The sequence below is a fragment of the Amblyomma americanum genome, chromosome 10 (assembly GCF_052857255.1).
Source record: "Amblyomma americanum isolate KBUSLIRL-KWMA chromosome 10, ASM5285725v1, whole genome shotgun sequence".
In the NCBI taxonomy this organism is placed as follows: Eukaryota; Metazoa; Arthropoda; class Arachnida; order Ixodida; family Ixodidae; genus Amblyomma; species Amblyomma americanum.
Genome location: NC_135506.1, coordinates 57,832,620 through 57,904,708, shown reverse-complemented (window position 1 = coordinate 57,904,708; position 72,089 = coordinate 57,832,620). Strand labels below are relative to the sequence as shown.

The window sequence follows — 72,089 nt, the reverse complement described above, 5'->3', positions numbered from 1 at the left end:
CTATGCATGAGCCGATGCAGACTCCTTTTTTCTGCAGGTAAAGAACACCATCCCAGATTGCAAATGTTGAATTTAAATACACTTCAAGCAGTTCTAAGAACCCTGAGACTGAGATGCCTGCCTCATTTTGGAAGGCAACAACGTCGTGTTTTTCGATGCATTCTTCGATACATAAAAACAGCTCATCATGCGGCAGTGAATAATAAAGGTCTTTTACATCAAACGAGCAAGCCATGAGGCCTTTGTTCTTATGGGTTTCTAAAACCTGAATTACGTCCTGTGATTTTTTCACCAGAAAGGGATCGTCTAAGGTCAATGAATTTAAAATCTTCTTAAGAAACACTGCTACACATTTTTGCCACGCGCCGTTCTCAGAGACGATTACACGGAAAGGACATTCCGGTTTGTGCGTCTTGGCATTAAAGAAAAGCTGCAAACTGAGTCCTTTACATTTATCAATTGAATTTGCCAAGACATCAAGGTTATGTTTTTTACATGTTTTTTTGGCTTTTGCCTTGATCTTAGCCAGAGAAACCTTATTTGCTACATTGAAGGATGAAAGAATGGCTTCTCGACCCTTAGTTACATATAGATGCGACGGTAGCACAAGGAAACCTCCTTCCTTATCCGCGGGAAGTAAACGCAGCGAATGTTCCTTCAAATAAGACACAGTTCTCTTAACTGGACCGGAATTCCCTGGTCCCTTACAACGTAGCAACGCATCGACTCCTTCGGACACACACCTGTCTGAATCGGCGACGGGTGTTAAGTAGACACCCCAATACGCTGACTCGAGAAATCATTGAAGCTGCTGAAATCGCCCGGCTAAATGACGCATGTATCAGTAGTCCCTCCTTATCTTTGTCAAAGAAAGAATTAGAATTTCTATCTGCAAGGAAGTAATGCTGCTGTATCTGTTTGGTATTTTTTGTGTGCGTGGACAAGTGTGTATCACTCCTATGTGTTCTTTTTGTTGCTTAGAGCCTGATGTATTTATTACCACGTTCCGAGCAATAAATCTTTAGTTGAAAGTCAGCGCTTGTCTTTGTGTATCATCCTGTGGTCCTTGTCTTTTCGCGCTGTTCTTCTTGAACATGGCATACCAACTCGCCCAAGCATCAGTCCTAACGAGTACAAGGCGCCGCCGCAGGGAGTGAGGTCGCTCGTCGCACGCTGGCTCGTATCGTCTGCATGAGAAGCCGGGCTTGTATTCGCGTGCGATGCCGGGCTTTGTCAGTATTCCCAATGCAATAATGAGGCAAAAATGGTGCCAGGACATGCGAGGGGGAGTGCCGGATCTAATATTTTGTTTCCTGCTCGCTCAGATTCGGTCAAGGAGCCGAATATCCAGCGACGCAGCTGCTTCTCTGCTAACTCGGGTACAAAATGGGCTTACAGCACCTTAATGGCGTTTTCATTGGGTTCAGAACAAGAAAATCGTCTACCTTCATAGCCTGAGGCCTTTTTGAAAGTGCACGTCTTGTTTGAGAAATACCGGCAGGCATCTTGCCTGCCGGTGAGGCCGAATGCATAATTTGTTAGCGGTCTCAAGAAGCGCACAACTATGAGTTCTATCAGTTTTAAATGGTGCGTTTTGTCTTCGTCTTGGCACTTCTTATAATAATACAGGCTGAAATTTGATGCACCTTAAGCAAACGTTCTATAGGGTACAAAAGCATATGTGCACACGCAAAAGCTAACGCATGTGAAGAGCAACCTGGGTGCAAAAAGAAAAGACGATATGGGCGTACGATACAGATCCGCGATTTCAGGTCACGGATATTCTGCAGGGTGAAACCTCCCTCTCGCTTTGCCTCTCGCAAGAGCCTCGGAGTGAGCTTTAGCGTGTTATCAAAACAGGGGAAAAAAAAAAATAATTCTACGAGGCGAAATTAAAAAACGAGCATAAACCAACATACCTTGACGACGTTGGCAACGGAAACCCGGGGATGAAACAAAATGCTGCAACTATACACAGTATTGTGCGTTTTTATCGTGAAGACTTGCAAAAGTTTCTCCGCCTCAACCGCTCGCTCGTTTGCGGTGAAACTGCACACAGAGCTTGCGTATTATGGTAACTTTTGTATCGTAGCAAGTTTGACAACGGTACTTACTTAATTGAGCCGTGCATGATGCGAAAACGTAATCGTCTACGTATCGATCGGCGAACCAAAACCCGCAGACGACGTTTTATCGCTGAAAGGCGGCAGTGGCGCCATGTGCTTTTCGCAGTCGAAAGCGTCACGACAAGGCCGCCGAGGCTAGCGTTGCAAGAAGCGCGGGCCATTTCGTCTGCTTCAACTGAAGTGCTTACAACATTTTCGGCTAATTGAGCGGAAAAAATATCAGAACAACTGATTTAACGAGGCTTTACCTTTCAAAGAATATTGTTTGCAACACTCGTCTCAGCGGCCTTGTCGTGACGCTTTCCACTGTCGAAAAGAGATGGCGCCACTGCCGCCATTCAGCGAAAAAACGTCGTCTGCGGATGGAGGAAAAACGCTAAGGCGCCTGTGTGCTGTGCGATGTCAGTGCACCTATTCTTCCTTTCTTCTTTCACTCTCTCCTTTATCCCTTCTCTTACGGCGCGGTTCAGGTGTCCAAAGATATATGAGACAGATACTGCGCCATTTCCTTTCCCCAAAAAACCAATTATTATTATTAGTATTATTATTTTGGTTCGCCGATCTGTACGTAGACGATTACGTTTTCGCATCATGCATGGTTCAATTAAGTAAGTACCGTTGTCAAGCTTGCTACGGTACAAAAGTTACCATAATACGCAAGCTCTGTGCGCAGTTTCACCGCAAATGAGCCAGCGGTTGAGAGGGGGAAATTTTTGAGTCTTCACGATAAAAACGCACAATACTGTGTATGAATTCAACGCAGCTTGTTTCAGAGAGTTTTGAGCAATTCATGCGTTTATTGTCGCTCCCAGGTACCGCCACCGTCGCATTCAAAAATCGTCTCCATTGGCTCTACGGGGAATGTCACACGCTCTTCAAACCTCGACGTATGGTTCTCGATTGGTGTGCATGGGAGTCTGGTGCCTGGGGAATTTGTGCCATTTCTGCCATGCTGCGCTTAATGCCTTGGATCCCGGTCGTGTGTGTGTGGTGCGTGTGGTATGTGGTAGTGCTGCTCGCGCAGCTGGTGGCGGCCGGAGCATCGTAACGTGCGACGGGACAGGGGCGATGCGAGTGGACCACGGCGCTGCGAGCCCCTCGCACTGGCACGCGGTGCTTGGCCGAAAACGTATGCTGCCACAGCTGGCTGCTTCTTCGCTGCTTTCCGGCCTCGTTGCATCCCGACCTTTGAGGCCTCTACCTCACTGCTCAACGTCTGTCATCCTCTGCCTTTGTCGTTACCACCTAACCGGTACCACACTCCGGAGCTCTCCGACAGGAGCTCGCTCCGTGCGCGCCATATTCGAATATTTAGGTGCTCCCGCTCTGACGTTTACCATCCGTTCGTCATTGCCGTGCGGCGCCGCTCGTGATTGCCACTGAACGATGGCAAAACATAATCACGAGCAGCGATTCCCAGTCAAAAAAAACCATTGGGTCCAATTGAAGTTTCCAATGGGACCCATTGGACCCAAATGGTCAGCCAGTGGGACCCATTGGTCAGCCAATGGGACCCATTGGACCCAAATGTTCCGCCCATTGGACCCATTGGGAGCCAACTGGTCAGCCAACTGGACCCATTGGGAGCCAACTGGTCAGCCAGTTGGACTGATGAATCCAACTGGACAGCCCAATTGGTTTCTTTAGTTCCGAGTGGACCATCCACTTGGTTGTGTACTTCCAGTTGGGTCCAACTGAACTTTCCAATTGGACTTATATTCCAACTGGTCAGCTCAATTGTATTTCCTTGTTCCAACTGAACTACCAAATTGGTTCCCTGCTCCCAAATGGACTGGTCCAACAGATGTCACGTTGTGATGACGGCAGTCCAGCGGGTTGGAAAGATAGCGAAAATAGCTTCCGAACGAAACTCTTTCGGCTGACTTGTGCCCACAATGAACTGATCGAATTGCTTGGCGGCGACGAAAGCAACAAGTATGCTCGGCGGTCGCCGAAAAGAGTGCCCACTGTTCTCGGCCGTGCCCAATTTAAAGCTGATAGCGAACTTCTGAGATACGGCGTGCAAAGTTACCATAAGTCTGGAACAACGCAGAAAAGGCTCCGCCTCGGTGCGATCAACTGAGATAAATTTGTGTGCCAGCAGCTTTCATGAATGAAAGAACAAACATTCAGTACAAATATTTGCGGCAATATTGAGTTTAAATTGTGAATGAACTCGGCACTGGCGAGACATAAGCATTTTCACCTGTTCTTACTAATATACAAACAGTCAATATTTCAGAAACTGGCAGCTCCATCATAGCCTCACTCCATAGACCGCCATATTGCAGTTCAAGCTGATCCAGTCAGCTAGTGAGCGATGTTATCCACATTTTCACATAATGCAGAGTACTGTACAAAATAGTCAAATATTAACAATTTATAAACAAAATCGCAATACTTAATTTTAAAAATGTATTAAAAATTTTGTTGCTGTTAATCACTTTCAAAAGTTTTACTCTCGGAAAATAAAATGATTCCTCAGTTTCGTATCACCACAACTGTGTTTGTGTCATGGCGCGCGCAGTCAGCGTGGTCGACATGGTCGTGGACTCGTGGTGGCGTGGTTCTTGCTCTGCAGTACAGTGCTCTAGGTGTAGTACTAGGATACCTGTGTGCGCGATGTCTTCGGGTGCGCCTGATTTTGCGTACGTCAGGTATAAAGACAATATAAGCTGTGCGGTGGTGCCCGTCACGGATGTGAAGGACTTTGCACCTGAAAATGCCCAAGACTTTTGATTCGCGAATCTATCATCAGGTGAAGTGGACAGATGCCGAAGGAGAAGCAGACTTTTATCCGGCCCGCATTCTCATGCTTGGAGGTAATTACCTGCACTTTTCACTGTTAACTTTGTGTGATATGTGTGTGCCTGATGCAAATGTTAAGCATTAATTGTGAAGCTGCTATAGAGCCTACGTCCGCGATCTATGCTTGGAAGCAGAGCACGTGGTCACATCTTTGTGTGCAAAACAATTAATGAACGAACGTAGTTTGATAATGGGAATAGGTCAAATGATTGAATCTTTTTTCTGCTCGTGGAGGATGGCTGCAGCTTAGGCACTTTTTCAGCATTGATGATGTGGATAATACAAATCTTCAGGAGTATACATTTATAAAAGTGCTGTATTTGCAGCGCAGGACATTACTCCTGGAGTGCAGTATATTGCATTTTGCTATTAATTTGATCGCATTGCGTAATTACGAAATAAAACATAGCAAGTTCCTGTGGTGCTTTATGAATCGCCAACAACAGAATAAAAACAAGCATTCCCATGTTGCAGTTTTCATGACGCACAAATTATTGTTTCTGTTGTGACTGCTTGTATCAAAACTCGCGCAGTTACTGCATTGAATGCTAATCCATAACTTGATTCCACAAAGAGCATCTTAGTGTGCAGCTTGATGGATTTCGTTTGTTTGTTCACACATTAAATCTTATTCCTTGTTATTTGCTTTTCGGTCTTTAGATTCTCTGCAGTAATGCATTCTGTGTCATGCTTCTGTTTGATTGCAGGGAGCTCGCGAAAGAAATGGAGCCTTAATTTTAGGACCTGCACTAGGACCTGCAAGAAGATTTGTGTCACGACTATTTATTTATTCATTCTTATACTTTAATAAAATGCTACAGATAATGCACTGCTTGCCTCCTGACTGTTTAATAGCCATCTGGTGCCCGATAATCGGAGCAGCCCAGTCGGTATCGGCCATAGAGTGGACCAGTTGGAGTCTACCAATTGGAAATTACCAATTGGAAATTTCCAAATGTGTTTTCGACACCATTGGAAAATTCCAATTGGAATAGTCCAATTGGTTTCGGCCAATTGGAATAGTCCAATTGGAATTTTCCAATGGTGTCGAAAACACATTTGGAAATTTCCAATTGGTAATTTCCAATGGTTTTTTTTGACTGGGTTGCCAATGAACCATGAACGCCTTCGCGGTGGCTCGGTGGTTATGGTGCTCGGCTGCTGACCTGACAGATGCGGGTTCGATCCCGGCCGCGGTGGTCGCATTTTGGTGGAGGCGAAATGGTTGAAGCCCATGTAGTACCATCGTCAGTACGCATAACACCAACGCTCGAGCGCGTCTTCCACTGACATTAGCGCCGCTGGGTGTCGGACAATATTAGGGTGGAAGCAGGGCACGAGCTTGCTCCATCCGCCGCAGACACACCGTGCGGCATGGCCGTGTTCTCGGCGCCTAGCGCTCAGGGGCTGTAATATCGGAGCAGGACGCGCAATCGAGCGTTCGCGTTAAGCGTGTTGACGGTGGTACTGGAATGTTTAGTGCAAGTTAAACAACCCCAGGTGGTTGAAATTGCCTGGAGCCCTCCAATACAGCGTCCCTCATTGCCTCAGTCGCTTTGGGATGTTAAGCCTGAAACCCATTGAGCGATGCTCCATGCGCCACGGACAAAACGGAGTGCACTCACACTGGAGGTTGCTCTATTTATTACTATGTAGCGCCATCTAGGAAGAGCCTAGTCAAGCAGGTATAGTTTTTAAATGGTTAATTTCTCTCCAAAACATCTCACAATGCAACCTAAAGGGTAAAGCACATCCTGATTTGTGTGCATGTATTTACTGGTTATGAGCAGGGAAAAAAGGAGATTGAAAAAATGATTTCTAGACAATGGTTTGAACAATGATTTTGCTAGAGAGCATCTAAGAATGCAACCTAAAAGTGAGCACACCTACAATGGTAAATGAATTTCTGTACTCTTGATGCTTCGTTGAAAGAAGAGAAAGCGCATTAGTAAAAAACGGACACGAGCCACTAGTGTATTGGGCCGGCTGTCTGACGTGCCCAAAAAGAATGCGCTAGTCCACTGCAGCACAGCAGTAATTGAAACAGTGGATTTTAATTATGTTCTTGCCTGTTCATATTTTTGTTTAAATTTCACGCATGAGCAGAACTGAAGGTAGTGCACTGGACAATCGCACCACAAATTGTGTTGTGCATATAGAAAAATTTGTTGGTTGCAGGTCATAGTGCACAGAGCATTAGAATTTGCCAATTACTTACAGTCTAACGTGTCTTGAGGGACGACCACACAGTGGTCACTAACAAGACTTTGTTCCAGCACCTGCTGTGTCGGTGACAACAGAGGCAGTAACAAAAAGGGAAACCTGGCACTGACGTCAGTTTCTGAGGGAGCCTCGCAGCCGACAAAGGGTTGATGGGTGTTCCCCTACTGTCACTTTTCAGTCTTTGAGCAGTTTTAGTTGTGGTAACCTGTGTTACCACAATCACTGAATCGCTGTACTTAATTCCACTATACTGGGCAAATGGACTGAAAACGTTGTTACAGAGTAGAGCATGCTTTTCGCTTGGAAACATTGAAGAGCTAGCAGCAGTACATGTGAATTAAAGATAATAAAAATCGGTGCAACACTTTCCATTTTGCTTCAAACTCATGAAAACGAGTACTGCTGTTCAAACTGCCGCTGCCGAGGAGACGGCAGGCAACAAAAAGTAAACTATTGACAAACGACATATTCAAAAATAGTGAAATAAAGGTCAGGGTGTGTACGTTTGGTAGATTTACAATCATACCAAATAAAAGGGATTACCAATAGGCTTTGGATAGATCTCCTTGCTGTGGTCCCAGCCTTCCTCGCCAACGGTGTGCATGCAAAGCAATGACTCCATCAAAATGCCTGGTTTGAGGCTGTCCAGGCAAGGCAACAAGTACATGCAAGCTTCCGCTGCACATGTGCAAGGTGTTGCTCTGATGGGTAACTCCCAATGTTTCAATGTTTGCACTCGGTGAAGTAAATGCTATTTCGTTTCATCTTTGCGTTTTGAATTTACCAAGTGGAGCAACTGTTATTTGCATGTTCAGTCAGTCTTTTTGCATTAGTACCTGCAAGGCATAGGACAACTTCTGAACCAGGATAATTGGATATGGAAAAAATTGTCACACTGGCCCTTTAATGTCAATGAACCTCTTCCGCTGCATGACAGCTAACTGAAAGCCAGCTCCTGTGTTCATTCAGTGTTGATGCTCGAGCAGTATTTGATGAAAGAGCAGTAAGGAACAAAAGGTAGCTGACCCTCATGATGATAGGTTGTCCTTTTGTTCGCTGGTTTTGATGACAGTGCTGATGCATGAGAGGAAAAATTTCACTGCATCATTCTGTCCATTGCCCTTGGGCCATTTACCTAATTTAAATTTCTCGCTTCAGTAAAGACGCTGCAGTTTAGATGGTACAGCGACACTGTATAGTAGCTGCAGAGCACGTTTTTAGATTATTGGGAACACATCAAGGTCAGTGCGGCAGCTTTAACTGTCTAGACAAACAGTGCAAGGCGGGGCAGTGCCAGCCCTTTCTTGAGGTCATCTAAATAGCGCAACCGTTCCCACTGTAATGTCGCTGCAAGGCACTCACAAACGCACTACTTTGTTGTCAGGTTTCATACCTAACAATTCTGAACAAATGCATCTTTCAACAGTAAATAGTTTATAAATGTAAATTTTTCATATCCTGTAAGAAACAAATGCATCTTTCAACAGTAAATAGTTTATAAATGTAAATTTTTCATATCCTGTAAGAATTAATTATAGCAGTCAGTGTATCGTTTGATATCCCCTAGGCAGGGTTGCATTTTTTTGCTGTTCCTAGATACGTTCCCAATTGTTTTTTTTTATGGCACTCTTAACTACTCGCTGCGACAGATGGAGGAACTATAAAAGAAAGTGCCTCACAATTAAAGTTGATGTCTAAGAATCCTGGACTTGTACATTTTTTGTGTTGTGCCAGCAGATGATTCATTCATCTGCATATTTTATGATGCTTTTTGCTAGGAAATTTGCTGCATTTTATGCTGTTTATGATCTACCATCCGTCACTTCTGCTCATGATTTGTTACTTGTTTTTCATACTAAACTCTGCTGTTTGTGTGCAGGTCTATAATGGGGGACCAAATTCTTGGCCCCTCTTTGGTTTCACCACAATAACCTGTTACTTCTTGGTGGAGTAAGCAGCCAATGCTTTTACTAGTGCCGTCTTGTTTCCTTGTACCATCTGCTCTGTATGCACACGCTGATTCTCCAGCTTAGTATTAAGGAAGTATAAAAACCCAAAGCGTTGTTCTGGGTCTGTTGATGTACGCTGGTGATCCGCTATACTTTTTGGGGGGGCCATGGTTGCACAGTGATGGAGACCCTCGCTTTTGAGCAAGTATTTGATTGATTGCCAGCTATCGCAGTGTGCAAACTGCAACTCGATTAGTGGCTGAGCAATATATGCAACAAACTAATTTTCACTTAATGTTGGGAGTACACATGTACACATGGTATTGGTTGCAGTTCTTATTTTATGTTAGCAAAAGTTAGGGAAAGCTTTGAAGCATCGCGGCAAGCTGACTGCGTACGTTTTTCTTTTTGGTCGATATGCCTGTAAACTGTTCTTTCAGCTATATGTGAACCTTTGTTCTTCAGAATGTGAAAATGTGCCTGGTCATATTTGGTGTTTAGCAAAACAGAGTGCGCATTGCTGCACCCATGGGTAATTTGAGTTCCAAAAGGGGAAGAGTTGGGTGGCCAGTGTGAAGAGTTGAGGCCACTTATAACGAACCTGACAGTCATGTGGATGGCGTTCATTTTATCCAAAGTTCATAGTAAAGTGGACTTCCCGTATTGCATGTAATAATACTGAGTCCGACAAAAGTGGTGTTTATTCTTTTTTAAGTATGTTATGTGCGTCTCTTCTAGGAGGCCCTACCGCACCGATTTCAAAGTTCTCCAGTGCGGCCATGTTCCCCTCACCAAGAGGCTTACTGCCAACAACCTGCTGTAGGGATGCGATATAGCTAATCGGAGTTAGTGTGTTCACGTGAAACAGTGGTATAGATGCTGAGCTCGTTTGCTGATTTCATTTGTAGTGGTAGAAACCTCGTATTTTGCATAAATATCTTCATCACAGCACGTCTTTGTGATGTTGGCGGTCATCGCAAGCTACATCTGGCGAACTGTGCATTGATGACATGTTGCCACATATCCTCACGCGTCTCCATCACGTGGATTTTTGCCAGCGTCATCTGTCATTCCTGGGTCAATGCATTGATGACGGTAGCCGGGCACACTGCCCACACAACCTATCAACTGCACTGTATGCACGCTCTCTAGTTGTGGTAGCGGTACAAAAGGGGGAGAGAGAGATGCAGTTCTATTTCTCAAAACATATTTTGATAATAGCACCTGCTGCATTCGTACTAAGTGGGCATTCATTATAGCTGCTGCCATTATAAGTGGGCTCTACTCTACATGTAAATGCCTTTCACTGTAATGTATAACTGGATGTTGGGGACTATTATTTAGAGGTACTGTTGGTTTGCATGGTCTCCAGTAATGCAGATTGTGAGCAAACTGTGCACTGTGGCAGGTGGCTGTTAAATTAATGATTGGTCACTACAGGTTGCTTGGCAAGAGCAACCTGGGTCGCACAAGCCCCACAGGGGGCAGTGTCTGCCATCGCAGAGCAGTGGCGCATCGTTTAATCGGTGCACCACTGCGCCAAAAGTGGTTTGAGGACTGCCAGGGATCTCTAAGTGATAAGTAAGAGAATGACCAGTTCTTCCTATATCCGTATTACCAATAAACTATAGCGTCATACCTTTGAGGCATAGGTGGTGTGTCTTGTTCTTCTTGTTCCTTTCTTGTTCCTTTTTTCATTCTTCTCCTTTATGCAATCACATGCTGACTACTATTCTAGTGTGGCAGTTGTGCAAGGTAGAGGTGGGGTGTTATTTCTGACTGTCTTTGCAATTGCTTAATTTCTACTTATGTACAGTGCAATGCATTGTTTTACTTTTTGTTTGTCACCTGTTCGTTGTTCGCTGAGATGAACTTACAGTCAGTCTGTTTCCTGTCTATTTTTGAAAATGCCTTCCATATTTATGTGGAACAGTCTCTGGCTGAAGTCATGCTTTTATAAGGGGCGGTTGGAAAGTAACGCACAATCCACTGCGGCTCGATTACAGTGAACATGAAGGAAATGAAATTTGAGTCCTTTTGAAATGTCACCCAGTATGTGTACGAGATGACTATGCAATCACTTTCTTTCCTGTCTCGTTTTGAAAATGCTTTCCACGTTTATGTGCAACAGTCTTTGGTAGAAGCATCATGCTGTTACAAAGGGCAGTCTGAAAGTAACGCAGAGTCCATGCAGCTTCATAGCACTAAGGAAATAAAATTTTAGTCCTTTGGAACTGCTGCCAAATGCATGACCCCTCCGATTCACTACACTGTATGCATCTTTGTATTCATGACTTGAGTGCACGTTCGCAAAATTCTCGAGGTTGAACGTTACACCAATTCTTCATACGCAATGACCGAATCACGAAACTGCTTCCCATACAGATCAGCCTTCAGTCTGATGACGCTAGGTTGGGTGTATGGGAGTTGTCGCACCACTGTCCATCTCAGTTGGCCAAGCATGTGAAGTGCCATGTGGTCAGCATGCAGTCTGGTATTATCGTGATCCAGGTTCATGTCCCTTGCATGTAACTCTGGCCTCTTCTTGAGATATGCTGCAGCTTGTCACAGGCTGAGCAATGTCGTTCTTTGGTAACAGTTGTTGCATGAATGTTTCCATTCCAATGACTGCCTTTTCTGCTCCTGGGATCGAAATGAAACATCATCCTACATGAGGACAGCATGAAGTCATTGTAGACAAATCTAAGAGAAACTCTGGAGACACCCATCGGATATGTTATTCCTGATCTGCATTGTCTCCCTTGCCGGGAGCCTTGGAAGCCAGTGAGCACAAATATTTCTCTATGGCAGTCATTAAATTAGTGTTAATGCAGATTATTTTGTAATACCATTGTGCTCTATCATTTCTCATGTGGCAAAGGATCTGTCAGTTTGGATTACTATATCAGTGACTGATGTGTTGCCATATGTTGTGACAGGTGATGGTCTCCATAAATGTGGCTCACCCTAAATGCTGTAGTCATCACATCAAAACCTCCAAAGGCATGAAAAACATCTTTGATTCGCTGTTGTCACCATAGGCTGGACACAGCTTGCTGTGAATGATGTTGCTCAGCAATGTCCGCACTATACACATTGGCATAGTGTGGTGTTACATTGGTCATAGTGGCATAACCGAAAATAAGAGCAAAGAAAAATTATTTATTGGTTAGGTCTTAAAGGAGCAATGCTAGCTACTGTTATATTTTATTTTCCTAGTGCTTACCATTACTAAGCTTGAGTGGATTGTGCATTACTTTTTCACCATCCATTTTATTTGCATACTTAATGTGTTTTACAGTGATGACAGTATGAGGAACTTTCTCCCAGTAAAATGTCAGCATTGTTAAATGTCGTGTCTGGTCGGAGAGCTTCACTATTCACCTGCTGGAAATTAGAAATTATTGGGGGGTACATGTTGTGGAATGTAGGTCTTCTGTTCATTGATACCAAGATAACCTTTTATGCTGTAAAGTTGTAAAAGCAGGCATCAGGTAGAATTTACTACTGCTCAGCTACATTATTAGAGACCATTTTTTTTTGAAAACTTTCATTTACTTCAATAGCCTTGAATATCCCGAGCCTTCCAGTACAGTCCTCTAAATTGCCCTCCAAATTCATGTGGTGCTTCTATATTGTGACTAACACACAAAATACTATGTACTGTTGCTTGTGGCATTGAGATTTTTCTAGTACTTAACCACATTTTTTTTCCTTTTTTATTTTGCAGGCATTGGAGCAGATGTTGTCAAGTTACGAACTGAACTGTACTTGAGGGAAGACCTTTCAAATAAGCTGCTGCAAACCTTGACAGCCACTATGGATTGATGTCCATGGCCTGTAACATAGTTGGCAGTGTCACGAAAAAAAGACTGCCACAAGTGACTCTTGTGGGGTGGGGGGGGGGGGGGGGGTAAAAAGATCTGTGGCAGAGAGCTATCATACAACAAAGTACTTGGAGGAACAGCACCCTTCATACGGTGTCAAATCACACGTGAGATAGCGGTGCGCTGCTTTTGGAATGTGCATGCGCTCCTTGCGATATAAATACAATCATTTAGGCTGCCCCAGACAAGTCTTTCATCAAAGTAGTCAGTTCAGCATGTTATAGCAAGGCACTTCGTTTTCATGTTTTGTGTTTTCTGCATGTGAGCAAGGCTGGCTTGTCTTTATGCATACAATGCAAAACATTCAACATCAAAGGAACCATATAAAACCCACAAGGTTCTCTTACCAGGGCGTCATTAACCCACGTTGGTGCCACTTAATACAGTGACTCTGATAAGACGTCTTGTCGTTAGCCATGTTCTTGCCTCTCGCTTCTAAAGCTCCTTTTCCGAATTTGTTCTCAAATTCATCAGCGTCATGAAAATGACGATTAAAGAAAGTTTAGATCCCCAGTTGACTGAAGACTGCTAGATAGCCACAGATTTTTCTCTCGACATCTCCAGCTTTGGGAACCAGAAAACAAACATTGTCCTCAAGGCTCATTTTAAGGGAGAAATTGCATTTAACTTCATTTGTAAGAAATATGTTCGGGATGCAGTAATCGGGTACAATAACGTTTTGCCCGAAAACTAAGGGCTTTTTTAGTAAGATGTCGGCAATGGTCAGACATTTCAAGTACAAATGCTGCTCTCAACAAGCATGCAAGACGTTAACTGGTGTGCTAGATCACACATGCCTGCCAAACAGCCAGCACACAGCAGCGTTGATACAATGCACGATATTCGGCAGTTGCTGTCTACCAGCCTGCCAATCTCGTCACTGGTGCTGGTGCAACAGTAGTGCCTTGTGTAGCCTTTTCCCCATACCTTCAGAGCCTCACTTGTGGTAATCTTTTTTTGTGCGCACAGTGCCCCGTGGTGTGTCTTCTGTTTTCCCACAAAGGGAGGTGCATTGAGCTGTGTCAAAGTCAAGAGCACGTCAACATCACTCAAATGTGAAATATGGGCAGTGTTAAAGATTTCACTTCTAACCTTTTGTTCAATACATAAATACTTCCCAGACTGCAGTCTGAGTGTGCAGAAAAGAGTGACTGTGCATGGGGCTTATTGGTCATTTGGTAGACCACAGTGCGAGTTGTGTTTTTATTCATGCTGATGGTGGTCTTCTCCCGCACATTCTGTGTTCGGTTTCAGTGTTTTTGCCTCCTGTCGGTGCCTTGAATGGCCATAAATATGTGCGTTCTTTTTGAGATCAACCTAACAAATGTGACGTACATACGCTGGCAGAGTAGTTTTTAAGTGTGCCTCCCTTGAGTTCTGATATTATAGCTGTGATGCCAAATGAGCTTGAATGTGTAGAGTCATGCCTTATTCAGGTATTGCTAATGTGATCATTCAAGGTGAGAAAAAGTGTATGATGTACTGTTAAGGTGTGCAAAGACATAAGACAGCCAGATGGGCTGCTGCCTGAAGGAATTTTAGTGCAAATATGCAATCGTCACAAAATCTTGCAACGGAAGTTTTTTGTTTTTCATGTAATAGATGTGGCTATCTATCACTTCATAAGACAGGTGTGATCAGAATGAAAAGAGAATATTTAAATACAGGTCTAGAACGAAGCGGTGCTGCTGTAAAGGAGCCCTCCAGCCTATGGTGTTGGCTAGCTTGCAGCTTGACATCGCAGGAGGCTTGCTGGTGCTAGGGGATTAACCATGAATTAACTGTGACATCATGTCAATCAGGTCGACAGCATTGAATGAAGGGTCTTAGGTGAATATTATTAGGTATTGCTAATGCAGTTACTGAAGCTGAAAGTCAGTGTATTACGTACTGCTAAGCTGTGGAAGTCAGCCAGATGGGTTGCTGCCTCAAGGAATACCTGTGTAAACGTGCAGTCACGAAATTGGCAATAGCAGTTTTTTGTTGATCCAATGTAAGTGATGTGGCTGTCTATCAGTTCTTCATAAGACAAGTGCGTTCAGAGTGTAGAGAGACAATATTCAGATACAGCTCTAGAACGAAGCGCTGCTGCTCAAAGGAGCCTTCTAGCCTAAGGCATTGACTGGCTCTCATATGTCGTGGTTAACTTCCTCGCACTTGGTAGCGTGACATCACAGGTGCTAGGGGATTAACTAGAGATTAACTGTGACATCTTGTCAAAGAGTTTCAAAAACACGGTTACCGTCGGTGCAGTGGCCCAACAAATTTCGGCTACATTACGCGGGAATACATGCGCTTTCGAGAAGCTTGCAGGAAAAGCAACCTCTCCAGTGGACATAAGTTGTCGAAAACAAGAATATTTGTTGGGCCACAGCACTGACGGTAACTGCGTTTTCGAAATACTAAAAACTGATATGGATATCACTTATGGTGGGCTACGCGCCTTTCAATTATTTAGGAGCCTAACAGTAATAGTTAAAAGTGAACTATTCACTATTAGTTAGCTAGCCTGCTAGTTAGCGCCTCTTGGTTGTGTTCTGAAGTATTTCACCACTGAAAGTGCTATGCATAAAGAAGCACTCTTTTAGCCCAAAACGCCTATATCTAAAGATTGTGTAAGTTCTTAGGTGAAACACCCTGTATACCGATGTTTAGGAGCCTGATTGGGTTCTTGCACGGGAACAGCCTCCATGACTTATTTGTAGTGTATCTCAACTCCCAACTTATGCCATATGGCAAGTGCTTTAAAAAAATACTCTCGTTAGTTAAATGTTTACAACAAGTATAGCTGTATCAGCATAGTATCACTATGGCTTTCACGTAATGAGCTGTCTTATCATAGTAATTATTAGTGTAATAAATTTCCACATGGCTCACTTTGTGTCTCTCCTTCTCTATTTCATATCTACGAAAGCACCAGTCGTGAAACAGGAACCGACTCAACTGTCACCTGACCAGCTTGCGGCTGCCAGTATCGAGCGTGCACCAGTTATGCAACAGCAAGACGTGGGACAGTTGCCATACCAGCCTGCTTCTGAGGAGATTGGAAGTACGTTCACAGAAACATTCTTACTTTTTTTTAAAGTCTTAAGTTTCCACATGGCTCACTTTGTTTTTCTCCTTCTCCTCTTTTCCTTATCTACGAAAGTACCAGTTGTGAAACAGGAACCGACTGAACTGTCACCTGACCAGCTTGCTACTGCCAGTATCGAGCGTGCACCAGTTAAGCAACAGCAAGACGTGGGACAGTCACCATACCAGCCTGCTTCTGTGGAGGTTGGAAGTACGTTCACAGAAACATTCTTACTTTTGTTAAATAGTCTTGTTCCAAAATGTAAATTTTCTTTAGATTGGCCTTTTGAGCCAGACACTAATATGTTGGCATAGCTGTTGTATAAGATGGCCTTGTGTGTTCCTGTTCTAATAGCCATAGCTTCTAATGAGCTGTGACACATGGAATCCCTCATGTAATTGAAAATACCTGTAGCATTCAACACCTTTAGTCAACTCAACCTCTCTGGTTTTCACAATCCAGGTACAGCCACCACACATTACGAGCATAGTGCACCACCTGAACAAAATTCAGAGAGTGGAACCTGCACCACACGCTGCTGTGCAGCAACTGATTATGTTTGTGGGAGTGTGATGCGGCACATGTGCAGCTACTGTGGCAAGGGCTTCATAACAAGATCTGAATTGTTTGTTCACTTCCGCTCTCACCCTGCTGAACGTCCATACCTGTGTTGCTTCTGCAGTAACAGGTTTATACAAAAAGCCCACTTATTGGAACATCTCTGTACTGATATGCTTGGGTATTGGGACCGAGGTCTTCACCGCATGATGATGAACTCTGCAGATGACGGAGGGAAGCCTTCAGGAGGGTTGATAAACTTGAAGGTGTATTTACATATTTACAACAGAAGCAGGGAGACCAAAAGTCAGAGATGAAGTGCTGTGAAACCAGCCAAATTGCGGCTTAAATGCAGTGGATATTCCCTAGGCACCTAGCTAGGGAAACCGGTGGCTGATCAAGCGTCCAATGGGCAGACACACTCTTCATAGTCTCCGCCCTAACCCCGTGACCACTCCGCCCTCACAAACACGTGCATAGGCGATAAGGAATCCTGGCGCCTTGAGGTCCTGGAATGCGGTTTCCGACGGGTTGACCAGGTGCATAAGGTCGTTGGCTTTGTAGGCGGTGATCCCCTCCGTGGAAAGATGCGTCCTGACGGTCCCGTTGAATTCCAGAGGGTAAGATGAATCAGCCGTGTCCGCCCCCACTTTGTCTGGCCGCGCAGGTGCAAGCGAGCGGGGAAGGTCCGGCACCTTTGTTCGGGTCTTTCTGCCGGTCCACGTGAGGGCGCAGTTCGGGAGAAACGCCGCATTCCATACTCCGGACGAAGGGATTAGAGGCCTTTCGTCTCAGCTCGCCGTCGCCAGGAGCCGTTCCTAATCCTCTTCTCAGGACGACAGCACCTTTGGTCAAACATAGTTCGATGGCGCCTGCCGGGCTCGTCTGTTCCCGCTGTTGGGGCCTCCGATCACAACAGTACCCTCACTGGTGACCGTCCATAGCAGCATTGATACAATGCACGAAACTGGGCGGCTGCTGTCTTCCAGCCTCCCCTGTGCTACAGTAACGAGAACGGCCTGCTAAACTCGTCACTGGTGCTGGCACAACAGTAGTGCCTTTTGTAGCCTTTTCCCCATACCTCCAGAGCCTCACTTGTGGTAATCTTTTTTTGTGCGCACAGTGCCCCATGGTCTCTGTCTGCTGCTTGCCCACAAAGGGAGGTACATCAAACTGTGTCAAAGTCGAGAGCATGTCATCATCACTCAAATGTGAAATATGGGCAGTGTTAAAGATTTCACTTCTAACCTTTTGTTTAATACATAAATACTTCCCAGTCTGCAGTCTGAGTGTGCAAAAAAGTGTGACTGTGCATGGGGCTTTTTGATCATTTGGTAGACCACAGTGCGAGTTGTGTTTTTACTCATGCTGATGGTGGTCTTCTCCCGCACATTCTGTGGTTGGGTTTCAGTGTTTTTCCTCTCTGTCGGTGTGTTGAATGGCCTTAAATATGTGTGTTCTTTTTGAGGTCAACCTAACAGATGTGTCATATGCACGCTTGCGCAGCTGTTTAAGTGTACCTCCTTAATTCCTTATATTGTACCGTATTTACACGATTGTAAGCCGACCCCCTCAAATCGCACGTCCGAAAAAACACCGGTGGAGCGCTTCAAAAACGAAAATTTATTGCATAGATGGGGTATTCATCCTCTCTTGAGTCATCTTCAGTGGTACTGCTGTCGTCGTCGTCGCCGCTGCGATCCCACAGCACATCGTTCTCCATGGAAAGCCCGCACTTCCTAAATGACCGCACCATGACATCGCGTGGAGCGGCCGCCCAAGCAAAAATCACCAACCCGCACACAGCCGCCAGGGAGGCTCTCTTCATGCGCCCCGTAGGCGTAAGTTCCCGCCCTTCTGCCGCCAGCCACTCGTTGTACTCACGCCGGAGCCAGTCCTTGAATGGCTTGTTAATGCCAACGTCTAGCGGCTGCAGCTGCCCCGTCAAACCGCGGGGATCACCAGCATATCTGTACTGGTATCTTCTTTTCGGAGCTGTGCCTTCACTTTTGCGGTAAGGTGGCCGCGAAATGAGTCCCGCACAAGGAGGTTCGGATTGCGATTTTTGAGGGATGCCCCTGGCCTCAAAAGCCACACCCAATGGTACCAATCAATAACTAAGTCGTCCGTCATAAAGCCTTTTTCGTTCACTCGCACAATCACACCTTTCGGGAACATTTCCTTTGGCATAGTTTTTCTTTTGAAGACGATGTACGGTCGGAGCTTTGTGCCATCTGCCAAGCATGATAGCATAACAGTGATCCGAAGTTTCTCATTTCCTGTCGTGAGAAGCTTAACCTCGCGAGCTCCCCTCACGCTCACTGTTGTGTTGCTCGTCATGTCGAAGTAGACGGGAGTCTGGTCCGCATTGCCGATTTGGCCGAGCAGGTATCGCCGCGAGTCGCGGAGCTTGAGGTAGTGCCTATGGAAGGCAAGAACTTTCTCCTCGTAAGCAGCAGGCAGCTTCTGGCATACACTAGTACGCAGACGAAGAGAGAAGCCAGCCCTCTTCATAAATTTCGAAGCCCAAGCCCTGCTGGCTTTGAAGTCTGTTCAGAGTATTCCAGCTTCCGCAGCAAAGACCCGGGCTTGTTGCGTGATCATTTCACATGTCACTGGAAGGGACCGATCACGTATTTCGGTGACATACGCTGCAAACTTGACCTCCTGCTCCAGAAAGCGTCCAGACTTCGGCCCGCGGAAACCTCTTCGCTTGGAGTCGCAATCGAAAACTTTGTCTCGCTGCTTCTGCCACTCCCGCACCAACCGTTCAGAAACGTCGAACTTGCGGCCCGCCGCGCAGTTGTTGGTTTCTTCGGCGTAAATGATGGCGTCCCTCTTGAACGCTGCAGTGAATGAGCGCCGAATGCTTTTCGAACCTGGAGAGCTCATGGCGAAGCACGCGGCCGGCAGTCGAGTCAAAAGCACCAACTCCAAGCACCACCAAACAAAGCGTGATCGGTGTCGGGGCGTCGGCTCTTGCAGCGAACATCGGCGTTCCCCAGAAGCGCTGCTGTTACGTATTGCGCAACCAACTGAAATAGCGGCTCTTCCATCAGCTAGCGACACTCCCAGGCGCTGGCGCAGACTCCGCAATTGGAACAGCGGGACAGCGGCCCTTCCCGCGAGTGAAATGAAATGAAACTGGTTTTGGGGGAAAGGAAGTGGCGCAGTATTTGTCTCAAATATCGGCGGAAACCCAGTTGTAAGGGATGAGATAAAGGAGGGAGTGAAAGAAGAAAGGAAGAAGGAGGTGCCGTAGTGAAGGGCTCCGAAAATAATTTCGACCACCTGGGGATCTTTAACCTGCTGTACTGACATCGCACAGCACACGGGCGCCTTTGCATTTCGCTTCCATCAAAAGCTGCCGCCGCGGTCGGTTTCTAACCCGAGTATCCTGTTCAGTAGCACTGAACCATCGCGGTGGGTAACGGTGTGCGCAGTAAAAATAAAAAATGAAAAATCCTGGCCAAAAAGCCCGCGGAATACCTGAATGCTAAGCTTGGAGCCGTAGAGCAAACAAAAACTTCTAACATCGCATTAGCGTCCCTGATAGATTGTTTTTCTTGCTTTTATTGGCAGTTCAAGGTTTCGTTTCGATTGTAAGTCGACCCCCCCACTTCGGATTTTTAAATTTAAAAAAGGTCGACTTACAATCGTGTAAATACGGTAGCTGTGGCGTCACATGAGTTGGAATATGTGGAGTCCTCACTTGCTAATGTATTGCTAATGTGATCATTCAAGATGAGACGCAGTGTACGACGTACTGCTAAGGTATGGAAAGACGTAAGTCAGCCAGATGGGCTGCTGCCTGAAGGAATTTTTGTGCAAATATGCAATTGCCACAAAATCTGGCAATAGCAGTTTTTTGTTGATCATATAATAGATGTGGCTATCTATTACTTCTTCATAAGACAGGTGTGTTCAGAATGAAAAGAGAGAATATTTAAATACAGGTCTAGAACGAAGCGCTGGTGCTGAAAAGGAGCCCTCAGGCCTATGGTGTTGGCTGGCTCTCATGATGACATGGTTAACTTGCTTGCACTTGGTAGCATGACATCACAGGAGGCTGGCTCGTGCTAGGGGATTAACCATGAATTAACTGTGATATCATGTCATTCAGGTCGACACCATTGAATTATACTTTTTTAGTTAGAAGGCGCTTTTTCGACATAGCATTGCGAGCAGTGTAGTACATCAGAGTGCATCTGGGACGTGCTAACTATCAGTGTGGTCAACTAATACTGAGTAGTTAACTTATATCTTTTACTAAGCTCCTTAATTATTGAAAGGAGTATAGCCCACCGTAAGTGATATCCATATCAGTTTTTAGAATTTCGAAATCACGGTTACTCTCGGCCCTGTGGCCCAACAAACTTTGGCTACATTGCACCAAAATACACGCACTTTTGAGAAACTTGCAGGAAAAGCAACACCTCCAGTGGATGCAACCCATCGAAGCAGACAAAATTTGTTGGGCTACAGCGCCGAGGGTAACTACAATTTCGAAATTCTAAAACTGACTTGGATATCAATTATTGTGGGCTACACGCCTTTCAATAATTAAGGAGTCCAACAGTAATAGTTAAAAAGTGAACTATTCCATATCAGTTAACCAGTCTGCTAGATAGCACCTCTTCGTTGTATTCTGATGTTTATTCATTGCTGACAGCGCTATGCCTAACAAAGCGCTGTTTTAGCCCAGAAATCTTATTTTTAAAAATTGTATTAAGTTTTAGGTGAAACACCCTGTATACTGACAATTAAGAGAATCATCAGGGTCCTGCACAAGAATTGCCTCCATGACTATTTGTAGTGTATCTCAAGTCCCAGCTTATGTCATGGCAAGTAATGGAATTAAAAAAAATACTCTGGTTAGTTTAAATATTTACAAGAAGTATAGCTGTATCAGCACAGCATCACTATGGCTTTCACATAATGAGCTGTCTTAGCATAGTAATTAGCACTGTATTAAGTTTCCTCATGGCTCACTTTGTGTCTCTTCTTTCTTGCATTCTCCATTTTTTTATGTATTGTAGCACCCGTTGTGAAACAGGAACAGACTGAAGTGTTGCCTGACCAGCTAGCTTCTGCGGATATTGAGGACGCCCTGGTTATGCAACAGCAGGACATGGGACCATCGCCATACCAGCCTGCATCTACAAAGATTGGAAGTATGTTCGCAGAAAAATTGACTTTTTTTTAATAGTCTTTACCACAGCAGACTTAGATGGTTCCTTTAATAAAGTTGATCATGGTGAAAGCTTGTAAGTCACACCTGCTCTGGCCATTAACTTGGTTTAAACTTCAGGCCATTTTTGTAAATCGGTTATTTTCAGGTTAAAATGTAGGCCTTAACTGTATGCACACTACGATGTGGAAAGTCTCGTTTCAAAACTGAATTTTCTTTGGATTGGCCTTATGAGCCAGACACAAATATGCTGGCATGACTGTTGTATCAAATCGCCTTGTGTGTTCTCGTTCTAATAGCAGTCCTTGCTAATGAGCTGTAACACATGGGATCCCACATATAATTGAAAATACTCTCGTTTTCACAATGCAGGCACGGCCACTACACATCAAGAGCATAGTGCACTGCCTGGACAAAGTTCACAGAATGGATGCACCACATCCCACCATGCGACAAGTCATCACGCCTGTCGGGGTGAGATGCGGCATAAGTGCAACTACTGTGGCAAGGGCTTCATAACAAAATCTGAATTGTTGGTTCACTTCCGCTCTCACCCTGCTGAACGTCCACACCAGTGTTGCTACTGCAGTAACAGGTTTAGACAAAAAATCCACTTAGTGGAACATCTCCGCACCCACACTGGTGACCGCCCATACAAGTGCCAGTTCTGCGGCAGCAGATTCGCACTGAAGGACACCCTGGAAAAGCACCTCCGCACCCACACGGGCAGCCGTCCGTACCAGTGTGACATTTGCAACAGAAATTTTACAACCAGTAGCGACCTGGTTCGACACCGCCGCACCCACACAGGTGAGAAGCCATACTGCTGTCACCTGTGCCCCATGGCATTCAAACAAAGTGTAACCTTGAAAAGACATTTGCAAACACACAAAGGTGTAAAACCATATCAGTGTAATATCTGCGAACAGGCGTTCCGAAAGAGCAGCGAATTGATAGCCCACAAAAATGAAATGCATACATTTTAATGATGCTCTGGTGCCTTATGCTGGCATTAGTTAGGCCGTTTCTTGTCACTATTATGCCAGTGCTTCCATTTACTAGTTTGTTCCCACATCAACAAGCTTGTTTTTTCCCCAAAGAAACATACCTGGGTGTGTACCCACGAAGCACACAAACTCGTAGCTCCTCTTTGAGTGCTTTCCCTCCACAAAGAAAGCGACCTTACTAAGCTCTGCACGCATCACTCAGATGTAAATTATGGCACACACAGCATCGCTTACTGTGGGAGCAAGACTTTCAGCAGCAATACCTGTGCAACTATGGTGCATGTGCAAATGCTTCTGCCAGCAAGACCAAGGAACCAAAGGAGGCCAGACCATTCTTCAAACTGTCACATTCTAAATGCATGTGTTTCGACAGTGTCTTACAATTTCATGTATTTATGTCACTACAGCTGTCTGTGCACATGCCAAAACTAGGAAACTCCGCTTGTGTGCGGTGCTTTCCACGGTAGTGCCCGAGCTTGTTTTGTGATGAAAATGGCTTGTTTTTGTAGGCTGTAGTAGTCTCTAGTTTATATCTAAAAATATAAAAACTGCACCATGCCACTCTTTTTCTTTGTCAAATCTCTTATGTCTCTCTCTTGGATGTAAACGGCATATCTCTGAAGTACTGCCAATTGTGTCCTAAGTATGTCTACCTTTTCCAAAAACAGCATAGCTTAGGTGATATGGTTGCATAATATTCTCGAAGTACGTAGCATTCTTATTCTGCCATTTAACCTTATGTTTACCGTATTAATCTCATGTGGAACAATTTTTCAGCATTACTGAACAGGATTTGGCATATTTGCTTTCAGTGCTAGTCTATGATGACAGAACTTGCCCTGTCAAACCATTGGGATCTTGCCAGTGATATGAAGATTCCTGTAATTATTTGGTGATATGATTGCAGAAAAGATAATGTAATGCAGTGAGATTTTGCAGAGTGTGTTTTGAGTTTCCATTATGTCAAGTTTTTGCAAGACCAGTCAAATTCATGGGTGTACCTTATGAGCTTTGCTCCTGGGAATTGTTCTGTTCATTCTGGTTGTTCTTAGCACTCATTTCAATGTTTTATTGTCTCCAATAAAACTGGCGAGGTTTGCCTGTTTTTAGAAAGAATGTTTTGTGAGGAATAGGGGAACAGATCTGAAGCATTTTGATTCACAATGTTTTTTGAACACTGCAACGGTGTGGGCTGTGCATTTTATTTTTAGTTAATTTTTGCCAGCCCATTCTATGTCTTTTGAACAGTCACTGAGGCCTGGCTCAGTGATGCATCACAACAGCAGTCAACTAGCCTTGTGGGCTATGCGATGGTTAGGCCACCTTGCAAAATCATGGCCTCTGAGAAATCTGGGATGCATGCCCATAGATTTTCTTTCTAAATGATTAGCATTGCTGTCACTAAATGCCTGGATGGAGTTGTTGTACTAATACACCTTTTTCATACGACACAGAGGCATGCGCGAATTTCTGCCAGTCCGCGTGATCATCACGAGATTACTTGAAGAAGCAGGGGTGTAACATGGGTGCTTTCCGTCCTCAATGAATGGGTGCAATGCCGGGCGGAACTCGGCACTACGTGACTACTTGTACCAATGAATATTTGCCTGGTTGAGCACACCTGTGCAGCCACTCCAGGTGCGGCTTTACAAAGAGAGTCTACGTTGCAACCATGGTACACATGCAGATTGCTGAACATCTGTACCAGTGCCACTTGGGTGGTGGCAGTTTTGTGCGTAGTTACTCAACAGCCACAAAGGCGAGAAGGTTATTGAATGCCAGCTGTGCCTGGACTTTGCAAAGCTGCTGAAATGCTGCCCATGCTCCTTGGCTTGAGCGCTTATGTTAGTCTTTTTCACAAGATTTGGCGCCCTCTGGGGAGCGGCAAAAATTCATCTCCTACTGTTTGAAAGCAAACGCTCTTGGGAGACACAGGTGCGATCTGGTTCCGGGAGGAGCCCTCTGCGGCTGCGAAGCGGCAGGTGTGTGGGTGAAAGCTGCCATTTTCTGTCACATGTGCCTGTCACTAGCATCAATTGCACTTGCGCAGTAGGAGCTAGCAGTGTTTTATTTCTTTTTTCAACTAGTGGCGAGGAGCTGTGCATGGTGCACAATGGCCATGTGAAAAAGTGATTGCCACCCCCTCTGGGAGGGCACCCACAAATCCCTGCCGAGAACCAGGGTCGATCCTTTAGCTGTTTATAAGTAGCGATTAATTAAAGAAACAGTCCTTCTGCAGCTTCATAGGGTTTCCTCGCTGCTTAGCGCTTGCTCCAGAGTCCCTTTAGCCGCAGCGGAAGGGCCAGGCAGCGGCGAACTTGCAGCATCTGGCTGCAGGCTTGCTTGGAGCAGCAAGAAAAGGAAACCGTGGCTGCTGATGTGAAACACGCTCGTATTCTCCATGCCCGCAGTTTTCCAACTGCACCAAGACTGTTGTTGCGCTGTTTGAAAAAAAAAAACATCTTTTTGTGTACTCGCACGTGTACGCAAACAGCGTGTCACAACATTCTGATCATCAGCCTCACTACGCCCATTGCAGGGCATACGCCATTCCCATGTCTCTCAAGTTAAACCTGTCTTTTGCCAGCTGCGGCTCCCGTGTCCCCACAAACTTCTTAATCTCATCCGCCTAACTAACTTTCTGCCACTCTCTGTTACGCTTGCAGTCTCTTGGAATTCCACTGCGTTACCCTTAAGGACCAGCAGTTATTTGTCATGTAGATTTCAACGCTGTTTTTTCGAAAAATTGCTCCGATGCCGTTGACGACAGGGAAATATTTACAAGCATGTTACCGTCTGCGCGTTTTTCGCTGAAAGCTGTCTGCACGTGCACAACTTTTCTGCACACCCTTGACATCTGGTTCCTTCCACAACAGCGGCACCATGGCTACACCGGAATCAATCGCCGAGAGCGGAGCAGAATAGGGAGTGGACATATGAGGCCCTAGCGGAGGTTTTTCAAAGGGAGCTAGAGAAGACATACACCAAAAAGCTGGTGGGACAGGGAAGTGAAGGCAGCCACAGCACAATGACAAGAGGCATCCAGGGAACACAGATTAGCAAAGAAAATGGCGGCCACACTGGGCAAAGTGGATTCAAAATGGAATGAATACCTTGAGAGCAAAAGGGTGCAGCGGCATTAATTCGAGCCAAAATAGGAAAGGCAGGAGTCCAGTGGATGGTGAAGGTAAATAATAGGGATAGAAATGCTGCAAAGAGGTTTTGGGAGCACATAAGGCTGCAAGAGAAGAGGACAGAGGGCGTCGAACACACACTGACCACAGAGGAGGGGAAAAGAGTAGAAGGAGAGGAAGCAAAAGAATTCATCAGATAATCGAAGCAGCATTTGCGTAGCCTGAGGCGTTTTAAACGGACTAGGGCAGAACAAGGACGGCAATGGGGCAGGGGAGGAATAGCTTAGGGAGACGACAGTGGGGGAATGGGACCCGAATAGAAGGCAAGGTTTCCATCGGAACAGCGAGAGGACCAGACGGCATGCCTATGAGATTAAGTACCGTACTAATCCAAAAAAGCAAATTGAAATTACGACCGACCATTGAAAAAGTAGTAAATTGTAGACGTGATCCACAGGATGTGGACATGCCTTAGCCACAACGAACCTGACAGGAATATAGAGTCCTGAGAGGCTTTAATTGGTCAGCCAGAAAGAAGAAGAACAAAAAAGGTCATCTGTCTGGCCCTGGGCACCGCTGAATCCCAGCCTGCTGAAAGGGGAGCACGATGACGGCGCTCAAGACTGAAGTCTTCATCGCCCTCTCATTCCTTGACGGGTGCAATTAAAGTTATTTCATCATCATCAGGGAGAGGAGACGTTCCAAAAGACTGGAAAGTGAGCAGGACGAGACTAAAATACAAAGGCAAACGAAACAAGGACAACATTAAATCCTAACGAGTAATTATGGTCACATCAGTTATATACAGGCTAGCAATGCATGTGATGAAAATGAGAATAGAAGAATGGGCAGAGCGTGAGGAGATTTTCGGAGAGCTCCAGAATGGTTTCCGAAAGGACAGACGGTTGGAGGACAATCCATTCATCACAACGGAGTGCATAGAGATAGCTGAGACAAGTCGGAGGCCCCTGTGGATACCATTTTTAAACTTTGAGGGGGCATATGACAATGTGAATCAGGGAAAACTTCGGGGCCAATTGAAGGGACACGGTTCAGTTAGCAGTCTGTTTGACTTTCTACAACGCGTATATTCAGACAGGTGGTGGTAACATGGGAGGGAGAAACTACAAAACAAAACCACTTTAATTAAACCTGGGTTTAGACGGGGCCACCCACTATCACCCCTACTTTTCATGATATATGTGAGCCAAATGGAAAAGAGGTTGGAAGAGAGTAAGGTAGGGGCTAGATGACATATGCAGGAAGGCCAGAAGGCAAACCAATTGCTGGCCTGACTGATGTATGCGGATTACATTGTACTGCTAGTAGACAAGCGAGATAGGCTGCAGGAACTAGTTAAGATTAGAGTGACTCTAGTTAAGATCTGCGGTGAGGAGGGCAACAAGCAAGGACTCCATTTCAGTACAGAGAAGTCTGGGATAATGGTATATAATGATGAGAGGGGTGCCCCACTAGAAATACAAGACACCATGATAGACCATGTGAAGACTTTTTGGAGAAACTCCGCGTTGGAGAAACTTCGCGTTGGAGGAACTCCGCATCACAAGTATCTAGGCGTATGGCTAAATGAAGGGAAAAAATATCTGGAAGAGCACGACAAGATTCTTAGGAATAAAGGAATTCAGACATTATGACGCGCATAGAGCACTATGGAACTCTGATAGGTATGAGGTGGTTAGAGGGGTATAGAAGGGAATCATGGTGCCAGGCCTCATTTGAAAATGCAGTCCTGTGCGTGAAATCAGAAATACGATCAAGTCTGGAAGTCAAACAAAGAAGTGTAGGAAGGCTAGCCTTGGGAGCACATATGCGAACACGTACTCCGAATGAGGAAGTCCAGGGAGATACGGGCTGGGCGTCGTTGGAGAGGTAATCAGCAAACTGAAATATGATGAGATATTAACCCAAATTTAGGAAACAAGGTGGGCAAAAAAAGGTGTACAAGTATCTATGCATGAAAAGTATTAAAAAAAAATGGACCAGTAGAACCTGTAAGCTAAGAACTAAGACTTACTGGTGAGGGATAGGGTTCAGCAAAACACTAGTGTAAAAGCGGAGGTAAAGGAGACAGTAAGAATGCAGGAAAAAAAATCGGCGCTATAGATATATACAGGACACGAAAACAGGACATCAAGAAAGAGCGGTTATTTGATAACTCGTACGGCAGTTAATTACTTTTTGAGGCTAGGTCAGGGGCTTTTCGAGCAATAACGTATAGGTCCAAATTCGCAGAAGTGGATGCTCTGCCTGTAAAATGGAAAAGAAGATCATAGAGCACTTGGTTTTGAGGTGCACTGAGCACCACCACTCCGCCCAGCCCTCCTCGACTCGGGGATCCCGAGGGAAGAGCATCAATAGAGAGCGATGGGATTTGCTGGGGAAGACTGGCGAATGGATGAGAAAAGTGTGACATTGACGAAGGAGGGGTTGGAAGATTGGTGCAAGAAATTAAGAGAGGAGTGATTTTAGAGAGGAAAAAAATAGCCAAACTAGACATTTTAAAAGCGAAATAGAAGAAAATAGAAAAAAATAACAATAGGGGAAATATAGGCCAGGTGACGCAAGCTGCCGCTGGTTACAACGGGTCATGTCATTATCATCTATCCACCCATCGTTACAAGAGTCTTACCCCTCGATAAGGATGGCAGAAGCCGAGCACATTCTCCCCAACGTAGCCACAATAAGAAGAGCCCTTGACGCTTGCTGCCGACCATGCTTGCTGCCTTAATTCCCGTTCAACTGTGCGCGATGCGTGTGGAATATGGAAGTGCAACTCGCACAGCTGGTGGCGGCTGGTTGCGAACCGGAGCCCCGTAACATAAGACGGGACGGGAACGATGCGTGCGGACCACGGCGTTGCGAGCCTCTAGCACTGGCACACGGCGCTTTGTTGAAAACATATGCTGTCACTGCCAGCGCTAGCTGCTTTGTACTCAATTGCTTGCCTAAAAAATTTTACAAAATGTACCCTGTTGCTAAATGCAGTGAAATGACGAATCTTTAAAGGACCTTGAATGTGCTTGTTCTCCTTGATATAATTAGCTTACCTAATTTTTTATTAAAAAGCAGCTTTTCACCTGTGTTATTAAGTTATATTTCGTCGCACTTAACGCGGCCGATTCTCAAAAACCACTTTAATCGCCGAAGCACTTCAGCCGCTGAACTTTCAAATGCCAGTTCGTAAAACGCTTTGCCATTTCCAGTGTGATTGCTGCAGTTTGGCGCACTGCACGCAGTCATAGCTGACGACTGCGTGGCTCACTGCCACAGCAGAACCTCAAACCTGACGCCACAGGTGTGCACGGGAATTGTCTGAAACGCAGCCGACAGCGTGGGCACAGAGGCGTCGAGCTGACGAGGGTTCGCTCGGCACAGCGCCTGTGAAGTCAGCTTCCCCGCGGAAAGTTGAACACCTCGTGTCACGATCATGTGACCGCCTCTCGGCGAATGGCATTCGGAGCAGCGCGGGAAAACAGACGCGCAACTCTGCTCCCTGCGGGAGCATATACAGGAACACTACTTGCACAGGCATGCAGTGCTTTGCCAAAAACGTATGGTGCCACTGGCAGCGCTGGCTCCTTCTTCGCTGCTTTCCGGCCTCGTTGCAGCCCGACCTTTGAGGCCTCTTCCTCACTGCTCACCATCTGTCGTCCTCTGCCTTTGTCTTGATCAGCTGGCCGGTTCCACTTCGGAGCTCTCCGACGGGAGCTTCGTGCACGCCATATTCGAATATTTAGGTGCTCCCGCTCTGACGTTCACCATTCGTTCGTCATTGCCCTGCGGCGCCGCTCTTGATTACGTTTTGCCACTGAACGATGGCAAATATAATTACGAGCGCCGATTGCCCATGAACGATGAAAGCCTCCGAGTTGGCTGAGTGGTTATGGTGCTCGGCTGCTGACCCGAAAGATGCGGGTTTAATTCCGGCCGCGGCGGTCGCATTGTGATGGAGGAGAAATGCTAGAGGCCGTGTGTGTAATTTGCGATGTTAGCGCTTAAACAGCCCAAGGTGGTCGAAATTGCTCAAAGCCCTCCACTACGCCGTCCCTCATTGCCTCAGTCGCTTTGGGGCGTTTAAGCCCGAAACCCAATGATAGATACTCCATGCACTACGGAAACTGGAGGGCACGCACACAGGAGGTTGCTCTATGCACTACGATGTGGCGCCATCTAGGAAGAGCCTAGTCAAGCAGGCATTTAAGGTTTTTAATTGGCTACTTTCTCTTCAAAACATTTCATAATGCAACCTAAAGGGTAAGGCACATCCTGAGGAGAGCAGTAACTCATTTGTATGCACGTATTTACTGGCTATGGGTAGGAAAGAAAGAAGATCGAAAAAATTTCTAGACAATGATCTGAACAATTATTTCGCTAAAAAGCGTCTCCGAGTGCAATGTAAAAGTGAAAACACCAGCAATGTTAAATGGATATCCGTGCTCTTAATGCTTTCTTGAAAGTAAAGAAAGTGCATTAGTTAAGAAGCGGACACGAAGCAGTAAATGTATTTAGGCCGCTGTCTTATGCGTTCAAAAACAATGCGATAGTCCACTGCGCCACAGCAGCGACTGAAACGGTGGATCGTAATTGTGCTCTTACCCATTGTCACTTATTCTTGTGTTTTCACACATGCGCGGATGGTGCGCCGGCGAATGCCGCCACAAGTTGTGTCGTATATATAGCAAAATTCATTGTTGGTCCACGTTATAATGCACCGAACATTACTTTTTGCCAATTACCTACAGCTTAGCGTGCCTTGAAGGACGACGAAACAACGACCACTAACACTTCCAGCGTCTGCTGTTTTGGTGACGGCAGACAGAGGTGGTAGCAAAAAAGGGAAACCTGGCACTGACGTCGATTTCTAAAGGAGCCTCATAGCCAAGAAAGGGTCGATGGGTGTTCTCCTAGTATCGCTTCTAACTCTCGGAATTTTGAAGCAGTTTTAGTTACAATAACTTGTCTAGAGTCACTGAATCACTGTACTCTTTCTTTTTTTTATTCGAGATGTTTGCCATTAGGCATACTGAGAAAGGGAGAGGGGATATGGGAGAAAGTTAGAAGAAGGAGTGATAGACAAGCCTCGCCGAAAAAGTGGCATAAGTTCTCGATAAAGCGTTTATGAAGTGTTGACTTGCGATAGTCGTCTTCAACTTCCCATCTCAGGCCTACCTTCCTTAAGAAGCATTGCGTCACGTAGGCTGTAGCCGGGTAAGTCCACAACAAGTAATCACTGTACTCAATTCCACTATTGTACTGGTGAAATGGATCCAAAACATTGTTCCTGAGTAGAGCGTGCCTTTCACTTGGAAACGAACTGAAGAGCAAGCAGCAGTACAAGGGAATTAAGACTAATAACAATCAGGGCAACACTTTCCATTTCCTTCAAACGCATGAATATGAGCACTGCCGTTCAAGCTGCCACTGCTGAGGAGGCAGCGGGTAGCAAAAAAATAAACTATTGACAGACACCGTAGTCGAAACAAAGGGTAGGGGGTGGGCGTTTGGTTGATTTCCAGCCCCACCAAAATCAAAATGGATTACCAATAGGCTTTGGGGAGCTCTACTCTCTATGGTCCCAGCCTTCCTTGTCAATAATGGGTATACATAACAAAGACTTCATCAAAATGTGTGGTTGTGGGTGGTGCTGGCAAGGCAACAATTACATACAAGCATCCGCTGCACGTGTGCAAGGTGTTGCTCTAATCGGTAACTCCCAATGTTAGCACTCGGTGAATTAAATGCCTTTTCGTCTCATCTTTGTGTTTTGAATTTTGCAAGTGAAGTAACTTCCATTTGCATGTTCAGTCTGCCTTTTTGCACTGGTATCTGCAAGGCATAGGACATCTTCTGAACCAAGATAATTGGACATGGAAAAAATGTCACACTGCCCCTTCAATGTCAATGAACCTCTTCCACTGCATGACAGCAAACTGAGCGCCAGCTCCTGTGTTCATTCCGTCTTGATGCTCGAGCATTACTTCATGAAAGTGCTGTAAGGAACAAAGGTCAGCTCAGCCTCAAGATGATAGGTTGTCCTTTTGTTTGCTGGTTTTTATTATCGTCCTGATGTACGGGATAAGAAAATGTTCACTGCATCATTCCGTCCATTACCCTTGAGCCATTTAACTTCTCTATATTTCTCTCTTCAGTAAAGACGCTGTATTTTAGATGGCACAGCTCCGCTATATCATAGGCGCAGTGCATGTTTTTAGATTGGTGCATATCAAGCCCAGTGGGAAAGGTCTACAGAAACGGGACAAGGGGGGCCAGCGCCGGCCCCTTCTTGAGGTCATCTCAATAACACTACCCTTCCCACTGTATTCTTGCTGCAAGGCACTCAGAAATGCACTACTTTGTTGTCAGGTTTCATACCCAACAATTATGGACAAATTCATCTATCAACAGGAAATAGTTTATGAAGTGCAAATTTTTTACATGTTGTAAGAAATAATTAAAGCAGTCATTATATCCTTAGATATTCCCTAGGGAGGCTTTCATTTTTTTGCTTTTAATGTTTTTGCTGTTCTTAACATTCCCTGTTGGTTTTTTATGGCACTGTTTAACTACTAGATGCTAGTGATGGAGAAACTTTAAAAGAAAGATATTCCCGTGCATCGGAAGAGTTGATCGTCTGGTATATTTTCGTAACAGTACTTTACGATATTCCACAATTGCCTCTAAATTAAAAGTGATGTCCAAGGTTTGTGCACTTGTACATTGTTTCTGATTGTACCTGCATTGTGATGATTCATTCATTAGCATATTTTATGATGTTTTCTGATAGGAAATTTGCTGTATTTTATGGCTGCTTACGATCTCCCATCCATGACTTCCACCGATAATTTATTACTTGTTCTGACTGCTGCTTGTGTGCAGGTTTATAACTGGGGATCAAATTCTGGGTCCTTGTTTGGTTTCACCACAATAACCTGTTACTTCTTGGTGGAGTAAGCACCCAATGTTTTTACAAGTGCCGTCTTGTTTCCTTGTGCCATCTGCTCTCTGTACACACGCCGATTCTCCAGCTTAGTATTAAGGAAGTATAAAAACCCAAAGCGTTGTTCTGGGTCTGTTGATGTACGCTGGTGATCCGCTATACTTTTTGGGGGGCCATGGTTGCACAGTGATGGAGACCCTCGCTTTTGAGGAAGTGTTTGATTGATTGCCAGCTATCGCAGTGTGCAAACTGCAACTCGATTAGTGGCTGAGCAATATATGCAACCAAGTAATTTTCACTCAATGTTGGGAATACACATGTACACGTAGTATTGGTTGCAGTTCCTATTTTATGTTAGCAAAAGTTAGGGAAAGCTTTGAAGCATCGCGGCAAGCTGACTGCGTACGTTTTTCTTTTTGGTCGATATGCCTGTAAACTGTTCTTCCAGCTATATGTGAACCTTTGTTCTTCAGAATGTGAAAATGTGCCTGGTCATATTTGGTGTTTAGCAAAACAGCGCGCATTGCTGCACCCATGGGTAATCTGAGTTCCAAAAGGGGAAGAGTTGGGTGGCCAGTGTGAAGAGTTGAGGCCACTTATAACGAACCTGACAGTCATGTGGATGGCGTTCATTTTATCCGAAGTTCATAGTAAAGTGGACTTCCCGTATTGCATGTAATAATACTGAGTCCGACAAAAGTGGTGTTTATTCTTTTTTAAGTATGTTATGTGCATCTCTTCTAGGAGGCCCTACCGCACCGATTTCAAAGTTCTCCAGTGCGGCCATGTTCCCCTCACCAAGAGGCTTACTGCCAACAACCTGCTGTAGGGATGCGATATAGCTAATCGGAGTTAGTGTGTTTACGTGAAACAGTGGTATAGATGCTGAGCTCGTTTGCTGATTTCATTTGTAGTGGTAGAAACCTCGTACCTTGCATAAACATCTTCATCACAGCACGTCTTTGTGATGTTGGCGGTCATCGCAAGCTACATCTGGCGAACTGTGCATTGATGACATGTTGCCACATATCCTCACGCGTCTCCATCACGTGGATTTTTGGCAGCATCATCTGTAGTTCCAGTAACTGCTCCTATTTTGTAACCACTCCTGCAATTTTGTAACCACTCCTGTAACCACTCCTCTAGCTACTGCTATATTTTATTTCTCTAGTGCTTACCATTACTAAGCCGTGGAGGATTGTGCATTACCTTTTCACCATCTGTTTTCTTTGCACACTTGGGGTGTTCTACAGTGATGACCCCCTCCAATATCAGGAGCTTGCTGCTGGTAAAACGTGTCTGGTCTGAGAATTCCACTGTTCACCTGCTGGAAATGAAAAATAATGGGGGGGGGGGGGCGGCGGGGGGGGGGGGGGACATGCTGTGGAATGTAGGTCTTGCGTTCATTCATATCAAAATAACCTTTTATGCTGAAAAGCTGCAAAAGCAGGTATTAGGTGGAATTAGCTACTGCTCAGCTATATTACTAAAGACCATTTTTTTTTCTGAAAACATGCACTTACTTCAATAGCCTTGAATATCCTGAGCCTTTCAATACACTCCCCTAAATTGCCCTCCAAATTCATGTGATGCTTTCATATTGTGATTAACACACAAAACACCTATATAGTGTTGCTTGTGGCATTGAGATTATTCTAGTACTTCTGCACATCTTTTTTATTTTGCAGGCACTGGAGCGGATGTTGTCAAGTTACGAATTAAGCTGTGCTTGAGAGAAGACCTTTCAAATCACCTGCTGTGAACCTTCACAGCCCCAATGACTTCATGTCCATGGCCTGTAGAATAGTTTGCAGTGTCACGAAAAAAAGACTGCCACAAGTGACCAAATTCTGGAATGAGGAAATTGCGATAGATGGTGCTGCGATGGCAGACTCTGACAGTGAAGTTTGCTGCGCCTTTACCAGTTTCTTGGGGGGGGGGGGGTAAAAAGATCTGTGGCGGAGAGCTATCATACGTCGAAATACTCTTCATACAATGTGATGTCACATGTGAGATAGCGGTGCACTGCTTTTGTAATGCGCAGGTGCTCCTGGCGAAGTATTATCATTTATGCTGCCCCAACAGGCCTTTTATTACAGTAGTCAGTTCAGCATCTTATAATAAGGAGCTTTGTTTTTGGGTTTTATGTTTTCTACGTGTGAGCAAGGCAGGTCTGTCTTTATTTGTACAAAGTGAAAGATTAAACAACGAAGAAGCCATTTTAAACACGCAAGATCCTTTGATCAGGGTGCCATTAACCTAACTAATACCGCTTAATACTGTGACTCTGATAAGACCCACTGTCGGTAGCCATGTTCTGGCCTCGAAACATCTCCCATTCCTAACTTGTTTTCAGATTCATCTGCGTCATGAAAACGAGGGTTAAAAAAACTTTAGATCCTCAGTTGACTGAAGACACCTCTCTGTTATAAGCGCTAGATATCCAGAAATTTTGCTTGAGGTGTTTTCAGAAGAGCTTTGCGAACCGGAAAGGGAACATTGTCCACACTGCTCATGTTCGGGGAGAAATCGGACTTAGCGTAATTTGTATTATTATTATTTGTAAGAAATATGTGGGATGCAAGAATTGGGAAAATCAGGTTTTGCCAGAAAACAAATGGCTTTATTTGTAACATATCGGCAATGGTCATACACTCACTCAAGTAGATGTACTGTTCCCGACAAGCATGCAAGACGTTAACTGATGTGCTAGACCACATTAGCCTGATAAACCGCCAGCGCACAGCAGCGTTGATACAGTATGTCCTATTGAGCGGCTGCTGTCTACCAGCCTCCGCTGTGCTACAGTAATGAGAACGGCCTGCCGATCTAGTCACTGGTGCTGGCACGACAGTAGTGCCTTGTGTAGCCTTTTCCCCACACCACCAGAGCCTCACTTGTGGTAATCTCTTTTTGTGCGCACTGTGCCCCGTGGTCTAAGGGTCTGCTGTTTGCCCACAAAGGGAGGTGCATCGAGCTGTGTCAAAGTCAAGAGCATGGCAGGATCATTTAAACGTGAAATATGGGCAGTGTTAAAGATTTCACTTCCGACCTTTTGTTTGGTTCATAAATACTTCCCAGACTGCAGTCTGAGTGTGCAAAAATTGTGACTGTGCGTGGGGCTTTTTGATCATTTGGTCGACCACAGTGCGAGTTGTATTTTTATTCGTGCTAATGGTGGTCTCCTCCTGCACATTCTATGGTTTGGTTCAGTGTTTTTGCCTTCTGTCGGTGTGTTGAATGGCCTTAAATATGTGTGTTCGTTTTGAGGTCAACCTAACAAATGTGTCATACGCACGCTTGCGCAGCTGTTTATATGTACCTCCTTAATTCCTTATATTGTAGCTGTGGTGTCACATGAGCTGGAATGTGTGGAGTCATCACTTGTTCATGTATTGCTAATGTGATCATTCAAGATGAGACGCAGTGTACGACGTACTGCTAAGGTATGGAAAGACGTAAGTCAGCCAGATGGGCTGCTGCCTGAAAGAGTTTCTGTGCAAATATGCATTCATCACAAAATCTGGCAACAGCAGTTTCTCCTGGTCCAATGTAACAGTTGTGGCTATTTATCACTTCTTCATGAGACAGGTGTGTTCAGAATGAAAAGAGACAATATTTAAATACATGTCTAGAACGAAGCGCTGCTGCTGAAAAGGAGCCCTCAGGCCTATGGTGTTGGCTAGCTGGCAGCATGACATCGCAGGAGGCTGGCTCGTGCTAGGGGATTAACCATGAATTAACTGTGACATCATGTCATTCAGGTCGACACCATTGAATGATAGACTTTGTGAGTTAGAGGGCGCTTTTTCGGCATAGCATTGCGAGCAGTGTAGTACATCAGAGTGCATCTGGGACGTGCTGACTATCAGTGTGGTTAACTAATACTGAGTAGTTAACTTTTATCTTTTACTAGGCTCCTTAATTATTGAAAGGAGTGTAGCCCACCGTAAGTGATGTCCATATCTGTTTTTAGAATTTCGAAATCACGGTTACTCTTGGCCCTGTGGCCCAACAAACTTTGGCTACATTGCACCAAAATACACGCACTTTTGAGAAATTTGCAGGAAAAGCAACACCTTCAGTGGATGCAACTCATCGAAACAGACAAAATTTGTTGGGCTACAGTGCCGAGGGTAACTGCATTTTCGAAATTCTGAAAACTGACTTGGATATCAATTATTGTGGGCTACACGCCTTTCAATAATTCAGGAGTTCAACAGTAATAGTTAAAAAGTGAACTATTCCATATCAGTTAACCAACCTGCTAGATAGCACCTCTTCGTTTTATTCTGATGTTTTTTCATTGCTGACAACGCTATGCCTAACAAAGCGCTGTTTTAGCCCAGAAAGCCTATTTTAAAAAATTGTATTAAGTTTTAGGTGAAACACCCTGTATACTGACAATTAAGAGAATCATCAGGGTCCTGCACAAGAATTGCCTCCATGACTATTTGTAGTGTATCTCAAGTCCCAGCTTATGTCATGGCAAGTAATGGAATTAAAAAATATACTCTGGTTAGTTAAATTAAATATTTACAAGAAGAAGTATAGCTGTATCAGCACAGCATCACTATGGCTTTCACATAATGAGCTGTCTTAGCATAGTAATTAGCACTGCATTAAGTTTCCTCATGGCTCACTTTGTGTCTCTTCTTTCTTGCATTCTTCATTTTTTTTATGTATTGTAGCACCCGTTGTGAAACAGGAACAGACTGAAGTGTTGCCTGACCAGCTAGCTTCTGCGGATATTGAGCACGCCCTGGTTATGCAACAGCAAGACATGGGACCGTCGCCAAACCAGCCTGCATCTACAAAGATTGGAAGTATGTTCGTAGAAAAGTTGACTTTTTTTAAAATAGTTTTTACCGCAGCAGACTTAGACGGTTCCTTTAATAAAGTTGATCATGGTGAAAGCTTGTAAGTCACACCCGCTCTGGCCATTAACTTGGTTTAAATTTTAGGTCATTTTTGTAAATCAGTTATTTTCAGGTTAAAATGTAGGCCTTAACTGTATGCACACTACGATGTGGAAAGTCTTGTTTCAAAACTGAATTTTCTTTGGATTGGCCTTATGAGCCAGACACAAATAGGCTGGCATGACTGTTGTATCAGATCGCCTTGTGTGTTCTCGTTCTAATAGCCGTCCTTGCTAATGAGCTGTAACACATGGGATCCCACATATAATTGAGCTGTGTCAAAGTCAAGAGCAAGTCAACATCACTCAAATGTGAAATATGGGGAGTGTTAAAGATTTCACTTCCGACTTTTTGTTTGGTTCATAAATACTTCCCAGACTGCAGTCTGAGTGTGCAAAAATTGTGACTGTGCTTGGGGCTTTTTGATCATTTGGTAGACCACAGTGCGAGTTGTATTTTTATTCGTGTTAATGGTGGTCTCCTCCTGCACATTCTATGGTTTGGCTCAGTGTTTTTGCTTTCTGTCGGTGTGTTGAATGGCCTTAAATATGTGTGTTCGTTTTGAGGTCAACCTAACAAATGTGTCATACGCACGCTTGCACAGCTGTTTATATGTACCTCCTTAATTCCTTATATTGTAGCTGTGGTGTCACATGAGTTCGTATGTGTGGAGTCATCACTTGCTCAGGTATTGCTAATGTGATCATTCAAGATGAGACGCAGTGTACGACGTACTGCTAAGATATGGAAAGACGCAAGTGAGCCAGATGGGCTGCTGCCTGAAGGAGTTTCTGTGCAAATATGCATTCATCACAAAATCTGGCAACAGCAGTTTCTCCTGGTCCAATGTAACAGTTGTGCCTATTGATCACTTCTTCATGAGACAGGTGTGTTCAGAATGAAAAGAGACAATATTTAAATACAGGTCTAGAACGAAGCGCTGCTGCTGAAAAGGAGCCCTCAGGCCTATGGTGTTGGCTGGCTCTCATGATGACATGGTTAACTTGCTTGCGAATGGTAGCATGACATCACAGGAGGCTGGCAGGTGCTACGGGACTAACCATGAATTAACTGTGACATGTCAATCAAGTCGACACCATTGAATGAAGGACCTCCTTTGGTGAATATTAGTAGCCTCCTCATTCTTGATTTGTGTGCGACTGAAGCACTTTAGTGAAATACGACATGTACCACATATAACAAGTCTTTCAACTAAGAATTTTATGTAATTTTTAAAAATAGGCTTTCTGAGTTAGTAGGGCGCTTCTTTCGGCATAGCATTGTGAGTGGTGTAGTACATCAGAATGCAGGTAGGACATGCTAACTAGCAGTCTGGTTAACTAATACTGTATAGTTAACTTTTTATCTATTACTAGGCTTCTTAATTATTGAAAGGAGTGTAGCCCTCCGTAAGTGATGTCCATATCAGTTTTTAGAATTTCGAAATCACGGTTACTCACGGCGCTGTGGCCCAACAAACTTTGGCTACATTGCACCAAAATACATGCACTTTTGAGAAACTTGCAGGAAAAGCAACACCTCCAGTGGATGCAGCTCGTCGTAATAGTCAAAATTTGTTGGGCCACAGCGCCGAGGGTAATTGCATTTTCGAAATTCTAAAAACTGACATGGATATCATTTATTGTGGGCTACATGCCTTTCAATAATTAAGGAGTCCAACAGTAATAGTTAAAAACTGAACTATTCCATATTAGCTTGGTTGTGTTTTGATGTTTTTTTCGTTGCTGAAAGTGCTATGCCTAACAAAGTGCTGTTTTAGCCCAGAAAGCCTATTTTTAAAAATTCTATAAACGTAAAGTATTAGGCGAAACACAATGTATATTGACGAGTAAGAGTCTCATCAGGGTCCTGCGCGAGAATAGCCTCCGTGACTATTTGTAGTATATCTTATGTCCAAACTTATGCCACAGGACAAGTAATGAAGTTTTCAAAAAAAATACTCTGGTTAGTTAAATATATACAAGAAGAAGTATAGCAGCATCAGCACAGCGTCACTATGGCTTTCACATAATGAGCTGTCTTAACATTGTAATTAGCATCGTATTAAGTTTTTACATGGCTCACTTTGTGTCTCTTCTTTCTTGCATTCTCCATTTTTTTATGTATTGTAGCACCCGTTGTGAAACAGGAACAGACTGAAGTGTTGCCTGACCAGCTGGCTTCTGCGGATATCGAGCACGCCCTGGTTATGCAACAGCAAGACGTGGGACAATCGCCATATCAGCCTGCATCTACGGAGATTGGGAGTATGTTTGCAGAAACATTGACTTTTTTTTTTAATAGTCTTTACCACAGCAGACTTAGATGGTTCCTTTCATAAAGTTGATTATGGTGAAAGCTTGTAAGTCACACCTGCTCTGGACATTAACTTGGTTTCAATTTCAGGTCATTTTTGTAAATCAGTTATTTTCAGGTTGAATTGTTGGCCTTAACTGTATGCACACTACGATGTGGAAAGTCTTGTTTCAAAACTGCATTTTCTTTAGGTTGGCCTTACGAGCCAGACACAAATATGCTGGCATGGCTGTTGTATAAAATCCAATTGCCTTGTGTGTTCTCGTTCTAATAGCCGTCCTTGCTAATGAGCTGTAACACATGGGATCCCACATATAATTGAAAATACTGTGATTTTCACAATGCAGGCACAGCCACTACACATCAGGAGCATAGTGCACTGCCTGGACAAAATTGCCACCATGCGACAACTTATCATGTCTGTGGAGGTGAGATGCGGCATAAGTGCAACTACTGCGGCAAGGGCTTCATAAGAAGATCTGAATTGTTGGTTCACTTCCGCTCTCACCCTAATCAACGTCCATACCAGTGTTGCTTCTGCAGTAACAGGTTTACACAAAAAGCCCAGTTATTGGAACATCGCTGTAGCCACACTGGTGGCCGTCCATACAAGTGCCACTTCTGTGGGAGGAGCTTTGCACTGAAGGGCACCCTGGAAAAGCACTTCCGCACCCACAAGGGCAGCCGTCCGTATCCGTACCAGTGTGACATTTGCAACAGAAATTTCACATGCCATAGCACCATGATTGTACACCGCCGCACCCACACTGGTGAGAAGCCGTTCCGCTGTCAGCTGTGCCCCATGGCTTTTAGACAAAGTTCAAACCTGAAGAGGCATTTGCAAACACACAAAGGTGCAAAACCATAGTGTAATATCTGCGAAGAGGCGTTCCGAGAGAGCAGCGAATTGATAGCCCACAAAAATGAAATGCATAGATTTTAATGACGCTCTGGTGCCTTATGCTGGCATTAGTTAGGCCATTTCTTGTCACTATTATGCCAGTGCTTGCATTCACTAGTTTGTTCCCACATCAACAAGCTTGTTTTTCCCCCAAAGAAACATACCTGGGTGTATACCCACGAAGTACACAAACTCGTAGCTCCTCTTTGAGTGCTTTCCCTCCACAAAGAAAGCAACCTTACTAAGCTCTGCACGCATCACTCAGATGTAAATTATGGCACACACAGCATCGTTTTCTGTGGGGAACAACGCTTTCAGCAGCAATACCTGCGTAACTATGGTGCATGTGCAAGTGCTTCTGCGAGCAAGACCATTCAAGGAACCAAAGGAGCCCTGACCATTCTTCAAACTGTCGCATTCTAAATGCATGTGTTTCTACAGTGTTTTAAAATTTCATATATTAATGTCACTGCAGCTGTCTGTGTACATGCCAAAACTAGGAAACTCCGCTTGTGTGCTGTGCTTCTCATGTTGGTGCCCGAGCATTGTTTCATGATGAATATGGCTTGTTTTTTGTAGGCTGTAGTAGTTTCTAGTGTATATCTAAAAATATAAAAACCACGATGCCACTATTTTTGTTTGTTTGTCAGCTCTCTAAGTGTCTCTCTCTTGGATGTAAATGGCATATCTCTGTGAACTAGTGCCAATTGTGTCTCAAATATGTCTGGTATCTTTTCCAAGAACAACGTAGCTTAGATGATATGGTTGCATAATTTTCTCAAAGTAGCATTCTTATTCTGCCTTTTAACCTTATGTTTAGCATATTAATCTCATTTGGAACAATTTTTTAGCATTACTGAACAGGATTTGGCATATTTGCTTTCAGTGCTAGTCCACGATTACAGAACTTGCCCTGTCAAACCATTAGGATTTTGCCAGTGATATGAAGATTCCTGTAATTATTTGGTGATATGATTGCAGAAAAGATAATGTAATATAGTGAGAAGTTGCGGAGTGCGTTTTGAGTTTCCATTATGTCAAGTTTTTGCAAGACCAGGAAATTCATGGATGTACCTTATGACCTTTGCTCCTGGCAATTGTTCTTTTCATTCTGGTTCTTCTTAGCACTCATTTCAATGTTTTATTGTCTCCAATAAAACTGGCGAGGTTTGCCTGTTTTTAGAAAGAATGTTTTGTGAGGAATAGGGGAACAGATCTGAAGCATTTTGATTCACAATGTTTTTTGAACACTGCAACGGTGTGGGCTGTGCATTTTATTTTTAGTTATTTTTTGCCAGCCCATTCTATGTCTTTTGAACAGTCACTGAGGCCTGGCTCAGTGATGCATCACAACAGCAGTCAACTAACCTTGTGGGCTATGCGATGGTTAGGCCACCTTGCAAAATCATGGCCTCTGAGAAATCTGGGATGCATGCCCATAGATTTTTTGTAAATAATTAGTATTGCTGTCACTAAATGCCTGGATGGAATTGTTGTACTAGTACACATTTTTCATACGACGCAGAGGCATGAGCGAATTTCTGCCAGTCCACGTGATCATCACGAGATTACAGGGGTGTAACATGGGTGCTTTCCGTCCTCAATGAATGGGTGCAATGCCGGGCAGAACTCGGCACTACGTCACTGTTTGTACCAATGAATATTTGCCTGGTTGAGCACACCTGTGCAGCCACTGCAGGTGTGGCTTTACAAAGAGAGTCCACCTTGCAACCATGGTACACATGCATATTGCTGAACATCTGTACCAGTGCCACTCAGGTGGGGTCAGTTTTGTGCATAGTTATTTCATAGCCAGAAAGGCGAGAAAGTTATTGAATGCCAGCTGTGCCTGGACTTTGCAAAGCTGCTGAAATGCTGCCCATGCTCCTTAGCTTGAGCGCTTATGTTACAATCAGTCTTTTTCACAAGATTTGGTGCCCCCTGGGGAGCGGCAAAAATTCGTCTGCTACTGTTTGAAAGCAAACGCTCTTGGGAGACACAGGTGCGATCTGGTTCCGGGAGGAGCCCTCTGCGGCTGCGAAGCGGCAGGTATGTGGGTGAAAGCTGCCATTTTCTGTCGCATGTGCCTGTCACTAGCATCAATTGCACTTGCGCAGTAGGAGCTAGCAGTGTTTTAGGAGCTAGCAGTGTTTTATTTCTTTTTTCAACTAGTGGTGAGGAGTTGTGCATGTGCAGAACGGCCATGTGAAAAAGTCTGATTGCCACCTCCTCTAGGGGCGCACCCACAAATCCCCGCCGAGAACCAGGGTCGATCCTTTAGCTTTTTATAAGTAGTGATTAATTAAAAAAGCAGTCCTTCTGCAGCTTCATAGGGCTTCCTCGCTGCTTAGTGCTTGCTCTAGAGTCCCTTTAGCCGCAGCGGAAGGGCCAGGCAGTGGCGAACTTGCAGCATCTGGCTGCAGGCTTGCTTGGCGCAGCAAGAAAAGGAAATCGTGGCTGCTGATGTGAAACGCTCATATTCGCCATGCCCGCAGTTTTCCAACTGCACTAAGACCGTTGCTGCGGTGTCAGAAAAAAAAAGAACATCTTTTCGTGTACTCGCACGTGTACGCAAACAGCCTGTCACAACATCATGATCATCAGCTTCACTACGCCCATTGCAGGGCATATGCCATTCCCATGTCTCTCAAGTTAAACCTGTCTTGTCAGCTGTGGCTCCCGCGTCCCCACAAACTTCTTAATCTCATCCGCCTAACTAACTTTCTGCCACTCCCTGTTACGCTTGTCGTCTCCTGGATTTCCACTACATTACCCTTAAGGGCCAGCGGTTATCTGTCATGCACCTTCAACGTTGTTTTCTCGCAAAATTGTACCAATGCCGTTGACGACAGGGAAATATTTACGAGCATGTTAGCGTCGTCTGCGCGTTGTCCGCTGAAAGCTGTCTGCACGTGCACAACTTTTCTGCACACCCTTGACATCTGGTTCCTTCCACAACAGCGGCACCATGGCTACACCGGAATCAATCGCCGAGAGCGGAGCAGGGGCGCTGTGAATCGAGGGCCTCATGGGCCTTGGTGCAGATGGTGCAGTGAACCACTGCTGGATCTAATGCAGACTAGAACGTGTGCTGCACTAGGCTGGTACTTTTGCAGAACAAAAACGGACGTGCAGCGGGCGCGCCCTGCACTGGCAAAGCGATTGCGAAATCAGGAGGGTGGAATCTCTCGACCGAGAATTAAGCGAAGAAAGAGACAGAAGAGGCCAATTGGAGAAGCAGGATGAGGGGCTGAGAACGAAAGAGGCAGAAAGACTGGAAGCAGAGCAAGAGAAGGCGGCAGGGCCAGCCAGCATAACAGACTGGCAGGCTGACACGACAGTGTGGACCGGGCCGAAGAGAGGCGAGCAGCCGGAGAAGGCAGAGAACAGAGGCACCGCGGTAGTAGAGGGGATTCAGGGGTCAACACCAGAAACACAACATGAGCAGGGCGCAGGCCGAAGAGCAAAGACGGACAGAAATGGGAAGGTTTGGGTAGTGGGAAGCTCAAATCTCTACTGAGTGAAACGAGCACTGCTAAAAACAGTGAAATACAATAAGCAGGTGCAGGCCGAGAGCATTGTGTGTGGGTGTTTTAGAGAGGTGGCAGAACGAGCCAAGGCTAAGGTTTGAGAACGTATAGAAGGTGAGAACCTCCTTGTCCTTCAGGCAGGGGTCAACAATGTGCTGCAAGATAGAGGGAAGCACCTTGAAAAACAAATACAGACAAGGATGGAAAAGGCCTCCAAGGCAGTGCACATTGTTCTGTGCACAGTCCCACAGACAGGGCCTATACATTGAGGACCAGGTCACGAGGGCCAACTCAGTAATGAGAGAGACGGGAAAGTCCCTCAGGTGTGATGTGATGGATGTCAGCAGGGTGATTTACAGAGACAGGAACTCCCTCCCTGCCCTTTTCCCCGGATGGCATCCATTACACCGAGCCAGTGGGATGGCAGGTTGGGAAGAGGATGGGCCGTAGGGCACTGGTTCTGCAGGCACGCAGGATGCCCCCTTCAAGCCAAGGAGTGAGCAACAAATGTGCGAGGGGGGGGGGGGGGCAGGGCAAAGGCGTGGCGGACAAAAAGGAAGCAATTTCTCAGCAATTCAGCAATTGCAAGTTACACTTGGATAGGGTGTCACCAAAAAGAGAAAGACCTAGGTGGAGGTCTAGGGGCATTGGGAAAGGGTGAGAGAGAACTCCAGGGAACATCTATTGCTCCAGGGCATAGTGGGGAGTCTAAAGACAATAATAGGGTTCGTATACCTTAAAACGGAGTGAGTCGAGTGAGGACAATATAGGGAATTTCAAATGTATGTCTAAAAACATCACGGAGTTAGGCTCGCATCAGGAAATAACCATCTTGTGTGGTATGAATGCTCACTTGGAATACATTGACGGAGCTGCAGATGTAACAAGGAAGACGTTAGCAGAATTCTGTGACGCCCATGATCTAGTAATGGCTAATACGGCAATAAAGTGCGAAGGGAAAGCAGCGTGGGTAAGAAATAACTCTGAGTCGACTACTGACTACCGCCTAATGTCACACAAACTGTACGACAGGTTAAGGGGCATGTAAATTGAAGAAGAAGGTATGGAAAGCCTGGGAAGCGATCACAGAAGAAATAAAATTACATTTGGTAGTGCAATACCTGCAATAGGAACTGAAGGGAGGGAAAGCAAACATAACCTCACTGATGCACAGCTACAGGAAGTGCTGAAACACATTGAAGACATAGTATCCAAGCAGCAGAATAGGTAGTGAACATATGAGGCCCTAGCGGAGGTTTTTCAAAGGGAGCTAGAGAAGACATACACCAAAAAGCTGGTGGGACAGGGAAGTGAAGGCAGCCACAGCACAATGACAAGAGGCATCAAGGGAACACAGCAAAGAAAATGGCGGCCATACTGGGCAAAGTGGATCCAAATGAATGAATACCTTGAGAGCAAAAGGGGGCAGCGGCATTAATTCAAGCCAGACTAGGAAAGGCAGGAGTCCAGTGGATGGTGAAGGTAACTAAGACTGATAGAAATGCTGCAAAGAGGTTTTGGGAGCACATAAGGCTACAAGAGAAGAGGGCAGAGGGCGTCCAACACACTCTGACCACACAGGAGGGGAAAAGAGTAGGAGAGGAGGAAGCACAAGAATTTATCAGACAAACAATCGAAGCAGCATTTGTGGAGCCTGAGGCAAACGGACTAGAGAAGAGCAAGGACGGCAATGGGGCAGGGGAGGAAGAGCTTAGGTTAGGGAGATGACAGCGGGGGAATGGGACAGAATAGAAGGCAAGGTTTCCATCGGAACAGCAAGAGGACCAGACGGCATGCCTATGAGATTAAGTACCATACTAATCCAAAAAAGCAAATTGAAATTACGACCGACCATTGAAAAAGTAGTAAATTGTAGACGTGATCCACATGATGTGAACATGCCTTAGCCACAACGAACCTGACAGGAATATAGAGTCCTGAGAGGCTTTAATTGGTCAGCCAGAAAGAAGAAGAACAAAAAAAGTCATCTGTCCGGCCCTGGGCACCGCTGAATCCCAGCCTGCTAAAAGGGGAGCACAATGACGGCGCTCAAGACTGAAGTCTTCATCGCCCTCTCATTCCTTGACGGGTGCAATTAAAGTTATTTTGTCATCATCAGGGAGAGGAGACATTCCAAAAGACTGGAAAGTGAGCAGGATGAGACTAAAATACAAAGGGAAACGAAACAAGGACAACATTAAATCCTAACGACTAATTATGGTCACATCAGTTATATACAGGCTACCAATGCATGTGATGAAAATGAGAATAGAAGAATGGGCAGAGCGTGAGGAGATTTTGGGAGAGCTCCAGAATGGTTTCCGAAAGGACAGACGGTTGGAGGACAATCCATTCATCACAACTGAGTGCATAGAGATAGCTGAGGCAAGTCGGTGGCTTCTATGGATACCATTTTTAGACATTGAGGTGGCATATGACAATGTGAATCGGGGAAAACTTTTGGGCCAATTGAAGGGATATGGTTCAGTTAGCAATCTGGTTGACTTTTTACAATGCGTGTATTCAGACAATGAGGTAGTGGTAACATGGGAGGGAGAAACTACAAAACAAATCCACTTTAATTAAATGTGGGTTTAGACGGGGCCACCCACTATCACCCCTACTTTTCATGATATACGTGAGTCAAATGGAAAAGAGGTTGGAAGAGAGTAAGGTAGGAGCTAGATGACATATGCAGGAAGGCCAGAAGGTAAACCAATTGCTGGCCGGACTGATGTATGCGGATTACATTGTACTGCTAGCAGACAAGCGAGATAGGCTGCAGGAGCTAGTTAAGGTCTGTGGTGAGGAGGGCAACAAGCAAGGACTCCATTTCAGTACAGAGAAGTCTGGGGTATGGTGTATAATGATGAGAGGGGTGACCCACTAGAAATACAAGACACCATGATAGACCATGTGAAGAAGTATCTAGGCGTATGGCTAAATGATGGGAAAAAATATCTGGAAGAGCACAACAAGATTCTGGGGAATAAAGGAATTCAGACATTATGACGCGCATAGAGCGCTACGGAACTCTGATAGGTATGAGGTGGTTAGAGGGGTATAGAAGGGAATCGTGGTGCCAGGCCTCATTTGGAAATGCAGTCCTGTGCATGAAATCAGAAATACGATCAAGTCTGGAAGTCAAACGAAGTGTAGGAAGGCTAGCCTTCGAGCACATATGGGAACACGTACTCCGAATTAGGAAGTCCGGGGAGATACGGGCTGGGCGTCATTTGAGAGGTAATCAGCAAACTGAAATATGATCAGACTAACCCAAATGCAGGAAACAAGGTGGGCAAAAAAAACGTGTACAAGTATTTATGCATGAAAAATATTAAAACAAAACGGACGAATAGAACCCGTAAGCTAAGAACGAAGACTTACAGCTAGGTGAGGGGTAGGGCTCAGCAAAACACTAGTGTGAAAGCGGAGGTAAAGGAGACGGACAGAAAGAATGCAGGAAAACATCGGCGCTAGATTAGGACACGAAAACAGGACATCAAGAAAGAGCGGTTATTTGATTTAACGCTACGGCCCAGCACACAGTGATGCCAACCCTAGGGATTTATCCCTAGATCTAGAGATTTTCTCTGCTTTAAGGATTTAGCGTCTTTTTGTGAAATCTAGGGATTTCGGGGCCTTATAATCGTATCTGATTACACTGTCTTTCGAACAGAAACTGTGAAAAATCCTAGTTACTGCTCCTCTATTTTTGGTGTTGTGCCAAGCCGATAGATAGCGACAGCAGTTCTGCAACGCGATATAATCGGCTGCTGCACAGAGAGGAGAAACGAAACCATATGACTTTCAAACTGTTCAATCGTGCGTGTCGTCACTGGCGCTACGAGTGACTGCTGCTCTACGAAAGAAAAAAGTTGAGTTTTGACTTGTATTGTCTGGATCAACGCGCTACGTTTACACTCACCGCGTACCTTATCCGTTAAAACGTGCTGCATGTCAGATGGCAACTTCTGGACCGGGAGACTTTGAGGAAGGTGAGCCAAGCAAAAAGAAAGCGAAAGCATACGACCAAAAATATTTGACAAAATGGGAGGCGGATACAGAGTACAGAGGCTGGTTGTCAGCCAGTAAAAAAGAGCCCTTGTTCTTTTCCTGCAAAGCATGCATATCCGATTACAAAGGGGGAAAATCCGAAATCGACCGCCATCTTGCGAGCTCCAAACACACAAAAAAAAGCGCTGCGAGCTTGCAATCGACCCGCGCGCTGACATCCATGCCTTCAATAAGTGGGCAAACTCAAGTAGACAAATCTGTCAAAGAGGCTGAAATAAGACTTGCGGCGTTTATCACGGAACACAATCTATTCTTTAATGGGGCATTTAGTTGATGTTGTCAAAGCGTCGTGTGTCGACTCGTAGATTGCAAAGAACTTAAGTTGCCGCCGGACAAAGTGCGCTGCCATCATAAAGAATGTGCTTGGAGAGGAGAGTCGCGAAGCGCTCTGTGAGCTTTTGCGCAAACAGAAGTTCTCCCTTCTAGACGACGAATCCACTGACAAGGCAACGGTGAAGCATCTGTCCCTCGTCGCCCGAGTAATGAACGTCCACGGCGGCATAATGGATGCGTTTTTGGACTTAGTACCACTCAGTGATGCGACTGCCAGCTCTCTATACACTAGCCTGAAGGCAGTGTTCCGTGCTGCGAAAATTCCGTACGACAAAAATTTGATTGGTTTTGCAGCCGACGGAGCGAACGTGATGATGGGTGCACATCATTCCGTCGCGTCGCTGCTACAGTCAGAAATTCCAGGCCTCTTCATTATGAATTGCGTTTGTCATTCGTTCCATCTGTGCGCCTCGTATGCATGTAAAACACTTCCGAGAGGAGTTGAGGATCTGGCACGCGATGTTTTCAACTACATTTTGTCGCCGAAGCAGACATCTGCCTTCCAAGAATTCCAGAAGCTTGCAGAGGTGAAACCACACAAGCTGTTGCACCCAAGCCAAACAAGGTGGCTGTCTCTACAAGTTGTTGTGACACGCTTACTTGAGCAGATGCCTGCCCTGATTTTGTTTTTCAAAAAAGCCGCCGCGGTGGTTAGGGCGCTCGACTACTGATCCGGAGTTCCCGGGTTCGAACCCGACCGCGGCGGCTGCGTTTTTATGGAGGAAAAACGCTAAGGAGCCCGTGTGCGTGCGATGTCAGTGCGCGTTAAAGATCCCCAGGTGGTCGAAATTATTCCGGAGCCCTCCACTACGGCACCTCCTCTTCCTTTCTTCTTTCACTCCCTCCTTTATCCCTTCCCTTATGGCGCGGTTCGGGTGTCCAACGATATATGAGACAGATACTGCGCCATTTCCTTTCCCCAAAAACCAATTATTAATATTAAAAAAGCCGCCACTGACGACCGGCTGCTTGCTGCAGAAGCCATTCTGGAAAAACTGATTTACCCGTCAACGAAACTCTACCTCGAGTTCCTTGAGTATGTCCTGCCTTTTTTCACTAACCTAAATAAGGAAATGCAGTCGGAAATTAAGAAACCAGAATCCACTTGCTCCATGAAAAAGTTTAGGCCATGCTGAAATGCATACTTGAATGCTACATCAAGCGGGACTTCTTGGAGGCCACAGCGTTGTCCGATGTGCGGTACAAAGACCCAGCCAAGTTCCTGCCATTGGAAGAAATTTACCTCGAAACAAAGCCAACTGCCGCACTAGCCGGTAACACGCACGGCTTAAAAAATAATTATTCCGGAGCCCTCCACTGCGGCACCTCTTTCTTCCTTTCTTCTTTCACTCCCTTCCTTATCCCTTCCCTTACGGCGCGGTTCAGGTGCCCAACGATATATGAGACAGATACTGCGCCATTTCCTTTCCCCAAAAACCAATTATTATTATTATTATTGTCCTCACCTTGATATATTCGAAAATTCTCTCCCTTCCTTTATATTGGATGTCCGTGACGTTCCACTTTGAGCACTCTTTTTCTCATACATAACTTCCCCTTTCATGCATTTTGTCTTTACTACACTTGTGCGTTTGCACCGGTATTATATTGTTTTTTTCTCTCCTTAATTGTTCATCAGGTGTACTTGTTTTCATTAATATTATTTCTTTAATACTGTGTACTCACGCCTGATTGTCTGTAACGCGTTCACTAATTACGTTTCTTATTGTGTATGATTGTATTTCTAGCTTGTATTTCAGAGGTTTCTTATTCGTTCATATTAGTACTGGCTTTATTCTTGTTTGTATTTTGCTATATGCTGTACTTGGCTGTTATCGGTCGTTCTTATGTTCATTCTCTTTGTTTATTGTTACATTAGTTATTTATATGATAATAATAATTGGTTTTTTGGGGGAAAGGAAATGGCGCAGTATCTGTCTCATATATCGTTGGACACCTGAACCGCGCCGTAAGGGAAGGGATAAAGGAGGGAGTGAAAGAAGAAAGGAAGAAGAGGTGCCGTAGTGGAGGGCTCCGGAATAATTTCGACCACCTGGGGATCTTTAACGTGCACTGACATCGCACAGCACACGGGCGCCTTATTTATATGCCTGTTGCCTGTTCTAGCTGTTTTCATTTACCGCTGTTCTCGCTGTTTTCTTGTTTTCGCTTTTTTGCTTCATGGTTGCTGTCACGCCTAGTTTGTGTCTTTTTTTTTCTATCGCCTTGACTGCTGCATAACCTCCCCTGAGGGTCTTCCTTTGTAGTGAAATAAATTTACATTTTGTGCGTGTGAATGGTGTACCAGCACCAAGACCCTTGGGTTGTTCCTGGGCACCGAAAAAATAAAAATTGATTGATTGATTATTATTATTATTGAATCAGCTCATCAGATCTACCTGCGGTCCCCCCTAAAAAGTGAACAGATGAAAAACCTTCGAGTCGTTAGACCCGAAAGTTGTCCTGGGAAAGACAGTGCCATCAATCGCGTCGCTTGCGGTCTCCTTTCCTCTGATAGTGAAAGAAAACGAAGTGAATGAACTGGACAGGGAATGGCGACTTCTACGCAACATGGAGCTGATCGAGCGACTACGCTGACTTGACTGCGAGCCAGTTCTGGCACAAAGTGTCTCAAATGAAAAAAGGAGACGGTTCACAAGAGTACCCCTTGCTGTCAAGTTTCATGAAGAACCTTTTGTGCCTGCCACACTCCAGCGCCGCTGTCGAACGCGTGTTTTCGCTAGTCAACTTGCTGAAAAAAAAGCAGAGAAACAGATTAATCAACAGAAGCGTTGCGCGGTTTGCTGCACGCTAAAAGAGCCTCAATTGATGGAGAGCTGCTGTTACAAATTCAAGATCACTCCTTCTCATTTGAAGAGGATGAACAAAGATATGTACGATGATTAAGACTTCAAGATTGTGTGCGCGTCTAATATTCCTTGTTCGTGTGCCATATAATAATTCTAGAGAGTTAAGAAAGATATATATTAAAGCGTCAGCATCGACACTGCACGCGCGTTTACGTTATTTCTGAATACAGTATCATTTGCGTCGTACGTGTTTTTATGTTATTGAAGAAAGTGCTTCATTCTGTGCAGCTTGTTTTTTTTTTTTAAAGAAAAGCATTCTCCACGTTTGCTAGACAGCTTCGTTTCAACGTGCTGCTAAATTCCAAAACAACATATATATTCTCAGTTTTAAGGAACCATTTTATGATTTTGCAATTACCAACTCTACGTCTGAATCACTGTTATCACTGCTAGCAAGACTACATTTTTGAGGATCTCAAGTTCTCGTGATGTCATTTCTTAGTCGCTTCAACTATACTGTTTGACGATCTTTGATTGAAACTTTGATAAATAAAGTACTGGGCGGTGAGGTACGCCATTTCACCGCTTCTGAGTGTTCTGTTTGAGGCGAGAAGGGGACTTTCACGAAGTCAAACGTGTTCGTCTTTCTGTCTGCATCCTAAAAAGACTGTTAATGTTGTCTGAACAAAATACTTTGATGCGTTAAGGGCCGGAGCTTAGCAAACAATGCCAGCTCTTTCAACTTGGGATCAACTCCATTCTATTTACAAAGGGCTGCAAGCGTTCTTTGCGCGTAAAGATGAGCCTGCTGAAGGAGCAGCTCAAAAGGCGGTGTGCCCCGGCACCCAGAAAATTTTGTGCTGAATTTCTTTGTTCGGGGGTCCCGCCTGGAGGATGATGCGTAGCGCTCCCTTGCTGATCCTACCATTAGTGCAGTGCCTGCATGCTTCTTTGGGCCCCGCCGCGGTGGCTCAGTGGTTAGGGCGCTCGACTACTGATCCGGAGTTCCCGGGCTCGAACCCGACCGCGGCGGCTGCGTTTTTATGGAGGAAAAACGCTAAGGAGCCCGTGTGCGTGCGATGTCAGTGCGCGTTAAAGATCCCCAGGTGGTCGAAATTATTCCGGAGCCCTCCACTACGGCACCTCTCTCTTCCTTTCTTCTTTCACTCCCTCCTTTATTCCTTCCCTTACGGCGCGGTTCTGGTGTCCAACGATATATGAGACAGATACTGCGCCATTTCCTTTCCCCAAAAACCGAATATTATTATTATTATTATTATTATTATTATTATATTAATATTATTATTATTATTATTATTATTATTATTATTATTATTATTATTATTATTATTATTATTATTATTATTATTATTATTATTATTATTATTATTATTATTATTCACCTTACATGAGAAGCCTTCGGTCAAAGAGCGACACATTAAGCAGCCTTATGAACACATCCGACGCGTATCTTATAGTACTTGCCGAAACCTGGTTAAACTCATCCATTAACGCCTCTGAAGTTCAATCTTACCTGATTTCGACAAATTCAGATGCGATCGATTCACCCGGCGAGGAGGGGGCGTGCTCTTAGGTGTTCATCCCTCTTTGCCCTGCATTGACGTCCCAGTGAATTTCCTCTAGAAATCATATTTGTCAGATGTAATGCAGCTCACCAACATTTAATTGCGGAGTTTGCTACCGCACTCGAGACGCTAACAATACCTTTGTTGCTGAGTTTCATAAAGCCCTGCAAGCTGTGATTTCCCAAATTCCAATGCCCCCAACCTTATGTTTGGCGACTTCAGTTTTCCGTCCACCACATGGTCTGACCTTATCGTCAAAGCAAACCACCGAAAGCCATTTTGTTCACACGGGCGCAACATTTCGATTATCACAAATTGTGAATTCGCCAACCAGACGGACCAACCGCGCTTCCAACATACTCGATCTCGTGCTAACATCCCATCCCGACAGTCCATCTCACTAAGCTATCTAGACGCCGTCAGTGACCACACAGTAATTTATGGAACTTATCGGTGCATGTTGAAACGTCTAAACGCCAGCACGGAACTGATATCGCTGTATGAAAAAGGCGATTTTGCATCTATGAACGCTGAACTAAGCGACTTCTGCAATCTATTTCTTTCAGGGTATGAAGGACGCTCAGTAGAATTAAACTGGTCAATTTCCAAAACTAAAATGCAAAAACTTATAAAAAAAGTACATCCCCGTCAGAAAGATTCCCGACCGCCCTTCACCACCGTGGTTTACGCCAGCTCTTAAGCGGCTAAGAAATAAAACAAAGCAATAATTCAGAACGGCGAAATTCACAGACAGCTGACACGCATGGCAAAGGTACCGTTCGACATTAAAAGATTTCCGCAAGTTACTAATAAATTCAAAACGTTTCTTCTCATCTACACTGTCATCATTAATCCGTAACAATCCCAAACAATTCCTGGCGACTATTAAGCCTAAACGCTCAGGAGCACCAGTATATCTGCCTGACAAGTCGGGTATTCCTCTTTCTGGCCGCGATGTAGCTGAAGCCCTAAACCGTACCTTCAGTGCAGTGTTTACTCATAAACCCGATACTAGCCTCCCAAAACATTTAATTTGAGATCATCCAAACATGGCTGCTCTCACGTTTACACCTCACGGCATTGAAAAGATAATCGATTCATTAAAACTCACTTCACCTGCATGCATTGACGGGATCAACAAAAAAGTCTTTAAACACACTAAACACGTAATTAGCAAAATTCTAATACACATTTTTCAGGAGTTTCTATCAACTGGCACGGTCCCTAAAGACTGGAAAGTGGGCAAGATCGTTCCAGTCCCCAAAAAAGGCCTAGGTAACAGTTATCGTCCCATGTCATTCACAAACGTGTGTTCAGGAATCATGAAATATGTTATTTACTCTCACGACATAAACTTCATAGAACCCATCAGCGTTTTTCACCCTAATCAGCACGGTTTTCAGAAAGGCCTGTTCTGCGGCACACAGCTGGCACTGTTTCTAAACGACATTAGTTCCAACTTAGACTGAAATGTTCCAGTTGGTGCGCTTTTTTTTTAGATTTAAAATAAGCTTTTGATAAGTTTTTCAAAGATTTTCTGACCGACTGCCTGCAGTTTGTTTATGCTATTGATTACTCTTCCGTTTTTTTCCCCAGTCGTCTGCGGTGTACCACAAGGTACCGTACTAGGCCCTTTTCTTTTCTCATATATATTAATGACCTACCCTAATAATGCTTCTCTTGTAATGTACATCTTTCAGCTGACGATCGCGTTATTTACCGTCCTAAATATAACCCTGCTGACCATTTAGCTCTTCAGAACGATCTGGCAAAAATCCGAGGAATGGTGTCGAAATTGGCTAATGACTCAATGTTATCAAGATAGCTGTAATTACCTTCCAGAGACGTCAGTATTATCCTTCCCATAACTACTTACTGAACGGGTCCGTTATCTCCTGAGCCTCTTCCTTGAAATGTTTAGGCGCTCACAGTTCCAGTGATCTCAGATGGTTTTCTTACAATACAAATATTACTAACGACGCTAACCGCGCCCTTAGATTCTTCGACGCAACCGAATTCATCGGTATTCACACGTAAAACAAATAGCATATGTAACCCTTGTGAGGCCCAAGCTGGATTACGCATGCGCATTATGAGACCCGCATCACCATAACCTAACAGCTACCATTGAATCGATTCAAAACCGTGCTACCAGATTGAACTTTTCTGCTTACTTCGTGATACAAGCGTCAATAACCTCGGTGTTAAACGAGATCTTTCAAGTCTACAAGCGCACCGAAAAATATCTAGATTCTGCTTGTTTCACAAATTTAGTCATGTCTTATCACCTGGCACTACTGCCATCGTGCCAATTCATCGGACTTCCAGCCGCATCCCCCACACCATGGCCGTTTACCCGCATATGCCGGAACAACGACCCATATCAACTCCTTTTTTGTGACGACTGCCATCGACTGCAACAATCTTCCCGCAGACGTCATCCTTCACTCTAACCCCAGCCACTTCAGAACTGCAATCGAACGAAGTTTCTGTAAATTCATGTTAACTCACCCCTCATGTAAATACCCGCTCCCATGGGGTCTTTGAGGTATTGGAAATAAAAAAATAATAAAAATTCAGTCCAGTCTGTTGTCTTTTTTTCTTTTTTGTAGCAACGTAAATCCTACATGGTCCTTCTTTCTGGCGTTCAAATAATCATCATCATCATCAGCCTGACTACACCCACCGCAGGGCAAAGGCCTCTCCCATGTCTCTCCAATTCAAATAAACCCCGCGAAATTTAAAAAGAAATGACATGGCTACCGGTAATGAGCGACCACATACCAGCGCTCCCAACCGTGTCTTCAATGAACGATTGAACGATACATACCCGCTGACTGGGCCTAAGTGAGCGGCCGTTGCTCAGTTCGACGGGCTGCAAAATAATAAAAATTAAAAAGAAACACGGAGGCTGCCTGGAAATACACAACTTTACTGTTTTCTCTTCCTTTTATTTTTTTTTTCTGTGGGGTGGCTGATTAGATGCTCCGCTTGAATTGTCTGTCGATGGCCTGCCTATCACTTATCGCAGATCACGGATCGCGCTTTAAGTTTCAGGAAGAGTGCTCCGGACGCGATCAGACAAACTCTAAGAGTCGACCCGATTCCACGGAACGTCCACCCAGAACAGAACCGGGGAAGAAGAGTGGCCAGGGTTAGAGCTCTCCTACACAGCCACGGAGACGAAACGGGGACAAGGTTCATTGACGCCGCGGAATACGCAGAACGCTCGCGATTCGCGGTTGCGGTCGTCGATTCGAGTGGCGAAACGCGCATAACGGCAAGTGTAGCGTGCGAGCGCGCAGAAGAAGCGGAGGAAGCGGCTGTGGCCCTCGCCCTCACGAATCCGACGTGCACCACAGTTCTCTGCGACTCGCGACAAACGGTCAAAAACTTCGCCAAAGGATGGATTTCACAGACAGCGGCCCGAATCCTGAGCAATCGAAAAGTCCAGTGGGGGGAAGCTTTTCAAACCAGACAGTGGTTCCCGGCGCACATGGGAGGAGTATCGGACACGTATCGCAACCGAAACGAGACGGCACACGCCAAGGCGCGCGAGCTCGCGAACCGCGCCGGCGACCGTCGTCCATGGGACAGCACCAAAGACTGTTTGACAACCTACAACGAAATTACCGAGGCCCTCGGCCTGGCCCGCCGAACCTTCCCTCCGCCCAACGACAAGCTGGACAGGGCGCACGCGCCCTCAGACAACTGCAGATGCTCACGTACCCCAACCCGGCACAATACCACAGACTCTACCCCGGAACATACTCGACAAATATATGCAAGGTTTGCCACACTGCTATAGCAACTTTACCCACATTCTCTGGGACTGTAGCAAAAACCCTGACGGCGCTAACTCCGGAACCCTCCCGCCGTGGTGGGCCGCTGCCTTGCGCAGCCCCAGCCTCGGTGATCAACTCTGGGCCGTCCAGCAAGCCCGCGAGGCGACGGCGAGGCAACACCTCGACGTCCCCACGTGGGAGACCTAAGGACCCGTCGGCGAAAGCTCTGCAGGACTTTTAAATAAAGTTGTTACCAACCAAACCAAAGTGCTCCGACGTGCGCTATAGTCTATGTCGTGAGCGGCGTCGGCCGCTCACTTCAAGACGGTGAACGCGCACGCTACGTTCACTCAGGAGGCGCTTAATTGGCAGCGCTACAATACGGCAGCGTAAGAGCGCAATCAGGCATTTGTTTTCCGTATTTCGCAGGCTTTCTTAAAATGCCGTGAAAAAAGGCCACGTATAAAATATGTTGCTACAAAAAAACTGTAACCGTTGCATCGTAACTCCCTTTGCAATACATCGAAACTCACGTCGCTCTGAAGTGAATATTAATTTTTTGTATATTTAATCTATGCTAAATAAGTTTTCAAGCGGAATTTAAAAAATGCTTTGAGGACTGCCACACGACGGGAATTATATATCCTTCGTGTCAACCAGTTGCGGTGTTCTACATAGTTTTAACATTTGGTTCATGTAACGCAGAACAAGAACGCGTAGGCACACAGACAACACCGCTGGACTTACAACTCAGTAGATATTGATAAATTAGAGATTGTCTATTATGCGTAATGCAAGAACCAGACATTCACCTCACCAGTAGGCAGTGTGTACGGAGTACCATAGAAAGAAGAAAGGGAATTGAATGTTGACTAGTCATCACTTCATGTGCAGTTATTTTAGGTTCAAAAATTTTACGGTTCTACAGTAACCACCAAAAATGCAAAGCTTACTTGTACTTTGCATTTCGTTATCACTTTAGCGCTATTAAACATGATGGGACATTTCGCACTTCGCTAGCGTGGGCTGGCGTGCCGCGCATGCGCGATGGCCAGACTTATCCCCCCAACGGAATCATCAGTGCGCGCATGCAGTCTAGGTTATTTAGTGTTCGCACGCGTCGTGGCTGGTGTGAGGTGTGGCGCGGTCAGCATTTTGACGAGCAGTGTTCGCGCCGACCCGGTGCCATAGTCCGTGTCGGACATCCCGCGTGCTGTAAGCGCTGATGGTTTACCACATCTGTAGCCGACGCAGCCAAGCTTGAAACATTCGACGCTGCTAAAGAGTTTTGCGAAAACGGTTTCGCGGCCCAGTCGAAGGCGGCATTGTTTCCCTCGCTCCGCTATATCGAAGAGTCTTCTGCTGTGCTCCTTCCTGGCTGGACTGCGGTCTACACCTCGGCCAGACATGTCCACAACTGACGAGTAAGTGATTTGATTTTGCCGCGCTTACGTTTGCGCATTTGAATTTCAGTAGCTGCAGTCGGCAATGGCGGGGAAAAAAAAAAAGGTGGGCTGCGGCTAGCTCACGCCTCATTTTATTTGTGACGCTTTGAAGGAATGCTGTAGTTTTTTTTCTATGCGCTCCGACTCTCGCTTGTCCCGTTCAGGAAAGCGAGTATATAACATCAAAGAAATGCCACGCTTTCCGCATGGTTGACATGTATGACAGCCGCCTTTATGCATGCGTCTTTGAACATTATTACTGTGGGGAAACGAGTAATACTATAATCCTAGCTCAATTGAAGGATATATGCACTGGCACGATGAACTGCGGGGGTGACTGGTTGCTTTTGGTTAAAAGTCTAGCAGAGAATCTTGGATGTGCAGTCTGTAAACCGCTGTTGGCACTGAACCTAGCAGTTCGCTACAAACAGCACATAACTACCTCTGAGAGTACAATGCTTTCGATCGCCAATATAACAACACTTACACGAATATATCCTTCGCGTTCTGCTCATAACTGGGCGGTACCTTTCGTAAGAACGACGTTTGGCGAGCACTTGCTTGTACATACTCTGCCCAATCTGTTAAACTATTTTCGCGAAAATAAAGTTAATATTGAAAATGTAAATAAGAAAAGAATACATTCATTCTTTCTCTCGCAAATGTAATTTTTCTGCTTTTCGTGAGGTGTGTTTCTCCTGTGTCTTTTGGATTTTTTGCGGGTTTGTTGCTATGTATAGTTGCTATTATTCGCTGATCATGTTTGTCATTCATATTGTGCCTTTACCTTTAACGACAAAAAGACTAAACTATGCGTAGTAAGAGCTAAAATGTCTGTAAATGTACTGGGATGTACTGACTAAATTGTAAGTGCACCAAATGTTACTACCGACACCTTGCTGTTTTGTCATGTAATGGGGCCGGAGCGCCGTCAAGTGAATTAACGTTCACTTTTTGTCTCGGGTCCCTCATTTCTTACTGAAATGAAAATAAACTTCAAACTTCAAACCTAGACGCACTGGCAATTTAGAAATTTGGCGTCGCAGGTTGCTTCATGTAGTGCCGTTATTTGTTCTAGTTGAGATTAGCACTGACTTGTTTCGTGTTTCCGCGTGTTATTCTGTGAGGTCCAATTAGCTTTTTTTTAAAAAGCTGGTCGACACCGTAGATGCATGGGAGTTAAGCTGTATTCGTAAAGGAAAGGATGGTAATGCCTGGTTGCTGTGTCACTGCTGGTGCCGGCTACAGTTGTTTGCCGGTTACTGGAAACAGAACCGCAGATGAGGCTAGTTGGCTGTAAAGATTGCTCCACTCTCAGTGTGAATATGCGAGTGTGTGGCCGCGCTCTTTGGAACGCTAGTGCGTCGGTCTTGGCCGCGCATCAAAGCTCATTGGCAGAGGACCGAACCTCAAGGCTCTCCTGTGCATATGCCACTTTGCTTAGATGTGTGGCTGTGTAGAGCGTCAGGGCATTCCGAAGAGCTCGGCCAGAAACTCGTTTAAACGTATGAGTGGAACGCCCTGTACTGTCGGCCGCAAAAGTTTGCGGGATCTGCGATGCGTGGCGGAGCGAAGGATGTAGAAGCGTGTACAGGTCTGAACCGTTTAAACCGGGCAGTGGCTCAAACAACCTATCAGTGACTCGCTTGGTTACTTCTACCCGCTTAGAATGTTTTTACTTCACTATCGCTAAACCAAAATGCTTTGAATAAATCAGCCCCGCTGCTTTCAACTGTAGGGTGATGCTCTTTACAGCAAAGTATCAAGTGTTCACGCGTTTCCTCCTCCTCTCCAAGCACGTGCCGTATAACGTGTCTATCTGGTGGTACTATAATGAGCAATATGAGCAGGAACATAGGAGCGCGTGGCAGATAGCCTCGAACCCTCCTTGTGGCGATGCACGGTGACCGCTTTTCGTAACATTGTGGAAAGGGTTGTGTTGCGTTGCCAGCTTCTGCAAACAGGAACAACGTAACCTCCTTTCCACTTTGTTTCTGACAGCGGCCGCCACGTATCGCTACAAGCAGGGTTCGAGGCTATCGGGCACGCGCTCCCGTGTTCCCGTTCATATTGCTCATGGTGGTACATAGCTAGATATTGAGTCAGGGAAACTCCCGTCCTGGCCTTGACGAACAACGAGAATCCCCTGCAATTATCGTAAATATATGGCGATTTCCAGATTAATATGGGCGTGCGGATGAAATGTTCGTACCGCGTCCGGCCAGTGGTATCATGGTCCACGTTTTCCCTGCCACTGCTGTGCTCCCTTCTTGCCGCATAGTCGAGTGTTTCAGACGCGTTGGCATAGCAGCGTTATTAGTGTTATTTCACAGTTTAATCCTTTTGCACAGTATAAACGTTCATTCGAATTGTTTAACGGGAGGCATTGTGTCTTGTGGTAAATAAAAATAAAATTACAGAAAAATAAAGAACAGTGCCGCCTTCTGAGGAGTGATACGCAAAAAAGAGCCAGAGCCGTAGAAGAGATTGGCCGAGGTGAACTGCCCCTCGAATTTTGTTTCTTGGGAACATTTATTTCAGAATATTGCAGGCCACTGCTTGACCCAAGCAGGGATAATGGTAGCAGTATCGAATACTGCTATTAGTATCCTATTGGTATTAGATTCGGTCCTATGAATATTCGATTCATATTCCATTTCGTTTTTAGCAACACTATTCGTATTCGATTTGGTTCTGAACAAGTGGTATTTCCCCACCTCTGAAGAAACCGTTGCTGTATATTTTCGTAGGAAATATATAATAAATATGAGAAAATTAACATTTCCGTATCTAAGAGCGGTAAACTGCGTACATACTCAGGTGCACACAAAGAATTAATAAAGCAATCCAAGACTGCTTAATCACCTGACACGTTTCATTGCATTTATTCATTTGAACTGCTGCTGTTAAGGTGCGAGTGGTGTCATTTCTACGTGTGATGTGGCAATGGTTGTCTGCAAACAACGCTGCTGTGGTACTGGGCAGCTACATTGTCTGTTATCCCGCACAGGATAGCATAACAAAGCAATGCTGATCGCACTAAACTGAGGCCGGCAATTATGCTAGCGTGTTGTCCCTTTTTGTCGGGTCCGGCATCTTGAGCTGTTTCTGTTTCGCATACTTTCAGCTGTTTTCTCATCTAGTATACTTGATACAAGCGAGGCTTGCAGCCGCGCAGGTTATATCCTCCAGCAACTCTGTAACCATTGTCTGTTCCTTTAATCTCAAATAATGTAGACAGGCGCCGCCTACGCAGACTGACTCAGGTGCAGGAGACGGTGGAACTGGTTTACATTCTTAATGCAGTTAGATGTATCTTGTGCAGCAACATCCCTTCCTTTTATGCGCTTTGTTGATTTAGGCTGCCCTACATTATTCCTTCCCTTCCGGCGCAATTCAGGTGTCCGCCGGTACGTGAGACAGATACTGTGCCATTTCCTTTCCCCAAGAAACCAATTTTTCAATAAGACCCGTCTCATTGCATTTATTCCTTTGAACTGCTGCTGATAAGCATGGGACAAGACAGCTTTTAGTGATGATTTATCAGGGATTTTTTTGATTGACTGATGCTGGAACCTTATGCTGAAGTGTTGCCTGACGAAAGATGTGATTCTTTTATTCGTTTTAGCGGTGGCACGGACACGGACCAGCCTTCCTCCAGAGGAGAGGCGGAATTCGACGCTTTTCTTCGCAGTTTTCCCTGCGTCTCCTTCTCTGGTCTGCAGGCTCTCCTAGGCCGGTTCAGAGGTGAATGGAAAGAACTTGCCGGCCTGGATATCTCCCATCCCTGCTCTCACTCGAACGACAGTCTGAACTGCTGGATTCTTCGCTACCTGTCACCGCTAAATAATTACCTCCACCAAGCAAATGTTGACGCCGTAGAGTATGTACCGGCGTACTTAAAACTCCGCTCCATCGATGCCGGCAAAATTTACAACGGACTTGAAATAGATTATCTGGCTGGCTCCTTCGTGGCACTTTTTTTGGTGAGGATGCATCGATGTGTGCGGTATCTCGAGCTTGACGACACAACACATGTCTTCCACTATCCGGATGTTCTGGCCTCGTCTATAGTGGCAGCGCCTGGTCTGAGACACATAAGCGTGAACCCAAATCCATCTTGTATGGAATTCAGCTTTTTTTCTGTCATAGCGGCACTGAGGCAGGGCACTGCGTTGGAATATCTTAGTCTATCTGGGCTTCTGCTTGACAGGCGCAGCTCGAACGAATTGGCAGAAATTCTGCCGAATAGCAGCATTCGCACCATCATATTGCACGGTATGTCCGAGAGGGCGGCTAAGAGGGTTTTAAGTGCAATCAACAATTGTGCTTCTCTAAGGACACTCTGTGTACATGGTCGCCCTTGCACGTCGGACAAAGTGTCAAAAGTTCTAGCGAGTGCCCTAGCAAAGAACACGACGCTGAGAAGTCTATCGGTGACGGGCGTCACGATGAAGGGAGCGGACAAGGTCCTGTGGGCGTTGAAAACTTGCGCTCTTGAGAACTTGGTACTGATTGGTCGGATCGGTACGCGGGGGACCCTGTCGAGGAGGGAGCTCCGGCAAACAGCCGCGCGACTGAAGTCTCTGCAGTTGTCACTCCGAGTCTTTGGTAACCCATGTGCTACTTTCCTTGCGGAAGCACTCCGAGCGAGCTCCTGTGTGCTTGAGAAGCTTGATCTTTCTTTCTGCAGTGTCGATGACTTGGGAGCCGCACTTCTGGCTGAAGCCCTGCTTGTAAACAGCACACTGAAGGAACTGAATCTCGAGGGGTGCAAACTTACAGCGCAATCTGTAGAACCATTTGTATCATCCTTGGCGCAGAACTGTACTATAGAGTGTGTCCGGCTGGGAGCTCTGCCCGTGGACGAGAGCCTGTCGTTTAGCCCAGTGGAGAAAATGGTCGGGCGGCTCATAACCTCGTGGAATACCTGCGGCACCGAAGAACTCGCCCGTGTGCTGCGCACTGAGGTTTGCACCGTCACCTCACTTGAACTGGCCTGGACAAGAGGTGTGGCGAGCAGCTGTGTCTCGGACGTGTTTCAAGCCTTGTGCGGGAACAAGCACATCATTGAACTGCGCGTGCGGCAGTCTGGGGAACTGGATATCGCTTCGGATCTCATCTCTTTACTGCAGAGCACACGGTCCCTGAGGCGGCTGATTGTTTCGCACCCATACACAGATTCTGAGCTGGTTGGAAGGGTATTGTACGCACTCTCTGAAAATCACACTATCACGGCAGCCGAGTTTCCCAACTTTGCACTGCTCACGGACGAAGGTGTGACAGCTCTGGAATCTGTGCTGAGTCTAAACGAGCAAGTCACCTCCCTGACCTTTCAGTGGCATGAACTTAGCGCGAGCACTTTAAGGCGCTTGGCTGACGCCATGGTGAATAACCACGTGATAACAGAACTGAGCTTTCTTCACCCGAGCGATTACAATGACAGTTATGCCCTAATTATTGATATACTAAAGAGGAACCTGAGCCTAATGAACCGTTCTAAGCAGTTCTTGAGGTCTGAAGTGTTGGACTATCTTGATTCCTTTCGAAAAATTTGTGACAGCCATGCGCTCGCAAATAACTTTGCTGCAGCTCAAAACATTCCTGTGCAAGCATCGAGAGTCGTTATCGCTGCAGCATTGAATTTGTATAGTCGTGGCGCAGAACGAGAATGTTCCACCAAACTACCGGCATGTGCATGGTTTGATTCATTAGTTCACCATCGCTTTTTAGATAACTAATATTTAGGGGCTGGTTTTAGCTATGAGTGCGTTTTATGCGCGACATGTTAAAGTTGCGGACTTTTTTTTTATTGCTCTGTTATTCTTTACACGACCCATATGGCATTAAGATGATGACGCAGGATCAAAAAGCTGTCTGGTCTAGGAGGAGGTTTGTAAAAGCGTTGCCTGGACTACAAAACCAAGAGGAATCTATTTAGGAAACATGGTAGTTTAGCGGAGAGCCCCATAGGGGAGAATAAAAACAGATATGTCACATGAACTGTCTGCTCGTCACTGGCCTGATCGCAACATTGGCTTTCCTAATGGTCCACTCAGTAAAGTACCGAGAATAAGTTGTCACCTTTTCAACCCAGCGAGGGGATGCCAAGAGCTGAAAAAGGAATAACTGGCGAATATACTTTACATTGTCGGCCCCTTTCATTCATTCGTGATTTCTTTCCTAGGCAGGTTATCTGGCATGACTCTAATGGTCATTCATTTAGTGCTAATAGATGCTGAAGACTTCTATCCCATGTTTGTTCGTTGTAAAATTTGACTGATTCTGCAAGCAACGTGCCCAACTTTAGGTGCAGCATGATGCCACAGTGAACTACCGGGCATGGCTACAACTCCAGCGCTGCCTGAAGAAGCACATACGGGAGCTGACGATTGTTCTGGCTGAATACTATTTGGACGCCCACCATCTCGACCTGTGGGAAGGGCGCCGTGACCTCATCAAGCGCTGGGGACCACAGCGGTGGTCAAGTGGTTGAGCATCCGCCTCGCATGCGGGAGGTGCGGGGTTCGATCCCCAGTGCCGCCGGGTACCCACCGGTGATACAATGGGTACAAGCTTTCCCCTGGTCTGGTGCTAGGCTTATTTAGGGTGAAATTCTTGCTAAATCGGTCTTTAACCCCACCTTGAGAAGCAGAAAATATCTGGTGCCAGGGCGTTCTTTGGCCATATAGATGCCCTTGCGCCATAAAAATCCATAATAAAAAATAATCAAGCGCTGGAAGCGCCAAAAGCATAATCGAAAGCTGTAGTCGCATAGCCAACCTTACAAGTGAAGCCCAACAGTATGCCACTCAATCGGCTTCCACCAGCAGGCACACCTCCTGAAACTACCTTCAGGGTGCACCCAATGAGCTCCCGCTCCTGGGATGTGCTTAGTGCGCTTCTGGACCCCGCTACAACTAAAGGATAAGCTTCACTGGCACTCACGCGCCTCCAAGGTACCTATCCGGGCTTTGAGGAGGACATTCTTCTCGGCCTCCAGCTGCGTTGCATTGTCCGTTCGCATATCGAGGGCTATCCTTGTTATCGTGGCCGGCCGAGACTTGACCTGGAAGCCCCGTTCACAGCGGGTGTCTTTTGGCCTAATACAGGAAACAACGCGTGCCAACGATCAGGAGATCAAGAAAGCACTGTGCATCTTAAATTCGGGCACCCTACAGGCAATTTCCACATGATGCAGTTTAGTTCGGGACACAAGGCACTTTCCGATTAGCCCAGTTGAAGGAATGCATGCCGACATCCGCCTAAGCAGACACAGCCCTTCTGTCGACAAATCGACATCCTACCACTCGATTTGATTATCATGTATGGACATGCTCCTTAATGAGGAAGTCCTTCGGCGCATCCAACCTCGTCTGGAAGACACGTGCATTTCCTGGTAGCATGCTCAGGTTACGTCCTCAACTTTCGGTACCGCGGTTGTCTTCGTACAGCTTCAGCTAGGCCTCCCCTGCTCGTGTTGCTTGTTACCCCATAAGCCAAAGTCGATGCGTTTTATTTAGGCAGTAAACAGTTTCCTAACAGGCACACATAAAGGCAAATCAGGGCTGACTATGTATGGGCCCTCTTCCCCCACACATCACTCAACAGCGTTAACACGTTGTTTACATAATAATGAGGACCACTTTTATTGTCCTTATCATGGATATTAAGGTAGCCTTCTGCAACGTCGATCATGCGCTCAAACAGGGCAACTTAACCGGCAAGCCGATTTAAACCGATTTAACCGAGTGCTGTTCCCTCAAGGCACCTGCTCATTACGCACACCGTGCTTTGCGAATGCTGAAATGAACTTGGCGTTGTGCAGCTAGTCGTATTCGTTGCGATGGCTGCAGTGATCGCTTCTGAAGCCAGAACACGTTCCTGCTACGTATCCATAACCAATTTTTATCGCGGTTCGTGTGGGTACTGTGGTTGATAACTGCCGTGTGTGCGACGTGACAAGTCTTTGGCTTCACGCTCTTCGGACTGCTTTCTGCCGCGTCAATAGCTGAGTCACTATTGTTCTGCGGCTTGGTGTTCTGTACAGTGGATTTTGCATTGATGGGTAATCGATGCTCCAAATAAGCATGTTACGCATGAAAGCAAGCGCTTGCTTTTTGTTGGGCCTATGCAGCTGATTTCCCAAATTCCTCAGTCTACCGATGCACTTGGACGAGAAATAAGCTCACAAATCTCGTCGGCATGCAGTGTTTCTGGAGACGCCCGAGCTGTTGCTAGCGCTTGGAAAGGGTCATTGTGCTTGACGGGTCCTCTTAGAGCACGGATATTCTTCCAGATCTTGGCACTGATGTGCCAGGGGTTAATGCGCCGCGGAAGGCACGCCAGCGCTTTCTGACTAAATTCTGCGGACGTCAACGCACGGCAGTGTAGACTTTTCGAGGTTCACGAGATGATTCTAAAAAGCGACTTTGACAATAAGTCCTTCCTCCTCGCCTTCTAACAGTCCTCGGGCGTGCATACTGACCTTCAAAACTAATGAATTCATGTATATGGACTTCTTTTGTGCAGCACCTCAAGGCGTGGTGCAAAGGGACGTGACACCACACATGCCAATTTCCGAGCTATCTTGATGAGATAAGTTGAAACGAAGAGCCTTCCAGTAGGTAAATTTGTCTCTGCGTCTTTTTCTCTCACAGCGTAAGCGGGGGTGTTTCGCGAGCACGGGACAGTAGCCACTCCATCATCATAATCATAGTCACCATCATCATAAGCCTGACTACACCCACTGCCGTGCAAAGGCCTCTCTCATGACCCCCCAATTAACCCTGTCTTTGCCAGCTGCGGGCACCATGTGCCCGGAAATTTCTTTATCTCATCCGCACACCTAACTTTCTGCCGCCCCTCCTACGCTTGCCTTCTCTTGGAATCCACTCCGTTACCCTTATAGACCAGTGGTTATCTTGCCTTCGCATTAATTGCCCTGCCGAACCACATTTCTTGCCCTTTATTTCGACAGGCCACCCCAGATAAGATACAAGGTCAGAAGTACATAGTCAGATCTATACAAATAATATTGGAAGCACGCAGAAATTTCGGCTGCCTGCGTTAAGTGCACACAAATTCCATCTCTGAGCAGCACACTCAAGATTACTTGAGCGGGCGTCGCAGTGCGCTCTACCCCAAGCGGTATTTTGAGTGTTGAAGCGTCACATATAAGCAAATTTGAGTCCTAGATTTTGAATATAGACACGGTCGAACCAATCGAGTCGACTAGAGCTTGGAGGTAAACAAAACACTTGCACAATCCTTGTCATAGGACACCCTGGATGCTACGCACTCTGCAGTGTCTGAATCGCTCTACTGAATTGGAAATGAGGGCAAACTTTCCTTCACGCACACGATAGCTCTGCTCAAGCCATACCACCGTGATAGACTGGCAAGACATACAATCTTTGTACATAAAGTTTCGAGACTGATTTATTTTCTTCTGTAGAAATGATTCCCTAAAACAAATGTTGGCGCGTATGTGTAGCGCCACCTTTTCCTGTTAACCTGAGCTATTTATGTTAATTGCTGTGGCAGCCGCTAGATGGCACTAAATGCTGAAAAATATGTTGTCACTAGTCGTCCACACATTCTACTGTGAGTGAATGTGGAAAGATGGACGTTCAACTTGAACAGCGTGTAAACAATAAATTCTGTGTGAATCTTGGCAACACAGCCACACAGACGTATGACCTCCTTCGTGACGCTTACGGCAACGAGACATTATCGTGGGCGCGAGTTTTCGAGTGGCACAAGAGGTTCGATTAGGGGAGAACGTCGGTGGAAGACGGCACATGGCAGGGGCACCCTTCAACCTCACGGAACGAGAACAACGTGGCTCGGATCAGGGAAATCGTACAGCAAGACCGCACCATTACAGTCCGCATGCTATCAGATGCTCTCGACATTAGTAAGACAACATGCATGCCACCAAATTTTGCGTGAGAACTTGGGGAAACGAAAGCTGAATGCCAGACTTGTGCCACACTCCCTCACACAGGACCAGAAGGACACGCAGGAATAAGTGAGCGCTGATTTGCTCTCCGAGGCAGAGAACGATGCTGCATTCGTCGACAGCATCGTTTCTCGAGACGAAATATGGAGTTTTCAATACGATCCTCAAACAAAGAGGCAGAGCGTCGAATGGCGGTCCACAAGCTCTCCGGCTTCTATAAAGGCGCGGCGACAGAAGACTAAAACATAAACGATGCTGATAGTTTTTTTCGATGCCAGAGGTCTCATACACAGAACGAGTTCGTCCCACAAGGGCAGACGGTCAATCAGGAGTTTTATATCCGCGTGCTCCAACACATGCGTGATGCACTGTGACGCCCTCGCTCTGACATATGGGCATCTGGCCAGTGGAGCCTTCTCCACGATAACGCAAGGGCGGACGCTACACTCAGCGTGACGAAATTTCTCGTCAAGCACACCATTCCTGTACTTCCCCATCTGCCACACTCGCCTGACCTCTCCCTATGCGATGTTTTCCTGTTCCCTTGTGTGAAGAGAGCCCTAAAAGTTCGCTTGATGGTGAGCGTGGAGGCCATTCAAGACGCCACGACAAAGGAGCTGACAGCCCTGTCAAAATAAGCGTTTTTCAACAGTTTCCAAGAGCTCAAACAGCGTTGGAAGCTTTGCATAGACTGCAAGAGAGACTATTTCGAAGCGGCGCTGTACAAATTATTTTAATTTTCGCATTTTTAATGGGCTCAGTCTCGGAACTTTACGTGCAAAGGCTGTATAAGCTGATAGAAGAAATTCGTCACTGACTCCAGCTACCTGTACACACAAAAGAAAATTCCCTGGTATGATTTCCGGTTTATTTAGGGTAAAATGCTTGGGAAATGGGTCTTTGACCCCACCTTGAGAAATCGAAAATACCTTGTGACAGGGTGCTCTTTGGCCATGGATGCCCTTGCGCCATAAAAATCCATAATCATCATCAAGAAAGGAAAATTATGTTGAATAAGGTGTTCGCGCTCCACTAGAATGTTATGCGTAGACTGCTTGATGAGGCGCGAAATTTGGTAGTTGAGCCAGCAAAGGCGCCTTAGTCAACACAGCCGTTACTTTCGGGAGGGTACTTCCCTGTGGAAGGGCTTACAGATCGGTGGCCCTGCTGCAAATAGCAAGGACAGGACCAACTCTACCACTGAAATTGAAGCGTCGTGTCCAGATGCTGACGCTGCCTCCAGATGCTGCTATCGAAGACCGGATATAAATACACACTAATTTCAGCACTGGAGGATCCGAAGAAGGCGCTTTCACTTGACTAAATGGTGGTTGCTGAGAAAGCCTCCTATACTGTGTAGGCAACCCAAGAATCCGACAAAATATGCCGCTCTTGAACCCCTTGTTGTCGGCGAAGAAATCTCTTGAATGCCGGTGCGTTCGTCACAGCTGAACATTGCGAATTGATAAGCGTAAAACTTAAACTAATCAGAGATATAGAAACAGCATGATACTATATAATGAGCTGTGAGTGGCAGTTAAATAATTCTTTCTCTCCTCGCTCAGTCCAGTGTTATTGCTTCTAGCTATGGTGGTCGTCCTGCTTCTGGGGCATCGTTTCGAGTGTAATGTAATGTTAAGGTTTTGTTCATTAATTTTTAGCAGAAAACTCACATGAACTCTATGCTGCTATCATTATCTTTGAAACGTCAGTTTCTGATCCCACTGAATTTTCTGTACGCATATCAGTGAGAATGTCGTCGCTGTTTTTGCGCTGCCGCCTGTAATGCTCACGCCGCGGCCCGAACCGTTTACACAGGCCTACTGCTGCTATCCAATGAATAGGCAAACATAAAAGCGAGCAATGGTGGAAAATCATGCTCAGAATGAGACATAGGGTCTTTGCGCAGCAATGGAAAATTGCGGCGTCTAGTTTCGAACATTGCGGACCTTGCCGTTAAGTTCCCATGTACTTATTACGATTCCTCGCGGAGGTCTTTAGCTGCCCGTGTAGTAGCCGGGCAATTGGTGTGCCTTGGTGGGCCTAGAAAACCAACCACCAGTTCAAGGTCTACTGACGGCACTACTGCTGTGTGCCTGCAGATGTTGTAATACGGTTTCCCGCGTGCGTGGAGAACACACCTGTCGAAAAGGCCCCGGGTCGTTATGTCCACTTAGCAGAAACCACTTTTGACGGTGGTAGTTCTGGCTGGCTGATGAATATCTGCAGCAAGTAAACCTAGGGGACGCTTATCCTTCGCATTTAAGAGTAGAACGCGACAGCGTTATGAGGTCCCGTTCGCACCACCCGCTCAATTATACTTCCTACTCAGCATACTAGTGTACGCATCACTACATGTCTCTAAGACACAATCCACTAAGGCGAAAACCCCAACATATTCACTAGGCCCGCCTGTATTAAATTAATTCCTTGCGTGCCTTAGTTTTCAGTTTTCGCCCCCTTTTTTGCGTTATTCGTCTTTTGAAGCTATGAGGCGTGATGACCGGCCTGTAAGCGCTGGCGGCCTTGGTTTAGCTCACCTGTATGTCCGGTAGATAGTTTCGCGTGTATTTTTCCGTCGCAGTACATACCCAATAGTGCGTGCATTCTTCCAAGCGAATCTAATTCACGTTTTAGCGAACCTGATTGTATCTTCTAATGTTTCTGATCGTGCTTGTTTGTGGGGTTTCATGTATGAGATTTATTTGGCTCTTCTTTTCCTGTATGTTCGTTCCTACTCTGAGTTCCTGCTTTAAGTGTCGAGGAAACGGTTGTACAAGGATTTATGTTGTATTGTATCTCCGCGCATGTACCGCTCTGTGTATTTTTGTTTACGGGGACATGACGTGCTGGAAAAAGTACACACAATTAACCTCTGTCCATGTGCCAAAAACATTTTTCTATCAGCTACGCAGCGAGACATTGCCTGATAAAACACGGTTAGGAAAAAGAGAACATTTTTGTATCCACGGTAAATTACTGCCTTTGTGATGTTCAGAAACGATTGAGCATTGTTTCATCGATTGCAAAGATATCATACTGCTTTGAGATATACTGCAACGGACATTTAAAAAAGACAATGACATCGCATTGTATAGTATGTCTCACTGCACTGCCATTTTTTGATGAACCTTTGGACTGCTCTTTCTGATTGGACTATACAGCCTGTGGAAAACGCGCATGATGGACCGACTTTGTGAATATGTTGTTTCTTGAAAGGTTTTCTTCAAGAGAATGATTGTTGATCTATCGGAATTGTATGCTCAGAGCGAGTTAGAACCGGAGTGGCAAGATCTCATAGTTCTGTGTACTTCAATGCCCTTTTTCTTGTGAATCGTCGCCTAGATGTGTCGTGTTGTGCTAGTAGTGATGTGCCCTTTGTCGCGTCTTTTCTCGTGCTAGGTTGTTTAGGTGTGTCTTATTATGCATTGTGATGATTTGCGATTTTCTTCGGGATTTTTTCCTAGTTCATGTACATAGAACAATACTTATCTGTAATAAATACCATG

General features: G+C 45.5%; 1 protein-coding gene and 1 long non-coding RNA gene across 3 annotated transcripts; both read left to right on the top strand.

The window, feature by feature from the left end:
* Nucleotides 1-3,749: 3,749 nt before the first annotated feature.
* Nucleotides 3,750-5,763, top strand: LOC144108016 (uncharacterized). The gene is made up of 2 exons (XR_013309460.1): nt 3,750-4,948; nt 5,642-5,763. It is a non-coding gene; the product is annotated as an uncharacterized LOC144108016 (long non-coding RNA).
* A 9,940-nt stretch (nt 5,764-15,703) lies between these two features.
* LOC144106380 (uncharacterized) lies at nt 15,704-42,233 on the top strand. 2 transcript variants are annotated; one of them, XM_077639158.1, is made up of 7 exons: nt 15,704-16,042; nt 16,142-16,276; nt 21,664-21,798; nt 22,188-22,625; nt 37,606-37,740; nt 39,966-40,100; nt 40,497-42,233. In XM_077639158.1, exons 1-7 carry the CDS (start codon nt 15,817-15,819, stop codon nt 41,015-41,017), a joined length of 1,725 nt encoding a protein of 574 aa, XP_077495284.1. In that variant the 5' UTR covers nt 15,704-15,816; the 3' UTR covers nt 41,018-42,233. The 2 variants fall into 2 exon arrangements, with proteins under 2 accessions (XP_077495284.1, XP_077495285.1); XM_077639159.1 differs by lacking the exon at nt 39,966-40,100 and having other exon boundaries at nt 40,497-41,160.
* The last annotated feature ends 29,856 nt before the right edge of the window (nt 42,234-72,089 follow it).

What these genes read in the sequence shown, in the direction of transcription:
- LOC144106380 (XM_077639158.1), top strand. Translation starts at nt 15,817, where the DNA reads ATGAGCTGTCTTATCATAGTAATTATTAGTGTAATAAATTTCCACATG. An exon ending in ACACCGCCGCACCCACACAG is followed by an intron (nt 22,626 to 37,605) that starts GTGAGAAGCCAT and finishes TATGTATTGTAG; the next exon opens with CACCCGTTGTGAAACAGGAA. An exon ending in TGCATCTACAAAGATTGGAA is followed by an intron (nt 37,741 to 39,965) that starts GTATGTTCGTAG and finishes TATGTATTGTAG; the next exon opens with CACCCGTTGTGAAACAGGAA.